Source organism: Antennarius striatus, chromosome 10 (assembly GCF_040054535.1).
Source record: "Antennarius striatus isolate MH-2024 chromosome 10, ASM4005453v1, whole genome shotgun sequence".
Lineage (NCBI taxonomy): Eukaryota > Metazoa > Chordata > Actinopteri > Lophiiformes > Antennariidae > Antennarius > Antennarius striatus.
The window spans coordinates 18,718,333-18,786,249 of record NC_090785.1 but is presented as its reverse complement, the minus strand read 5'-3'; the positions used below and the strand labels follow the sequence as shown (position 1 = coordinate 18,786,249).

The window sequence follows — 67,917 nt, the reverse complement described above, 5'->3', positions numbered from 1 at the left end:
CGGGGACAGGCTCTCCAGGAGCACCACGGCGGATTTAACGCACCTCAAAGGGATTCTGAGGAGGAGGCAGTTGTACTGCAGAACCGGGTTTCATCTGGAGATACTTCCTGATGGTACCGTGCAGGGAACGAGGAAGGACCACAGCCGTTTTGGTGAATACTGATAATATTTTGACATTTATTTCATTGCATTTTGGTAGAAAGAAAAAAAAACTGACAGGAGGTAAAGCAGACCAAAATAATCACTGATCACAAATAATATTTCTTTTTCTTTCTTTTTTTGAGAATATAGTTGGTTTTAATGTCAAAATCTGTGCTGAACTGTGAAATTCCTCCACAGGTATTTTGGAGTTCATAAGTCTTGCTGTGGGGCTGATAAGCATTAGAGGGGTGGACAGTGGCCGCTATCTGGGGATGAATGACAAAGGAGAGCTGTATGGGTCTGTAAGTACTGTCCCTGTTTATTCATGCTGATGAAATGTGGTGATTGCAGATTTTTTTTTTCTTGCATTTGCCTACTTTGATTTCCGAGAAAATAAATTGAGACATGTGATGAAATGTGTTTTTCCATGTTTGCATCGTTCAGCTGAGCCTTGCCTTGTGTTTTCAGGAGAAGCTGACAGCTGAATGCGTCTTTAGGGAGCAGTTTGAGGAGAACTGGTACAACACGTACTCCTCCAACCTCTACAAACACGGAGACAAAGGGACGCGCTACTTTGTGGCATTAAATAAAGATGGGACACCAAGAGACGGGACTAAATCCAGGCGCCACCAGAAATTTACACACTTCTTGCCCAGGCCTGTGGACCCGGATCGCGTGCCAGAGCTGTACAGGGATATCCTGGGACACAGCTGAGACCTGGAGCTTTGGTTCAGTTCAGGAATAGCTTCTAAAGCCCTGACAAGCAGGGAACAGAGAGGAGAAGAAGAGGGACGGAAGGCGTGGGGATGCAGCCAGTGCAAGGCTGGTGGACAGCAGCCCAACCAGAAGGGTTAAAGGCACTGGGGCCTCTTGTAGGAATGCATGGGCCATCTCTCAGCAGCCAGGAAGACAGGCTAGAATGTCTGCACAGTCGGCATGAGGGGATCGTTTGTTTCAGAGGACAGACGACCCTGAAAAGTACTAGCGTGGAATATGAGATGAATGGGAAATGGAGATGGATGGTCAGAGAGCGTCTCCTCTGCTCAGGTGGAGATGTCAGCTGACGTGGAGTCGGTGGGAATCTGTTCTGTCATGAATGGTACTTCTAGTCCGGATACCGAGTCGTAGTTGGTTTGGAAGGACTTTGAAGGAATTTTTTTTTTTATTCTGACCTGTATCTAGACCTGTTTGAAAAGAGCAAAAATGTAACGATTTATTTATTCATATTAGATACATATATTTATGTTATATATTTATTTATTTGAGAATATATTTTTACAGTTAAATACATGGAATACAGAAAAACCAGTAGAATCTGTATCAAGTATATAAAAGCTGGAACACTGTATTTTGTCTCTTACTCTGGTGAGAGCCCAGCTCATGATATCCTGTAATATGACCACAGATATAAAACGTATTGGCAAACTATAGGAAAGAACACCGCATCTGAAATGCATTTAATCACCACGTTGACTGTGAATCCACTTCAAATTTAATCTCTGTAATGTGGACATGTTAATTGTAGCTAAATTACTGTTACATGTGTTTCAGGAGGAATCTGAAGTTTAAAACAAGCTGATAATATAAACAATAAATTGCTTAAAATGTGATGAAAATGCTTTTCTTTTGTAGCCAAGGAGCTCATATTGTCAGTTCATTATTTTATTTAACAAATGTTGCTTTATAGTGGTAACATTTACAATTTTAGCCATTCAACATTTATTTTTAAAAAAAAGACGTTTTAATGGTTGTTTTTGTCTTTTAGGGTTTAAACATATAAACCTTCTTATGAGACTAATGTTGTCTTTCTTTATGGACGCCATTACGCCTAGAGGCGAGTCGTAGACCTGATGCTTACATAAAACTTCAAAAGGTTCCCTCTTGAATTGTACCGTCGCTTCTGCACAACAACACGATCAGAGCCAAATAAAATGTGACCTTTAGCTTCGTCCCGGCACCTAAACGTGTATAAAAGTGGAGGTCAGAGCAATAAGGAAGAAACGACCTCGACTGAAAATCTATGAAATGTCTCATGAAATAATGCAAAGCAAAAGTTTTGTTTTACTCTTGTGCTTTTACCCAGCTCTTAATATTGTGTTAAAGTATAAGACTGTTCTACTGTTTTACCCAACGAAAGGAGACCGAACTAAAACTGTTACTTGTAAAATTAGGAGGTAAAGTTTGTGATTCATTTCTGAACAGCACCCCTGTGTCTGTGCAGCTTCCTCCATGGCTGGGGGAAGTTCTGTGTTGAAGCATGAAACCTCAACCTGTGATCTTTACGTGTGTGTGTGTGTGTGTGTGTGTGTGTGTGTGTGTGTGTGTGTGTGTGTGTGTGTGTGTGTGTGTGTGTGTGATGGCGAGCCAGTGGGGGCGTCTCAATTCAGGGAGTCGACGTTACTGCCAACTCTCTCCCATCTACAGCGTAACACTGCGGGACTTTCCCATCTGCACACCTTGAACATCAACACTCTCCTGCCTCCCATTAATGACAGCATCCCTGGGTGTATTACAGCCTGCGTGAACGTGGACATCCCCACTCCACTGGACAAACACGCACACACTCTATTCCAAACAGAAAAAACCTCCTGCTGTTTGTTTTGCTGCTTTATAGTTGACTCTTCTGAACGGGACGTGTTTGGTTTGTCCCATCTTTCACAGGCTGTTGCGACAAATGCTGATCCATGTCTTATACCTCCAGCTGTTTTTGGGGGTTTTTTTCATTGCAATACCTCACCTGAAGGCATGACATGTGAAGGTGATGTGAATGTGACAGTCTGTGTGGGTTCTCAGTCATCCAAGTTGAGATAAATGAGCCAACTGGACTTTCTTTTAGGTTGGTTGAAGACGATTCACCTCTCATCCAAGAGTCTTCTTTAGTCCTGACTGGTAGAGTTCAGACACTGATACTCCTGTTGGACCACAAAACCCGAAGTCCAGGTTGATGGTTTAATTGTCTTCTTGATTTAAATGTAAGAGTGTAACCCCGTCCGGCTAGGAATCCTGACTTTTGATACCTGATGCCCTGAGGTTCTCTGTGACACTTGTTTAACCATTGTTTTAGAGTTGGCTCGACCTGGGGAGGGGCGCTTTTGTCTCCAGAAAACTCACACACACTGCCTCGTCCAGGTGGTCCGTGGCCACTTGGTGAAAACACTTAAATCCTTTATCTGTAGCCGTGTCTCATGCACTCAATGGGCGCTCCCGGACTTTCATCACCTCAACAGCAACCTTAAAGGTCTCTGGAGGAAACCCAATCGAGTGTGTGTGTGTGTGTGTGTGTGTGTGTGTGTGTGTGTGTGTGTGTGTGCGGTGCGGATCCACGGCAGGTGTGGATGTTAGAGATCTTCTGCGTCTATCTTCAGACGGTGCAGGTGTTCCCCCACCACTCAATATCTCGGGCTTGTGGTGTATGAACACGGAGGAGGTGGAGGGTAGAAATATAGCTGGACTTTATGTTTGCCCCCAATTATCAGAGAGCATAATTTCTATATTTAGCAGGCTGTGTTGGGGGAGACGGGAGGTGCCCCAAAGCTCACCTGTTGCTCTAAAGCCTCTTCTCAGAGTGTATTTGAGCAGGGACGGTGTCTGCACCTTTGTGTCATTTGAATCCTGCAAACTATTGATTTCAGGCTCTTTGTTGTTTGTTTATTCCTTAGTAAATTGCTGTGCGCACAAATTATGAGCTGCATGCATGTTTACAGGGATTACAGCAGAAGTTTAAGTATAGCGTTGTCCACTTGATATTTTTGAGCTTTCATACGAGCCCAGAGAGAGAAGATGAATCTGCAGACAGCGGTCCCAAATAACATCCATCTGCCCTTTAAATATTTATGTGTTGTAGTCTGAGAAAGAAAACAAATTTTTAGTGCCATAGCTAAGAGGAATTTGCAGTCTACCTTCCACAAACAGCAATTAGACCTGCATATGAGATTTACTGACGCTTCACATTGCAAGCTGTCAGATCGAGTGGAAAATATGCTCCTCTGTTTGCATCTCCATGGAGATGTTGGCAGAAAACAATAAAGTTTTAGGTGATGTGGGTAACAAGACGAAGACAAATCCAGGGCGCTATCATTTCAGCGTAGCTCAGGCGCACATAATGAACACGGCTGTGGTGCGTTTGTAGGGCCTGCCAGTGGCTGACAGAGTTTTGTTTAACTGAGAGGATCTGAACACACAACAGTACCTGGAGGAGGATGAAAGCCGTGCTGGTGGAACCCACAGCTGCCATCTGTGGCATCTAATACTGCACACAGATACAGAGACGGGTCAACACCAGGGAAACGGGATATTGTCATAATTACATAAGTCATATGATATACCATAACATGCACTTTTAGTGATGACAGGGTGAAGACAGTGTTTCACTTTAAAACTGAACATGTTTTCTATCCTCTTGCAGGGAAGTTTAACAAAGTAAAACATCATGTACCGTATATTATTAAGGATTTTACATTTGGTGAACAACGGGAATACATATATATATATATATATATATATATATATATATATATATATATATATATATATATATATATATATATATATAATGTGAATATATACAGGTATATAAATATAGATTGTGTATATATATATATAATTAGCACTTCAGTCCCTAGCGACACTAAAAGTCAAAGTCATTGTGTTTGCATTAGCATAAACATCTATTTGAAGGCAAGCCAAACCGAAACAAGCTTCTGAAAGACACTAAACGTCTGTATAAATGTAATAAAACAACCTGGAAGGCAGCATCTGGCAGAACTAGTGCTTTTGTTGGTTCATTCCGTGGTTGGTTTGATACTTTAAGTCAAGTCAAGGCCTACTGCTGCCCCTCCTCCACCCCCCACATCTGCTGGCCAAACTGGCGTGTGAAACCCCCCCTGACCCATGTGTCCACATCACCAAAGTCACAAATTAGGTCTTGACATTTGGGTGCTATAATTGCCCCCTGAAAAGCATGAGGCATCAATTAGACTCTCAGCACCATGACAGGTTATCCCTACAGGACATAACCAACCTGCTGGACACACACACACACAAACACACACACATTTTTCAACCAAGACAGGTCAAACAATGTGATGTTCTAGAACTGAGTCTTGACTCCAGACATGAACAACCCTCAAACACGTTCCCATCACGGACACAAATGGACGTTTTGAGGTGAAGCTGTGTGACGGATGTGAACGTGAGCAGTGGCTGCACTAATAGCAGCGTTGCTCCTTTGATTTTCTAACTCTGGTGCTGACTGATAGTTTCTGCTCCCACAGGGGCGTGGAGATACCGAAGGTCAGAAGAAAGGTCAATTGGTTCATTTCCATAGAGTCTACTTTAAACATTCTCGTAGGATTTGAGAGCAATTCAATCAGCAGTGCAAACACTGGTTAGCAGCCGTCGTTAACTTCAGCATACTCATAAACAACATGGAATATCCAACATAGAACCACAACGTAAGCTGTGCAACTCTGCAGGATGCAGAGACATAGTCTAGAAACTATTACATTTAAAATATTACACATTATAGAAAAATCAGTGTAATATAATAAATATAAAGCGTAAATAATGAGAACTTGAATTGCTCTTTTTGACCTACTTGTTTATTGACATTATTTTTTTCCTCTACTTTTTTACTTTTTATTAAATTTTTTATGTTGTACATATAAAAACAAAATACATTTTATAGTTATCACAAAAATATTATCAAAAAGGCAATATCTGATCAGCAGATGAAGAAATCTATGAATGATGACAACAAGAGCTCAACCATCTGATCGACACAGAATCATGACAAATAAAGAAGTTTGGGGGTTTTTTAAAATATTTTTGTAGAAAATTTACAAAAAGTGACTGGAGTCATCACTGACCATAGAGCTGCATAGACTGAAGTGAAGCTACGTGTGACGTTCACTACCTGTTTAAAGAACAGGACAAAGGAAAACTGTACCCTCACTGCAACCTGGTGAAAGTGGAAATGTGCTTTGTTGCCCCTCAGTCAGGCAGAAAATTGTAAATCCATTTGTCATTGTGTTGGGAGATGCAGAGGTCAGTCCATGGATTCCTTCATGACAAGTCCACGGAATCAAATGTTTTTCCACAGCCTCACCCTTTCACACCTGCACCTCAAGGTTAAACAACAAAACAGGGGGAGGGAGGGAGAGAAGAGGGTTTAGAGTGAGCGACTTAAAGACGGGAGGAGAAAAACGATATGCTGGAAGAATTTACCATGAAACCTTGCACGACTTTTGGCCATTTCAGTTTATTTGAACTTATTTGAGTTTAGCTGACGGTGGCAGATGAAATGTCAGTTTCTGGCCAGCGTCCAAACCTAGAGAATACCACTAATTATTCTGACCGCAGAACATTCTTACAGGCAGTAAAGGATGTTATTTGTTTCCTTTCTTTCAAAACAGCGACTGCTTCATTTAAGGCAAACGCTCTACAAAACAACTTTCACAGCTTGATTGATCGCTTAATCCTTCAGAGATTTTCACTAATCTGAGGTACATGAAGCACAACACAGTCAATATTTTGAGTCTTTGTTCAGACTTATTTTGAGATCAAACATTACATAATGGGTTACGATTAATTCAGACTCGTCCAACGTCTGCAGACAAATGATCACAGCAGTAATTTCAGAACGAAAATAAAAAAGGTGTGAAACAATAATGGTAAACTTTGAGGATGTGAAATAAATTCTGATACTATGACATACAGTATATGCAGTACTTGCACAACCAGCTCTAATTTCTCATTTTACTCTGTGATAAAAACATTTATGTTTATCTGTGACACTTTAAATACGGCATAACAATAAAGTAAAAAGAAAGACAGTTATGCTGCAACGTCTATTAAAACCCGTTAGTCAAAGTCTTACATGTGTTAAGTCACACAATATTTATTCATACAGCGATCTTGTTATTTTTAGTCGAAATTCTTCATCGTTCGGTTTCTTAGTTCCACAGCATCAACTTTGTTTACCTGCACTTCTCTATTAATCCATAACCATACAAATCAACACAAATCCTTTTCATTTCCAGCGATCAGTGATGGTGAACAGTTTCCTGGAACCAGATCGCCGTGCAGATTAGTTTAAACAAGGCTTTTCCTTATGGTGCATTAATCTGCAGCTCTCACACAGTTACTTTGGATAAATCACAGGGCTAAACACGAACAAGTCCCGACGAGTCGAGAGGCGCAAGTGATCCAAGTGTGCCAGCCGAGTCCAAGTTGTTTTGGAGAACAGAAAATGAGACTGTGCCAAAATAGACAGGCGATTGAGAGGAATGAGTGAGTATCAATAGACCTGTAATCTGTAATCTGGTACTGCTCAGATCCTCCATTCGTAGATGTCTGACTGCACCACCTGTACATAAAGAATGAGTGTTAAAGGTGAACGAAAGGACAATCAGACAGTTTACACAACTCTGATGATGATGAATGTCATATCGGATCAAATTCAGAATGGATCTTTATTAAATAACAGATCTGATTGACTCTTTGAGCTGGCAGAGTGATTTCTGGGAGTGATCGTAGTTCAGGACGTGGGGTGGGGGGTGGGGTGGGGGACTTCAAACAGAGTTTGCAGCACAGCTCAAATCCTCCTCCACAGTAAGAACCTTGAGCGCTGCTTGGAGAAGGAAATCCCCCTGGCCAGGAAAGACCCATCACTCCACTCCAGGTGGTGTAACACAGCCAGTCTCCACACTAGAACGGTCCGTGTGGAGTCAGGGACAAACCACACTGTGGGGAACTAATTCTAAAGGCTTTTAGGTGCGCCTTATAGTGCGGAAAATACTGTAATTGAATAATATTAGCATTCATTGCTATTCTCATTATCTATGAGTTCAGGATATGGATGATCTCACAGTGTTTGCAACTTATTTCCACTGCTGTGAGGCTGTACAAGCAGTGCTTTGATATAAATATCCAAATCATATGTTGTTAATCCTAATGTTTATCAGGGGAGTGTCATCAGGAGACGTTTAAGACCCACAATCAAAAAATTATTTTAAAAAAAAAGCAGTCTTCTGAATAGCTGTTCATTTTTGGCATACTTTAAAAAGACAACTATAAACTCCCTCAAACCTCCCGTGAAGAGAACTGTATAGTTCACCCGTAACACCCGAGGGGCCCCTAAGCGTGGCCCCTTCTAGCTGCTGTGCGTCACCTGAACGCTGCTAGTTTGGACACCTCCTGAAACCTCCTGACAAGACAGCGAGCAGAAAACAAATCATCCATCCTGCTGGAGCTGAGCTCACCGCCGCAGCTAATGTGTGATTTTAGTGAGCTGGCATGCTAATTAGCACTAACCGCAAAGTAGGGTTGACGCAAGGAATAGTGTTGTAGGCCTGTGATTATAAATTAGTGGGATCATTCAAATTTTGACCTGATTACGGAGCCGAATGAAAGAGATGTGATTAACAAAGTGATTACAGTTCCTGGGAAACCAGAAACAGACATCATCATCATCATCATCATCATCATCATCATCATCATCATCACAGAGGCGGACTACTATGGTGGTATTTCTGTTTATAAGACATTAAATCTCACCTCATTGGAAAAAAAAAAGTACAGAAGTAAACTTTTCCTTATAATTAATGGTTAGTCGATAATATTTCATAATTGGACCCAAAATTATTCACCCTTTATGCATCAATGTGCTCCAGTAAATGTCATGTGTATAGATGTTGTTTTAAGGAAACAGGTCGGAGCCTCCCCTGAGCAGAATGACTGATGCTTTCTCTTTAAAGGCTGAACGGAAGGCTTCACAGTCCAGCGGCCAGCAGAACAAGAACACGTGGATTAGCAGTTGTAAGACACAGGGGTTTGTGTGAGGCTGTGGCCTTCTCCTCCTCTTCCTCCTGCTGATAAGCTATGCATACCTCTCCACATCCCAGTAACTAATCATCGAAGAGATCTGGCCAAGAATAGAGTAGCTGAACACAGGAAATATCATATTTAAGCTTTCTAGAGTTTCACCTGTGCTTCCCAAGTTCATTTCCCATGCCTCAAACAAAAAGATGTCAGTATTGTCTGCTTCAGTTGGCAAAAATCACACATGAAAAGCTGGAGACTTTGCAGATTGTTTCAGGGAATTGAAACCGTTCCGGGTTTGACTGGAGGACCATTCATGTAGCTGATTGGCTCTAATCCTTGGCTAAAACCAGGCGTGTTTTTATTGGTTTCAAATTTATCAGTGAGGAGATCAGGGGGATACCTCCAGCGAGGCAATTCAACCTCTCTGAGATATTTGTGTGGTTTCATTGTAGTTTTATTGGGAAGTAAAAATCAGAATCACACGTGGTTTGATTAGCTTCAGTTCAGGCTTCTGCAGACTGTGAATAGAACCAAGCGACTGTGTCAGACTGAACCGATGATATCTGTTGGAGGAATGAGCAGGAGAAGCTGCAGCACCTTCTGGAGACAGCTGACACCTCCCGGTCCACAGGATCAAAGCGCTTCTCTGTGCACATTAGGAAAATATAGGGGACTCATTTCAGGCGCTCAACGTGCCACAGAGATGCTTAGCCACACATTCCCCCTGTCAGAGGCAGACAAAGACAGTTTTCTAGGGGGGGGGGGGGCATGCTGTCTCCTCAGCACACCTCACCAGTGGTGACCAATCATAACAGCAGCTTCAATCCCGAGCCCTGAAGGAAGATAGGTGAGGGTTTATGTTGTCATTGGTGGAGGTTTTACAATCAGGAGTCATACATTTTGCAGGTAATGTTTATTTTTAGAGAGACCACCTCGCTCCTTTTGGTGGGACCCAGAGGGATGTCGTGTGTAATCACAGCAGCATTGATAGGAGCATGTTCAAGAGTCTGCTGAGACGTTACACATTCATTCAGCCTGTGCTGTGTCAACAAGCCAGCTGTCACCGTGACAACCACGCGTGTTGTCTTCAACAATACGTCCAAAAAAGGTGAAACTCGAGCCACACAAGACACCCGAGATCCTGCATTATTAATATTCTTCTTGTTTTCTTCCTGTTTTCTTCTTCTTCTGACTATATTGTATTTCCCCTTTTATGAATAAACATAATTTTAAAAATCAATGTTCTTCGTCTTTTTCTTTACGTGACCAGGAAGAGGAGAATTGAGAACAATACTGTTCAAGAAGCAGCTACTGTTTTTTGCTGTAACATCAGATGTCGCGTAAAACTAGAATTTGGTTTTTATAAAATGACAAAAGACCTGAATAACTTCAGGAACATCTGGTGTCACAAAAATGTCCTATGCACTTTAGTTGATGATCAAAACTCACTTTTGCAAACTTCCTGATATAATCCACTAATTTTTAAATTGTATTTTCCTTTTATTTATTGGTTTTTAGTGTTTTTGAAACACTTTAGTATTTTCATCTAATGAAAAATTGTAAAATGTTTGAATGTGATTAAAGTGTTTTTGCAAAAATCAAATCTTCTCTTTCTTATCTTCATGAAAAACCAGAGGGATGTTGATGTTTTGGTGGGTTTGACAAACTCATTCAATGTTTTAATTGCTGCAAAAGTAAACTGGAGCAAAAGTGAAGCCCTTGTGTTGGAAGACTGATGGTCTCAAATATCTCGGTGTGTACCTGGGAAATGAGACAACAACCAGGAAGAACCATTGATAAAATAGAAGGGAAACTTAAGAAATGGAAATGGTTGCTCCCCAGAATGTCGTACAGAGGTCGAGTTTTAGTGATAAACAACCTGGTGGCCTCACAGCTGTGGCACCGCTTGGCCTGTATGGACCCTCCATCAGGGTTTCTAGCCCAAATCCAGACCAAACTTGTTAACTTTTTCTGGGATGGGCTGCATTCAGCTCCCTGAATGTTCAGCTCCCTGCTGAACATCCAGTCCACCAGGGTGGCTCAGAGGGGGCTACAACTGTGGAGGCAAAGACTCTCCAGGAAGGAGAGAAGCCTCCTCCTGGACTATAGTACAGGGACTGTGCCGGACAGCAAAGATCCTTTCCCTGAGGTCCACATCAGTCCCCTGTTTGGAGAGCTGGAGGGTCCTCTCCTCGGAGATGAACACAGATCAGCCTGCTCACGGCCAACAAAAAAATACGGTACAGACAACGTGTAAAAGTTATCAACAAGAAAAGCCTGTGTGACACAGCACCTACTACCTGGGCCAACAGGATGACGGGAAATGGACCTGACCCGCAGTGGAGACTTCTGTACAAACCCCCCCCTCAAGAAAAAAACAGCCGACCTCCAGTGGAGGATTTTACATGGTGCCATCGGTTCCAATGATTTTATCTCTGTTTTTAACCCTGCGGTGTCCAGCCAGTGTCCCTTCTGTCCCCTTCGTGAGACAGTCTTTCATGCTTTCAGTGAGTGTGGGAGACTTGCAGTGCTCTTCACTCTTCTAACGAATGTTTTTAACTTGTTCAGTGAAAACTTTAGTATCAGGAAATTCCTCTACGGTGCTGGGTACAATAGATCGAACCAGAGAAAGTGGCAGCTTTTAAATTTTATCTCTGGAGAAGCAAAACTCGCAATTTCTGTGACCAGGAAGAGGAGAATTGAGAACAATACTGTTCAAGAAGCAGCTACTGTTTTTTGCTGTAACATCAGATGTTGCTTAAAACTAGAATTTGGTTTCTATAAAATGACAATAGACCTGAATAACTTTAGGAACATCTGTTGTTACAGAAATGTCCTATGCACTTTAGTTGATGATCAACTCACTTTTGCAAACTTCCTGATATAATGCACTAAGTTTCAAATTGTATTTCCTTTCATTTATTGGTTTTTAGTGTTTTTGAAGCACTTCAGTTCTTTCATCTAATGAAAAATTGTAAAATGTTCTGAATGTGATTGAAGTTTTTCGCAAAAGAAAATCTTCTTCTGAAGCACTTTAGTGCTTTCATCTAATGTAAAATTGTAAAAAGTTTGAATATGATTAAAGTGTTTTTGCAAAAATCTTCTTCTTCTTCTTCTTGCATGTACTGTATTAGAAGTGTGTGAAATGTAGGGTACATCTAATGCTATGTAGACTTTTTGTTTTGTTTTTACTTAAGTTCTGTTTTAAATATTTGAAATTCACTAATTTCACTGGAAATTATTGGAATTTTTTTTATAAATTGTGGATAATAGAATTTATTATGGAACTGTGAATATAATTATAACTAGCGGGATGCATTTAAATTACATAAATTGTGTTAGATGTTATTTACATGATTAGTATATTTTCAATAATAAATTTATTTCAGACAGAGGTTTATTTAAAGAGTATATAAACATTATACAGTGTTATGTGACGCAAAACTCCCTACATTATCTATACATTACACAGATTTTTTGAAGTGTAATGGTCGAACCTGAATTAACAAACAGAGGGACAAGTAGAATTATTATAGGGATATCGTGTGTGAGCAGCATTCTAAAAGTAGCAAATAAAACAGTCTACAGGTAGAAGTATGCATTTAAAATTTTTAGCAAAAAATATTTAAATAAACTAAAAATCCAGAATGTCAGAATGTGAATGTGATGACTGGTGCATTCAGCTGTAAAGAACTGGTGAAATGTAGGGTTAATGTTAAATATATGTATATATAAGCATTGAATATATTTTTTCATGTACTGTCTGTTAGTTTGATCAGTGAAGTTCTAGTGATCGATCCATCTACCTACCCATTACCTAACTTTATCTGTCTATAACAAAAATGAAAGAATCTTTATAAAAAATTATTGTATGTCTACATAATTGGGACATTTGGAAAACTTTGCTCATGCTGGATGTGGTTCTGTTTGAAAATAGATCTGTGTATTTGCTGGATGCTGACCTGGCAGATCAGAACCTCTGAAACACACGAAACATGAATCAAATCAGTTATAAAACATCACTGATGTCCCTTAAGTTGAGTTTCCCAAAGTCCTTGGATGATTTGCACTCTCTTGGTTATTATGGGAACAGACGCCTACACATCCTTCCTTGCTTTTTTAAAACCAGCATCTTTCTATTTTTTATTCTGAAAAGCAGCTAACATGCAAAGCCATTGTCTCTCGTCCACATCGGGTAGTTTTCTATCCGCTGTGATGTTCCGAGACAGAGAAGGAGAGAAGGAAGAAGCTGATGACAGGATACTTTCATGTTTCTTATCTTGTCACCTTATCAGGTCGATGTAGATGGGCGAGACAAAGTACCACCAGCTCCCGTAGCTTTGCACAGAATTTCATCTGTTTCATCATATCTGCCTGCTTTTAGTCCTCAGGGGAGATGGTAGGTTGGTGGTCCATGCATTTAGAGCACAGTGAAAGAGGAGAGGGAGTCTAAATGGCAGATAAGTCTGGTCTCATTCAAGAAGGCATATCTATGTTTTTGTGAAGAACTCACAAATGTGGACCTGGATGAAAAGAGAGAGTCAAAAGGTCTGATAAACTGCACACACATCGTCTCACGCAACACTTCTCAGGAGGAGATAGATGCTCCTCTCTTAATGCCCCCGAAGCCTGAGGAGGGTTCAGGGATGCAGCAGAAGTGAAGAGGGAAAATCCCCAGAGTGGTGCTCGTATACAGAAAGAGGAAGAGAAAACAAACATATCAGCACAGGAAAATTAATATCAACACACACACACACACACAAACAATGCTGTTGTTGACTTGAGTATCAGACTGCAGAACAGCCTTAGGCGGAGCTGATAATGCATCGCTTTCTCATCCTGCACCATCTCAGAGATGACGTGCTGTGACCACAATTCCAGACGTCACTAACTGAGTGTCTGCGATAAAGCAGTTCAACAAGAATCAACAGTCTGCGGCCCTGCTGTCGGGTCTATGAGGGTGTGTTCAGGTAGTGCATCTCAGACCCAGACATGGTGCAGTGAGGTTAGAGTACATCTGAAACATCTGAATGTTGGTGGCTGACCCCTCACCCTAAACACAAAGGTCTCACCGGATGGAAGCTGCAGTTCACCAGAGAAAGACCTGAAAAAACCACAAAAAACCCTCTTCATCAACACCCCAACACGAATTCAAATGTCTGCACAAAACTGTCCTGTATATCAGGACGTTTCCACCTGTGTTTAGATCTAAGTCAACTTTAATGTAAGCTGCCATCATAAAGACAAAAATGGAAAATGGAAGACGACATAGTTATTTTCCGTTTATAGTCACCAATTTTAAGTTACTTTTCCTCAAAATCGCTGAATTTTCACACTTACCACTGAAATACTGAGCAGGGGCCTGCGGTGAGGCACCAGCCAGCCGAGCCTCTCTATGGACTGCACAATGGCTCGACTAGCTGTGCTGGCATGCTTTACAGTCAGACCATAATGCTATCTCTCTATATGTCACTATTAAAATGTTCAAACATGTTTGCTCCATGAACTAAATTTCCATTATTTAGCTAATGTATATAACGTACAGTGTTTTTTTTTGTCAACAACTGTGTGTGTGTAACGTCGTTCTTGAGTTGAGCGGTCCTGAAACCGATGGGAAAAGGCACAAAGTGAGGCACGCAGTTCTCCTGCTTCATGCTAGGGGGCGCTGCTGATCCCAGGGATTCGGCCGAGGATTCCTCTTCCTCGGCCGCAGAAGAGGTGACAGTAAACTACGATTTAAAGTCAGCGCGTCAAATGCAGCCATTCATTTGTTTTCCGTTCACCTTGCCTTACTATAAAAATGGAGGATTACATATGTCAACTCAAAAAATTTTCAATGCTTTTGTTCAGAAGGAGCTGCACATGCACACTTCATTTATTAGTAAACTTAACAAATATAAAAAACTTGCAGGTAATAACATAACTACTTTTTTTAATTAAATGTGCTTGCGTTTGGAAATAATTCTGCTATGAGACTTTAAAAAATAATCCACTTACTGTCGCTTATTAAATGGTGAATAAACTACACTGTAGGTTCATGTGTTCGTAAACATCTTCATCTGATAATGATGAAGTCTGCCTCACCAGCCATGAACCTTCATATTGGACATCAGGTATTTGAATTTGCTTTCTCTTAGCCTCGCTGCTAATGTGGCTATAGCCAACGTCAGCTCTGGTCTGGTCTGGTCACCGACTGATCCCAACACTAGAGCTCTACGCGACCGACACAGGGAGGGCTGCAGGTATTTGGCAGTGAAAGTATATAATTTCCTCTTTTATTGTAGTTCTTGTTCGTGCATGGAGCAGCGGGAAACTCCGACCTTCAAGACGGAGCACACGTCGCTCATGTGCAGCTGTAGTGCCAGGTGTCGACCTGTGACAGCGTCATAAAAGAGTTTTTTTTTTCTTCCTTGTAATGCTGGAGTAAAAAGTCTGAGTAATAATAATAAGCTGGTTTGATTTGATTGTTGATTATTTTGAGTCTGCAAAAAAATTGTCATCTTCTATTAAATCTTCTATATTCTGTTCCCTGTTAAATATAACACTCTTATTCTTAATTAAACCACCACACATAATGAAGCACAATTTGCAGAGGAGACTAATTTTAGACCTTTTCCAGCGTGATCTCCATCGTGACTTCAGACGCTGCAGTCTGCAGCAGCACTGGTGGAATTCTGACATGGGAAAGATAAGGACAGACTGCTCTATTTGTCAGTGCTAGGGGCCCCTTAAGGGCTGGAGAATCTGATGTCCACGCTCTCCATCCTGCACTCTGACATTTTCTCAGCAGTATGAGGTTACATACGAGGAAAAAGGACGTCTACATCATCGAGTCTCCTTTTCTGTGAACAAAACATCTTTTAACTCCTGTTTCTGGTGACATCAGGACAAAATGTCAAAAGTCTGCCAACAAATCAAATTGTTTTCTAAATGAGAATGGACAGGAGTCAGTATTTTTAGATGACCTATGTATCAGTTACTATTTTTATCTGCAGCTTCTGTTTGGTACACGATGACCTGTGACCTGTGAGGTTCTTACTGAACTTTAGAAAGGGCCAAAGAGCATGAAGTATACTGAAGTACAGCCCCTGGATTACAAATGCTCCGGGGTGAGAGTTTGAAACTTGCAGTAGCTGCAGGCTAGTGGGGTCACAGCCCACCCACAGGGGGCGGGAAGACGGGGTCACAAAGGCTGAGGAGGATGCATGTTCCCAGACATGAAGTAGATAACTCCGGAGCCCAAACACTAAACACGGGAAAACTGTGTTTTGTCTGGTTCTCTTCTGTAAAAAAAAAAAAGTTTCAAAACTGGCTTCATTAGTTAAAAGGTTTAAAAGCTAGAGGTGATAAATGTTAACATGTGGTGAAGCCAAGGTAGGCTTGATTTCAGGTTAGAAGCTGCTGACAATGTGAATCTCAAGATATCTTTAAGCAGTGTGGGAAAGATTACAATTTGGACAGTGCAAGCAAATCAAATGACAATAGAGCCTTGCACTGCGGTGGGGTCCCTCAGCATGAAAAGGTTATAGGATCTCTGAAAAGGCGGCCATTGTTCATCAAGCAAAATGACTGTGCAAAACTAAGAGGAAGAAAGGCCAACCACTGGATATGGATAGGAGCCCATGGAAATGGAGAGCACTGAGGCATGAGTGAAAGGCACCTCATGTCAAATATAATTGTAATGTGCCCTGAAAAGTAAGTTAGCAGTGATTTGATTCCCTCCTGCTTTGTCTCGAGTTCCTTAACGTCTGCTTCAAACACGTCTGTGAAGCCGATGGAGAGATTTCTGGCTTGTTCAGGTGTTCCTGTCCACCATCGACCTGAATTTACACTCTCACCTCCAATTTCCTGCTTTTTTATTTATTTATTTAAAGTCAAACTTACATTTTAAAATCCCACAAACATGTTTTAATTATTTTAATACCTTTATTCTTTTATCTAAGCATAAAATGAGACCAATACCACTCAAATCCGTTGCATTAGTCCATCCTTCCACCCATCCATCCTTCACAGGTCATCCTGGTCTTCTCCAGTCTAGATGGATTATCCACCGGTGAGTCCTGGAGTGGAGCCACCTAAAGGCACTCAAACCACACACCATCACCTCATTACCATCGGTTCAGCATGAAGGAGCAGGAGCTTCTTCCAGATGAGATATGATGCTACTCACCCTATCTCTCAGGAAGAACTCGATGCAGGAGCTCATTCAGTCCTCTTGTATCTACAATCTCGTTCTCCAATCACAAAGCATGTGATCAGGTGAGGGCTTTAAACCAAAGAGTTAGGAGGGGAATGGAGGCAACAGGAGGGAGAACGTACAAACACCACTCAGATAGGTCCTCAGGTGGTGATACTTTTCTTACCGTGAGGCATCAGCGCGATCCTCTGTCCAACTAAAAAATGACCAATAGTTGGGCAGGTAGTCAAGATGAGGAGGTAGAAGATCAGAACTGTTCTCACAAAACACGCTTACAGGATAACTGCCTGCAATAAATATCATGTGAATCCATTTTATCTTAAACCAGGAGAAAGTTACAGTTTGAAGTCAGTCAGTAGTCCTCTGCAGACCATGTGACTTTTGAGACTTGAAACCTCATTTATATTTTTCCAATATTGACCTGCAATTAATGATCATAAATCTGTGAAACCTTGGTGTGTAAGTCACGAGTACGTTTCCACCATCGGTGACTCGCTGTCCACTCAGAGCAGAGGAGCAGGAGACGATGCCTCCCGCTGTGCTGCGTTTTTGGTCGTCCATCCTGAGCGGTGGACTCCAGGATGGGACCCCTGCTGTGGCCCTTCTCCTGGCTTTTCTTTTGCCCCGTGCTGTCGGCCTGGAAGCATGTCCAGCTGTCCCATCATTCTGTCAGCGCCGATGTCTCCCTCAGCCCCAGATTAAAAACGGCAAAGGGGCCGCCAGGAAAAGTGGCTTGCCCCGTCTCTCAGGACTTATGTCAAAAATGCTTCAATCCTCAGGTAATTTGCTACAGTCTGGGATCCTTTCACTATTACTTCAAAGAGCCTCACAAAGAGAGGGAAAGAGAAAGAAATGAAAGGGAGGAAAAATGATCTTTAGTTGTGGGTAGTGACAGATCTACATTCTTGAGTATTGACATGCGATCTGAGTGAGGAGTCCTCGTCTTCTCCTGCAATCCTTAAATCTGACTGATAAAACGCGCCGTGTCCATGGCCTGTCTTCCAAAATAGATCATAGTCAAACAAACTGACTCAACTCCAGAAGAATTCACTGCAACTCCTGTACAAATAGACATCATAGCAGACAGAGAAATGCTCTTTCTATTGTTTCAAGGCTTACAAAAGCATTTTGTCAAACAGTTTATCATGGGGATTTTTTTTTTTTTTTTTGCATTCGACACATGAGGATTTGAATAACATCTACATCTAAGGCATCTACTTGCATCTATAAATAGATGTAAGTGCATTTATTTAAGTGTTGGATTTAATCTTAGTCCTGTTCTCTGTTATTGGACTTAAAAACATTATCAGGGATGGACAGATACTGAATGAGGAAACAGGAAATGTTATATTTAACTTGGTAAACTTCAGAGGAATGACTTATTTATGTCACAAATGACTGAATCCGGAAGAATCTAGCTAAATTAATCAAAAACCTGAGTAGTAGATGTTCCACAGGATCCAGCTCTCCTGTGGGACCTCTGAACTACATGGAAGTGCAGCTCACTCCGTTTTTGTGTTTGCTTTGTCTGTGCAGGCGTTCGATGAAAGCGTCTGCCACTGGCCTCGTCTCAGCATTTGAAATTTTTGAAATGCATCACCACAAAGGTATTCCGAGCTCCTCAGCAGGCCATGACAAACCTGTGACATCTCCACCGCGTCTCAGGTTTTCTCCAAATTGGGAATGCATGGGCTCATTCATGGCAAACAAAAACAGACATTAAAGAGTGTAACTGGATCGGCTCTAATCAGCATGCCCTGAGAAAATCCCAAGGAGTTTTCAGCCACTGTCAGGTCACTCCAAAAGATGATCCCTTTCCCCATTAATTATGTTCTGCGCCGCAGCAATTTTCCTCTCCAGCTGGAGCAATTCTGCTTTCATACGTCGGTGCAGGACCGTCGAAACATTTCAGGGTGACAGTGTGGAGAATTCAACTGACTGTGATGGACCTGCCCTCTCATTTCCCTGACAAAGAACAATGAACACATCATAAATAATGACACTTGTAGAAAGAAGTTCAGAGCAAAAAAGGAGGAAAGGGAGAGAGAGAAAAAACCATTATCCCAAGACATGTTCCATCATGTGATGAATTCTGTTTTGTCAAGGCAAATCTTTCAGTGCCTCACTGCTCAAATATTCAAAGCTTGTAATATTGATCATCAGATGTAGAGTGGGTTAAGCACTGAGAGATGGAGGGTTAGAGAAGCGGAGGGTTTTGATCATGCATCTGTAGTGGGAGCTCTCAAAGACATCCCTATTTACCCCCCTCCCTTTATTACCCCCACAGTGAGAGGCAGTGCTGGGATGGAGATCAGACGGGCCATGCTGGCTCAATGCAGCCCCCTGTTGGTCAAAGCTGCTCCTGACACTTCAATGCATCAATGTCTGGAATTAAAGATCTGACTCTGACACCTGTCTGTGAATGTCTTTCAGCAGATCAATAATGTTTAATCTAAATCTATAATGTCACACCGTCCTTTGTTATTTGTGTGTGTGTTTTGTGTTGTTATTCTGGATTTGCGAAATAACTTAAATGATAAATTACTTATGTAAAAGCAGTGAAGTAAGAAGTAATATTTTTGCAGAAGTAGGTTTATAACAACACATGACATGTAAATGATCAAGTAAAGTACCACAAATTTCTGCTCAAACACACTTCCTGAATGAATAAACTGTTGTTTCATCCATCATCATTTACTGACACTAAATGGTGACGGATGAAAGGCCAGTTCAACTTCAGTGTCGCAGCTGTAGAACACAGAATTAATAATATTACAGTCAGAGCTGTGTAGAAACTTTAAAGAAATATACAATTAACTCATAAAGTAATTATTAGTTCATTTGTAAAAAAAATAAAATAAAAACAACGCTCTGAAATAAATTAGTGTTAACTCATCTTCACTATTACAATCAACATCTGATGCTGTCAGCAGCAACAAAGCAGATCAGGAAGGGAGAAACTTTATTGCACTGTTTGTTCAGAGCTTATTGATGGATTTTTAGATTCCTGGGGTCTTTTCCAGAAAGCCGGAGTCTAAATCTGAGCTCTGATCGGATTCACTCTGAGATCTGAAACAGAATTTGTTCATCCTGAGTTAAGCACTTGCGATGACAATGAAAATCCATCATCAATGGAGCTCTAATACTATGATTCACCAGAAAAAAAGAGATCAACATACATCAACCCCCTGGAGGTAGAGGTGTTAGGTTTTCTCCATTTCTTGAAACTTTAATTACATTCCAAAAAAAAAATATGGAAAAATCTCCAAACCTCATGACATTTTTTCACAACAGAATTTCATTTCTCCTTCGTTTCATCAAATTGCAGATATCTTAGTACTCAATGTCTCAGTACATCTTCGTTAAGTACAGGTCTCCTGCATTTAACACAATTTCCTAGTGAAGACATCTTGCTGATCTAAACTGATGTCTGTTTGTTCTCCCCATACCATAATTCACTTCAATATTTGAGTCATCACATGGACAAGAGTTTGTGAAGAGCATAGAGTATTGTGAAACCATGAATACCTCTTTCAGCCGCAAGAGGGCACAAGCCAGTGTCTTATTGCACCGGTCCCAATCCTGGATAAATACAGAGGGTTGTGTCAGGAAGGGCATCCGACGTAAAACTTTTGCCAAATCAAAGATGCGAATCAAACCTATGACTTCCATACCAGATCAGTCGAGGCCAGGGTTAACAACGACCGCCATAGGCGCTGTTCATTTACAGGGTGCCGGTTGGAAATTGGACTACTGTTGGTCGAAGGAGAGGAGGAAAGTGTGTTCATAGGAAGAGAGAGAAGAGGAGCCCCAAGAGTATAGGACTGAGAGTAGGGACATTAAATGTTGGAACAATGACAGGAAAAGGTAGAGAGTTGGTTGACATGATGCAGAGGAGGAAGGTAGACATACTGTGTGTCCAGGAGACCAGGTGGAAAGGTAGCAAGGCTGGAAGTTTAGGAGCAGGGTTCAAGTTGTTCTATCATGGTGTAGATAGGAAGATAAATGGAGTAGGAGTTGTCTTGAAGGAGGAGTTTGTTAGGAATGTCCTGGAGGTAAAAAGAGTGTCGGACAGAGTGATGAGTCTGAAGCTAGAAATAGAAGGTGTGATGTTCAGTGTTGTTAGTGGGTATGCTCCACAGGTAGGCTGTGAGCTGGAAGAGAAGGAGAAATTCTGATTGGACTTTGATGAAGTGATGCAGAGCATACCTAGAAGTGAGAGAGTTGTAATTGGTGCAGACTTTAATGGACATGTTGATGCAGGTAACAGAGGTGATGAGGAGGTGATGGGCAGGTTTGGTATCCAGGAGAGGAACGCAGAAGGACAGATGGTAGTTGACTTTGCAAAAAGGATGGAAATGGCTGTAGTGAATACTTTCTTCCAGAAGAGACAGGAACATAGGGTGACCTAAAAGAGTGGAGGTAGGAGCACACAGGTAGACTACATAATGTGTAGACGATGTAATCTACACACCACCTTCTCCCAGCAGAGAAGCACCTTCAGCGGCAGACTGCTGTCACACAGCACCTCCACAGGGAGGCTGAGGTAGTCCTTCGTACCCTGTGCCATCAGGGGGTACAATGACTCTCTCAGGAGGAGCGGGGGGGAGGTTGCGAGGTCAGCACGGGGTTGATTGGATTTTATTTTATTTTATACTGTTTATATATACAGTATATATAAAAAACATTTTTAATTTTTAAACAAAAAATCTTTAAATTTTATAGTGTTTATATTTTAATTTTACACTGTTTATATTTTTATGTAATACTGTTATATTTTTTAATCTTACACAGTTTATTTTTTAATTTTATAGTGTTTATATTTTAGTTATAGTTTAGTATATAAGTCCTGTTAGTGCTGCATGTGTCTTTTAGTGTAGGGAGCGGGAATCGAACCGCCGATCTTTGAAACATTGGACGACCTGCTCTACCGTGCGCTCTACCACGGAGCCACTGCCGCCCCAAGTTGAAGCTAGACTAAGGGCAGAAGTGAGTATTTGTGAGCAGCACTATGGTTTCTTGCCAAAAAGAGTACTACAGATACAGTATTTGCTTTGAGGATGTGTATGAGGACTGTCAGAAAGTGGTGAGGTGTGCTGTAGGTGTGACAGAGGAGTTCAAGGTGGAGGTGGGACTGCATCAGGGATCAGCTCTGAGCCCCTTCTTGGTCGCTATGGTGATGGACAGGCTGACAGACGAGGTTAGATAGAAATCTCCATGGACTATGATTTTTGCAGATGACATTGTGATCTGCAGTGAGAGCAGGGAACAGGTGGAGGAGAAGCTAGAGAGGTGGAGGTTTGTCCTGGAAAGGAGAGGAATGAAGGTTAGCCGCAGTAAGACAGAACCAAAACCTCTAACATGTGCTGTCCCTCTGATGTACTCGATGTCTGTGTAGGTTCTCAGTCATCCAGGTCACGGTTATCCAAAAGCTCTTGAGTCGATCCACTGGGCGTTAAGAAAGTTCTTGAAGACGTTTCGTCTCTCATCCAAGAGACTCCTTCAGAACTGTAGGTAGTTGGTGTGAGAGAAGAGGATGCAGAAGACAGGGTTAGATGGAGGGAAAAGCTCAAAAGAGAAGAAGACCCTCAGAGTGAAGATCCCATCCTCTTTGACCCAACTCCAGCTGTGGTTATCCAGGACATGAGGTACCTGAGCTCACAGGAAGTGACTCAGTGATTGCGTGGAAAATGGCAGTTATAGCACTTGAAGACATGTGGCCAGCAGACGTAACCAGGTGGAGATTTGTGGACCCATCTGGAGAACTGAAACAAACGCTGAACAAACCTCACGAAAAAACTGAATCTTTTTCGGTGACATCGATCAGATGTTGAGTGACCTCCAGAGCAAGGAGTCACACTCTCTGGTCCCCTTTACCATTGTTGTCCATCTGGTTGGAGACCTCACAGGCTATCTCCCCTGAAGACGCTCCCGGACCCTGGTCATTGGGGACTCCATCATGAGGCATGTGCGCATGAGGGGGCCAGGGCGGCCCAGAGCCGCAGGAGAAAAGGATTATTGTCCACCCAGGAATGAACGATGTCGCCAGGCAACAGTCCGACCCTTTAAAGCAGTGGTCCCCTAACTAAGGCCCGTGGGCCAGATCGGCCCACTTCTACATTTGGCACGGCTCCCTTAACAGTACCAGAAAAATGCAGTAATTAAGCCCAGTTTAATATTTTGAACATAGTGAATGTCCTAACTTGTGTTTTTCTTTATTCACTTGGATAGTTTGATCCTTGATTGATGGAGTTCTGTGGGTTTCATAACCTGACAAATACAATAGAGCAACAAGCAAACATTTTTTCTGTGCAACTGTAATGTTTGTAGCTTGAATGAGTAACAAATTCACTTATTTAACATTAAGGAGTAGTTACATTTATTTTACATTACACTGAGTTACATTTAGTTACATTAAGAAGTTCCATCTGCCCCTTTTAGGACAGGCATTATACTGATGTGCCCCTTGTTAAAAATGAGTTTGTCACCCCTGCTGTAGAGCATTACGCTCAGTATCAGAGGTCTCTACTCGATGTATGAAGACGTAACAGGTGATTGGTGTAGAGGAATCTTACATTCCTCCCCTCATTAAAAATGTGATTTTTAGGTGACAGGAGTCAACCAGACGCTTGGGCTCCATTTACTCAGTGCATCATATCGATTTCCACACATTATATAGAACCTTCATCTGAGACAGAGCGAGAAGACAAAGCTGTTCAAGGACTGTAATACAGTAAAAACTCCTAGTTCCCTCTGACCACATTACTTTGAATTAATCATGAATTAAGTCTGTATTCATATCTTATCAGTGTGATTCACACGTTTTATGAAAAACCCTAAAAATGCAGGATATAATTTGCTACGTTTCACTACAACCTTTGTGCAAACAAAATGCACAATAAAAAAGATGAATAAAAAAAAAACCGGAATACTAATTAAAAAAAAGATAAAAATCTTAACTTCTTACAAGGTTAAGATGAAGGATCTTATTAACCTATTAAAGACATTTTAGTGGAATATTTTTTAATAAGACCTGGGAAAGGAAGGCCTTCTTTCTACAGCATGTATTTTACATCAGCAATACGAGACTAACACAGTCTATTAGAACAGGACTGTATTTAAGGTTCTCAGATTCTCCTGTTCTTCTTTCAGAACCTAAGGGACATGGAATGTACTCTAGAATCAAACCATATTTCTGATGATGTTTTCTTTTCTGATATATGACATGTCTCTAAAGGGTCTATGATTAATTGTTTAAAGGTAAGTGAACAGTTACGTGAAGATAAAAACCCAAACAAAGATGGAGCTCAAAAATGAATTTTATTACAAATCAAATGAGAAATATAAACACTTTTAATGATATGTACACTATACATCCCTGCTGTGTTCGGTCTTCGTCCTGCAGATGCTGCTCGTCCCCCGCTGGCTCTGCTGCTTCCACGTCGTTTCTGGTCGTCTCACTCAAAACCAGGGTCTCCACATGGCTGAGGAAGAGTTTGATGGAGCCTCCTCCCTCTGTGGAGGGTGTGGAAGGGTTCTCGACACGGTGAGAGGTGGGCAGAGGAGGCCAGGAGGCCCAGCGTGATGAAAGACAGTGGGGGAGACACTAAAGAGGGAGGTGTTAGAAGACAGAGGTGACAGGCTGGGGGGGAAGGAGAAGTGAGAGGCAAATGACGGGAAGGAAGGAGAGGTGGCATATGGGGAGAAAGTGGGAGAGAGCCAAGGAGAGGGAGGAGGAGACAGATAATCGTGACACGGTGTGGAGCAGGCATGAGGCTGGAACGGGGAGTGTGACGGGAACAGCAGCTTCGGAGACTCTTCTCTCCTCTCAGATGTGCAAATGGGCTCTGCAGCAGCTGCGTGCAGTCGTTTGGTCGCCTCGGGTTCGGTCACAGCCGCCTTCTGGATGAAGTCTGGTCTTGCGTTGTGTGATAAGCGGCCCTCCGTGTGATGCTTCAGCCCCTCCATCAGCCCCATCCTCTGAGCCGGAGCCACTCTGTGCATGTAGTTGGTCAGCTGGGCCAGACACTGGTGGAATCCTGCGCTCTCCATGGCGACCACAGAGGCACTGGACACCGGCTGGATTAACTCTGGAGCAGGAGTCTTCATGTGACTAACGGTACAGCCTGCAAGGAAGAAGAAGAATCCACGGCCAGGGATAAAGAGCGTTGGACTAAAACGGCAGAAAGAGGAGGTTTCGATCAATAAACGTCACGGTGAATGAGATCGTTTCTCAGACTAACCACTGTTCAGGTTCTTCCCATCTGCCCAATTTTGAAGAAATTCCACAGCCAAGTCAAGGATCTCTGCTTTCTCAATTTTAGGGTTCTGTAGCCGCTGTGGATGGTAGCAGTGAAACGGGGAGAAATACAGTCCATCATTTAAAGTTTACTGTCCTCTTACGGTATGTGGAGAAGCTGGGTGTGATTTTCTGGACATGACTCACTGGGTCAGAAGTAAGTTTCAACAAAAGACTTCTCAGTTGTGCAAGACTTTGATTTATTCGATCTCTCCTCTTTTTCTCCACAACTGGTTTCAGATGCTAGAAAGAGATATCATATCAATTTTTTACAGTTTATAAATAAGTGTACTGGGACACTTTTACACACTGGGACACTTTTTTTTTTTTTACGCTGGGACACGAACACACATATGCAGAATAAGCATATGTTGGGGAAAATTATAATGACTATAATCAATAAAGCTGGATAATACAGCTTACCCCCGTGGGGGAAAAAATCCTCTTGCTTGTCATATTTGCAGTTAAAATATTAGAATTCATTCATCAGCTGGTAGTTTATTAAATCCTATTAGCTTCAAATTGGGTCTCTTTAAATTATTCATTCATTCATCGTCTACCGCTTCATCCGCTGTGGCGGGTCGCGAAGAGTTGGAGCCTATCCCAGCTGGCTTAGGGCGTGAGGCGGGGGAAACTCCGGGCGCGACGCCAGTGCATCACGGAGCCACACAGAGACACAGACAAGCACACACACACAGACACACACACACACACACACACTCACTCCTACGGTCATTTTGGAACGGCCAATCAACCTGAAGTGCATGTTTTTTTGGAGAATAAATTAAATTCTTACCCTTTTTCTACTCCTACCATCTTCCAGACGGGGGTCTTGCAGTTTCCTGGTCATGTTGTCCAGAGTTCGATCCGCAGCTCAGTGCCCGGCCTCCGGTGGCTGCAGGGGGTTTATAGACCAACTACTGCCCGCCTCTGATTGGCTGACAGGTGCGAGTGACGTCGACACATCGGAAATGACTTTAGTTTTGTTATACTGTAGAATAAAAGAATAAAGAATAGCATTAAATAAGTAAAGGTAATGGGATTTAAAATGAATTAGTGTTGAAGTTATTTTTTTATTATTTAATTTATTGTAAAATTTTCAGTCTGTCGCTGATTTTTTTTTTAAAAAACTTTATCAAACAAATTAATTCCGCCTGTTTATTTAGCATCAGCAGCATGTCATGTAGCTGCAGTAGAAGTGTGGACCTCTCTCTTCTCTTATATTATTTGTCGTATTATTTCATTGTTCTGGATGAGGAGCCTTTAAATGACCCCTCAGTCAGCAGACAAACGCGCTCCATCAGGTGAGAAGATGGGAAACTTGTGTTTTTCTCGTGGGAACAGACGTGAAGTGAGAACCTGAGCAGATGAAGACTTTTATGATGTGTGAGGCATCGAGGCTTTGTACTAAAACCACCAAACGCTGAGCGGCTCTGTTTGGGACATGGAGACGTGTGGCTTCACCTCCAACAAGTTCAAACATTTATTATGCAGATAATCTGATGTCAAAATGCGTTAAACCGGTATTTATAAATCTAGATGTGGGGTTTAAACTAACCAGCAAACGGAGCGGATCACTCCTGTGATGGGTGTGAGGAAGTGTGAGGATGATTATCACGTCTGGGTGTTAAGTGTGCGCCGCTCCTCTGCCTGGTGTCTGATGTTTGGGCTTCACACGGGAGCCCAGTTGGTGGACACACACACACACACACACACACACACACACACACACACACACACACACACACACACACACACACACACACACACACGCATCAGGCCTTTTTCATTCAACATTTTGAGTCTTTGTGGACGACACACTCGAAGAGTCAGATTATTAGAAGGGTACGGTTCGATTCTCAGACACCATGGAGCAGATTATCACAGATTAGTTTCTGTCTCAGGCTGAAACGAACACTATAGGATTTATTTACGGGGCGGGTCCACGTGTCTTACATCACACACACACACACACACACGCACACACACACACGCACGCACACACACACACACACACACACACACACACATTCCAAAGAGATGGCGGGAGATATCTAAATACATAAATCGTATTTACAAAAACCAATTATATTTTTACTTATAACCCCATCAGAGTCCTGTAAAACCCGGACTATATGACTGATAGGATGAATAAGAGAACTGTCACTCAAAGCGGGTTTCCATGGTGACCAGAGTGATGGTTAAGCCTCCACTAATCGCCCCCTCTTTGAAACGGAAGTATCACTGCCTGTGAAAGGCTTAATCTACGGGATCCCCGTGATCCGATCATCCCGGTGTTATCACCCACTCCTGAGCCCATTATGAGGATCAGACTGACCGGAGGAGCAGCGTGGACAGACCCACGGTCACCGCAGCGTGGACAGACCCACGGTCACATCACTCAACTTTAGACTCAAATATTGGAGGACTCTCACGGGTTCCCGGGGGGGGGGGGGGTAGTGTGCCTCTGCATTCAGCCCCACCCTCTGAGGATCAACACCATTCTTATTCATGGCCTGATGTGAAAGGCGCGATTTGGCTCCGAGCTCAGGCGATGACGTAGTGATACATGTGTGTGTGTGTGTGTGTGTGTGTGTGTGTGTGTGTGTGTGTGTGTGTGTGTGTGTGTGTGTGTGTGTGTGTGTGTGTGTGTGTGTGTGTGTGTGTGTGTGTGTGTGTGTGTGTGTGTGTGTGTGTGTGTGTGTGTGTGTGTGTGTGTGTGTGTGTGTGTACATTTTGATTTTGATCTTTAGGTAAAATATAGACTGACTGAAAACAAAGCCTCACTTTCACGTGGCCTTAAGAAGTTGAGACTATTTATTTATTTATTCAATTACTTACTTAGTAGTTGTTGTTTTATTTGTTATTCCTTCACTTTAGCATTTTCTGTGAAAGCCTTTTGGAAAATAAATTAATTTAGACAAGAAACTAAGTAAAACATGAGGTACTCATCTGTCCCTGCGTGATCCTTGTCTTTCTTACAACCCATGGAAAGTAATGGAATTGAAATCTGTAAAGTCCACTCTGCTCCACTGCAAATCAGTGACAAATATTGTGTCTTTAATTCCACTACTGACGAGATACCAATTTTTCCCTTTAAAAAAAACCAACACTTTTATTTAAACAGGTAAGTCAATTGAGAACCAATTCTCATTTTCAATAAAGACGTAGAGGTCCATCCAGTGAAATCACTTCTCAAATCCGTTGATTTGGAATGTTTGTGATGAACTAAATTAGTGACTTTCTCCATGTGTTAAAATCCTCCAACTTCTAAACTAAATCATTTCAACCGAGGGCTGCGTCGCATGGAAAGTTGATCACCAGGAAATATTGGATTTTTAGGACATATATATATATATATATATATATATATATATATATATATATATATATATATATATATATATAGTACACATAATGATGCAGTAGATTATTGTCTTATAGGGTTTTTCATCTAAACATGTCCTAAGAATCAAACTTGTCCTAAAATCCTCTGTCCATGAGAATATTTAAAGTAACTAACTGTGACATACAGGCTCACAGAAATGTTTGTGTAACAATGGAAGAGACGTTCTATTAAATAATGAAGTACTTTCGATACTTAAGGTAAAATATTTTCAACTCGTAGCTTTTATTTTGAACAAATACTTCTTTAACTTCCTTTACTTCTAAACATTTTAAACCACTATGCTGTAGGTAATTGGAAGGGTTTTTTTTAAATAATTTTGGTTGACTTTAAATTTAAAGTAATCGAAAATACTGTATGTGATGACCGCCATGAGGTGTTCCTGTCGTCAGGGAACACGTCCGGACGCACTGCGCGTCCTGAGCTCATCCGCTCGCTTTTATCCCCTCCGTCAAGGCCGCGCGCTGCTGAGGGACCGGGGGGCGTGTCCCATGTGGGCGGGGCTATCCGTGGGCGAGGTAACAAATTGCAATGAGGACGCAGCTGTTCCATTTTAATTTGGCATTCATTCTAATCCCAATCCCCCTCCAGCAACTTCTTACAATGAAGACTTTACCTTCTGAGTCCCGCGAAGAGCGAGGCGTGAGAAAGGTGATCCTGCTGCAGTGATCCCCGTGAAAAGTTTCCACGGTCACCATCTAGTAATATGTTTTTTGTGTTGTGATCTTTTATAGGTATCCAAACCCCAGATGGAGAAACGCAGACGAGATCGGATCAACGACAGTCTGGAGAAGTTACGACTCCTGATGGTGGACAACACCCAAGATGAGGTAAAAAGAAAAACCCCGCGCATCACGCATTTCACGCGTGATTCAAGTAAACAAACATAATAAAACACATTTATTTCTTCACTCAGAACATGAAGAACCCAAAAGTGGGGAAGGCAGAGATTCTGGAGAGCGTTGTCGAATTCCTCAAGACAGAAAAGGATGTGGGGAAAGGTCAGCGCGCCGTGAAGAAAGCCCAGCCCACGGAGCAGAGACCGTTACGCGTGGCCGAGGACAGCTACCGGGAAGGCATGAAGTCGTGCATGCTGAGGGTCAGCCAATTCATCGCCACCAAGAGCCAGGAACTGATGGAAGCCGGTGGGGATGCGGGCCAGGCCTCTCCTCCGGAGCCCAAGGCCCACTCGTCGCCCCCTGTGTCCGTCCGCAGGGCGCTGATCCCGGCTGCTGTGGGGGGTTGTGTCGCTGCTTCTCCTCCAGGCCTGATCTCACATGACGGGATCGGCCATTCATACCTGACCCAGGTGCAGCGTCACCACTACGACCCCCACAGGATGTTCTCACCTACATCTGCCGCCCCCATGCCCCTCAGTGATCCCTGGAGGCCGTGGCCGCAGTGACGGGGCTTTTACGTTTTGGCTATACTATGAATGAAGGACTGAAAAAAAAAAATCTATTTTATTAATTTTTCTGTTTTTTTTCTGGTTTATACAGGGGGCAATCCCCCCACCATTATTTTTGCGTTTTTCTATTTCTTCTTGTTCCTTTGCTTTGTTTGGCTTTAATTTACTTTAAACTGATAATTTCCTTTATTGTGTAAAACATTTTTTGCTTGATCAAGTTTAGATTTTTATAATTCTTTGATCTGAGGGCTCTTTTTAGTCTATTTGGGACACGGTAATGATGTCTGCTGTGCTTGTTGAATCCAAATAAAGGAACCTCTCCCTTATCTGATTCCTGATCATTTCACTTCTACAGAAGCCAATTTGTTGTGAATGCGCGTCTCTAAAGCGCGGGTTTCACACGTACGTTATCAGTGATAGGGCTGCTGAACAGGAGTGGGGGGTCGGCTGTTGTGTTTTCAAATGCAGATGCTCATTATCACACTGGATGGAATCAGAACACTCGGTGTGGCAGCAGCCGATGGAAGGACCCGGTTTCAGAGTCGAAACCGGTTTATGTAACAGTAGTGCCCCCCCTTCCCCCCAGTAAGACATCATGGGGGGGGGGGGGGGGTTCCAGACTGGATGGGACCAACGGGGTGACATGTTGATGGCCCAATATGCATATCTGTAAAAGCATGAAAGGAGTCCACCCCCCACTGATGAGAGAAACCCCTACCCTGACTTGGAGTGCGATCTGATCAGGAGTCAGGGTGTGTTAGGAGGTTAAATGGTCAAAGTAACTCTAAAAATAAAAGCAAAAAACAGTTCAAATAAAATGTAGAATGAAACGTGTGTGTGTGTGTGTTTCATTTCAAAAACGAACTCGTAAAAATTGTTGATGTGAAATAAAGTGCTCCTGACTGAAAGTCACTTATCCGGGAAAAGTTGTTTTTCAAATGCGCAGAATGTTGAGAAATATTTAAAGAGACTTCTCAGAATAACAAATTTACATGATAGGTAGATGGATTTTTGATTTTTAAAAGCACGCAAAATAAAAGAGATTCACGCAAAAATGAATTCACATTCAATAACAGATAATAGTATAAAAATAAACGAACCTATAAACAAAATATAAATACTGTAAATTAAACTAACCAATGACTGAACAGAAGTTCCTCACTCAACACGGAACATAAGACATAAACTTCCTATCGTAGATAGATAGGAAGTTTAAAATCACTCCATTGTTTCTTATGTGTTTAAAACCAAGAAAGAATTTAATTTATTAAATGTATTAATCGCGAGGGAAATTCCGTCAACAATCCAGATTATTTCTTTTTTGGTCGATTGTTTGGTTAATTGTTAATAGTTTAAATAATTTCTCCTCGGGATAAATAAAGGTTCATCCATATCATCTGTTTTGCAGAAAATCAAGTTTCATCCCGAATTTTTTAAAAAATAGTCAGGCTCCATCCTCATCATAGTCAGGCGTTTTGTTCGGTAGATGATTGTAATCTGAATTAAGTAATTGATTTACTATCAGAGGATTGATCAGGGAAGGAAAAGGCCTGATGAAGCGCATTTCTTACTGGATGTGTGAAGATTTAATGAGAATATTTTTCCATTAAAATCCTGTTCGGCGGTCCAGTGGGTGAATTTCTTCTGATGGTCTGAAGACGTCCTCCAGTCCAGCAGGTGTCGGTCCACTGAGGATCTCAGCAGGATGCTCTCTTGTTCAAACATCCCTGGAGAAAAACCCCACGGGAATAAGTAAATCAAAGAGAGAGGAAAAGAATTAGTTTAAGGTTTAATCTGAGATCAAAATGAGGATTAGTCTAAATTAAACAATTGGATTGATCCAAAAGTCGGAGAGACTGTTTATTTAAATACAAACAGAAAAGAAGATCAATCCCAGATAATTATAAATCAATTGAAATAGGAAGACTTTTGTTCGGGTTGCTGCTGAATATTTAAATCAGCTCTTATTTCTGGACCTGTTAGTTTCGTCACATCAGCGCCAGCTTCATAAACAGGAAGTAACCAATCAGTGATCGATCAAACATGACACAGTGATCGAAACGAACCAGGATGTTTTCTATAAGATGATTGTATTCCCTGTGTCCTGATGCAGATGTTCCATCAGAGGATCCGGATCGACCCACTCCAGACGCTCCAGCAGCCACGCTCTATGGAAACAGCTGTAATGACGTCACACCTCAGCTGTGAACGCGTTTGGCGCAATCTGCGCGCCATGGGGGGGGGGGGGGGGGCAGGCACGTGTGCAGTGTTATTATCCCGCGTGTCTGGAGTGATGGGCGTGACACGCGAACTTGGATTCATTCTGTGGAATGAAACGTGTCAGTCATTCATGTTGTCACAGGATGAGTGAATAAACCTGTTAAACGTGAATTTTCATTTATTAAATATTGGTTCTCATGAATTTTCTTGGTGTTAGTAAAAAAATACAAATTAAAACACCACAGTGATCCTACATGACACAAACACCTATTATCTGATCAATCAGAAAAGCTTAAGGCTTCCAGTTCAGATGGTTTTGGGGTTCAGAGCCTTCAGTAATCTGGGTTTGATTATTCATACTGCCTAAACCCTCCGCTGGTGGGTCACACCGGGACCTTCACTGAGAACAAAGCCACACTGCTGGGCTTTTCTTCACCGCTGGCCGTTTGGGATGTCAGTGACTGGACAACATCTGTTCCAGCAGCCTCCAGCCTGCCCCCGCAATCAGACCAGAAACAAAAACGTCCCATATATGAAAAACATGTTTATTAGGAACAACAGGCAAGTTACAGGAATAATGCTGCAAATGAACCCCAAGACACAAGCAGAGTTGAGTTACTGCCTGGGGTTCGCGTTCACTGGTGATGCGGGTGTGTCCGCTGCAGCTGGATCTCTGGTCAGACTTTACCCACGGGGAGGCCCTGAGCTCTCTGGTACTCCTGCTGCAAACTGGACAAGACTTCTCGTTGATGCTGGCCCTTCTTGTCCATGTCATTCAGCAGCGTGTCGTACCTTTGTCTGTCATAAAAGGGGGGAGAAAAAGAATAATTTAATCAAGAACGCCACCATGAAACGCATTTGACCACATTCAGGTTTCAAAAAATCCATTGGTGAAAATGAGAATGAAATGATCGATTCTGATTACATCACAAATGAAAAACACCTAAAACTACACATGTGAGGTCCCATCCTGTTGGTCCTGAAGTCCGTTAAGGTGCTTACTTTGCATACTGTCTCCACAAATAAGAGCTGTGTGCTCCTGTAACCTCAGGGACAGAACAAGCGCCAGCAGGAAAGCTCCATTATTCTTCATCCTACAAAACTCTACATGTGAGTATGACAGCACGGCTGAATCATACTCCAAAAACCAAAATGACCCTTTTATAAATGCTGTCATCAGATGCCATCACTGTCCTGCTGCTTTTAAAGACTACAGACCGCATGTGCGGGATATTTAGGACACACTTTTCACAGCTGATGAAGGCGGGGGAAATAAAGTGCTTGATACACCTCTGATTTTGTAAGTTTTCCCACTTATGAGGAATGGAGAGGTCGGAAATTTTCATCCTAGCTACACTTCAAATGGACCTGGTTGATCCACCTGAAGAGAGCTGGGAGGACGGTCTGAAAGGTGGCGTTGTGGGGTAAACCCTGCAGCGTACGCCAGGTCCCCCTGCTCAGACCAGCACATGTTCAGGCCCATCTTCAGTGGGATAATCCAGAGGAATGAGAGGTCATGTGGTCAGGTGAGACCACAATAGAACCTTCTGGTATAAAGTCATTATGTCTAGAGGAGCAAGAATGACCTAGAACCCCAAGGAGGGGAAAACATCTTTGGTGGTGCTTTTCTGTGAGGACTGGATGACTGCACCTAGTGGATGGGAGAACGGATGGGGCCGTGGATCCCAACATCCTCCTTCCCTCAGTAAGAGCACTGAAGATGGGTCGGGGCTGGCATCGACCCAAAACACAGAGCCAGGGCAACAAGGAGTGGCTCCATGAAAAACACCTCAACTTCCAGGAGTTCCCTAGCCCATCCACAGACCTGATATATAGGTAATTGTAAATAAACACAGCTTCAGTGACTCACATCTCTCCGTTGATGTACTCCAGCCTCTTTGTGACAGTCACTTTAGCCTCATCCAGGTCTTGTTTCACTAATACTGGGCCGATGAGTTTATAAACTGTGTTTGAGTTATCCAGCAGATCCAACTCCTGTGAAGACAGATATAACATATTTAACAAAAAACACTCTTAAACAAGCTAACCACGCCTTATAAAAGGAAAGGAAAGTGTTGGTTACCTCTTTGACGATGCTGTTCTCCGTCAGCTGCGTCTCCAGCTTCTGTCTGGCTGACATGCTTTTGCTAATATCTAAACAGACATTCATTAGTCAGTAGAGGTAATAATAAATTTACAATCTGTCTGACTTATAAAAATAAAAATAAAAAATCACTCTAATAGCATATATGAATTATAAAACATTAATTTAGCCTATGGCTAGCTCTCCTAGATCAACCAGGTCCTAGCATGGTTAGTTAGCTCCTCACTACAGTAGAGCACACTAGCTCTACGGAGAACAACGCTGATAGTGGACACGTACCTTTTTGAATCTGTGTATATTTGTCTAATTCTGCTTTCAGTTTCTTTTGAACGCCGTCTGCCATGTTGGTGTCTTATCAATGTAGCGTTGTAGACCAAAATAAGATGCTAAATATACTTCTGACATGAAGGCTCTGCGTTAGCTTACAGGAAACGGAAGCTTCGCAACGGATTTTCTATGATCCTTTCAAAATAAGAGCCCAAGTCATTCATTCAGGAAACACGAATGAAAGTAAGCGTTAATACTCCAAACAGTATGGGTATTTCAAATTGGTTTGAAATTTACTTGCTGCATGTATTCTGTACACGTGTAAATATATAGTACAGGTGCATTTATATGTCTGTTATTTTTTAATCGATGGCCGTGTTCTGCCTCTATGTGTCGTGTTTTTACGACATCGCTTTACGACACTCAACGAACTAATGTCTCTGATTCAAGATGGCGTCGTCGTTCTGGAAAGGAGTTGTCGGCGTAGGACTTTTTGCTTTAGCCCATGCGGCGTTTTCGGCGGCACAGCGTGAGTGTAATTTCGGGGACTGACAAAAACACCCTTCACTGTTTTTTTAATCTCAACATAATGTGTTTATCACGAAGTAGGTTAGTAATACACGGAGTTGGGCCTTGCCTTTCTGGCTAGCATCATGCTAACCAGGAGCTAGCTTAGCTTCGCCCTTTCAGACTCATTCGTAGGTTTAAATGTTGCGTTGAATGGAATGCGTTTTAAAGATGGTCAAATGCAGATTCGTGCATTTTTGCAGCTTAGCTGACTTCAACTCCACAACACACAGGGAATTCATATTCAGTTGTTTGAAAACGAGTTGCTAAAACGAATTTCTCCTTCCAGATCGGTCATATATGCGGCTCACAGAGAAGGAAAACGAGACGCTACCAATTGATGTGAGTAACATTCAGGACATTACTGTCATTTTTAATGTTCATTATTTTGACAACAACCCCCTAAGACCTGCTAATATTATTCTCACCATTGGTGTTTGGCTTTATTTTTCAGATTGTTTTACAGACCCTGTTATCGTTTGTGATGACCTGTTACGGCATTGTGCACATTGCAGGGGAGTTCAGAGACATGGACGCCTCCTCTGAGCTCAAAAATAAGTAAGCTGGGTTATTCTGCTCACTCTTACTCTATTGATAATTATTTTCTCTTCAGCCACGTTGGAAGTAATGTCATAAATCATCTGTATTCTAACAGTACATAAAAGCAACTCCCCCAGAGTTGCTTTTGTGGCCAGAGTATCATGAGAACCAAATGCCTTGCCTCCTGTTATCTTACACACCGTGGACATCTTTAACAAGTATATTGAACCAAACATGAGCCATAAAAGATCGATAATGTTATAGAGTATTAAATAACTTATTCTAACAACAGTATAACAATAGGAAATCTACAAATATTACACATGCATGGTTTAACTGTAGAGTTCATGAGCAACATTCAGATTCAGGGAAAAGAACGATTTAGCAGCTGCTTACCAGTGTGTGCAGTATAAGATGAATAGCTGCATAATGACGAGAGATGATGGCACGATTTCCACGGAAGACTCGTACATCTGTCTGTTCAGCATGAGACACAATAGATTGACTCAAACACATTGTGTAGAAATTAGAATGAAAAAGTGAACCTTTATCACAATATCAGCAGAAATACTAAAATTCCCAGGATTTGGGGAGAATGATTGCAATTGACAAAATTCAGTTTGTAATCTTGTAAAACAAGAAAATTGTTTATCAGGTAATTAAAAAAAGGTCCTTGATGCTGGATATATAGTATCTAAAATATTGTGCTCATGCTCAATCTGAACATTGGTTTATATATATTTTTATAGCTCCTGATTATTAACAGATTCTGTGTTTCAAGTGCCCCAAACACAGCAGGTTATTACAACATGATCCTGGCACTGGGAATTAGATTATTCTAACGTATTTTTATTTTATACATTTGTTAAGCGTCAAGTAAGTGACAATTAAAAAAACCACTAGCACCTGTCTTGTAGAATTAATTCTCATTGTTCCAAACCGTATGTGTGAGATGTCACTGTGTGAAAGCAGTCACTTTCTTCAGGACTATGTTGAGAATGTGAAATGTCAGCTACAGTATGTCTTTATCCTTGTTTTTCCAGAACGTTTGATACACTGAGGAACCACCCATCCTTTTACCTCTTCAACCACCGTGGTCGTGTGCTATTCCACTCCCCAGAGGAGGAACCTTCCTCTGCATACAACCAGCAAGCTCTTCCCAATCCCATAAGGCTACGCAAACTGGAGCATTTGCACTGAGACTGGTCTCCCTGCCTGTAACATAATCAGATATGTTTCTGTTAGACGGAGGGGACAAAGTGAGAATTCATCTTCCTCTACTTTGTATTTGTAAATAAACTAATATGCTGTCCATTAAGGCATCTCCTTAGAAGTGGGTTCCACCATATTCAACACTGACTGTGCCAACCCTTCAATATTTCAAGCAAATTTGTTTGTATATAGATCATGTAACAGATTCAGAGTCTTAAGATACACATCCACATTTTTCTTGCCCTTTCTGAAATGGTTTGAGATACTCCCATCCGTGTCTTTTATATGAGGGACATAATGAAGTCTAATGGATTAGTTTCACTTCAACACGTCAGTCTTCAGCAGCTATCGGGTCAAGATTCTGTCAGCTGAAACACATTTTCATTCATGAATTTAGGACTTCTTGTTTTTATGATTTCCCAGAAGCACAGAAGTTAATTTCTACATCTTGTATGAACTAAAGAGTTTTGCATGACATGAAGTCAATGGAAGGAGAGATGTGAGAACAGAAATCACAAGGCAGCCGTTCAGATACTGTGAACACAAGTTGAAACGGGAAGAAATGGTACATTAGTTTGGGTGAAGTTTATTTTTCCTTCATTTGACATTTTGTTAAGATTCGTAAAGTTTTTAATTTAATAAAATGCATATTGATTTTACAAGGTGTCTGCATGTATTTTTTTTAATCCTATGTTCAGACTCTAGAATACTGCTTTTAGCAAGAGGGACCAGATCCCTGGTGTGAATGTAGGCGTACTGATAGTCCTCTCAGTCCTTCTCAGCCCTTTGTGGGAGACGAAAGTCTTATAGTTGTCATAAAAATGAGGTTTACCCGATGAGACCTACCTGTGTGACGTCACTGCTGCGCTGCTTCAGATTTCCAGCAGATGAAGTTCTCATATCGGCCTATAGGGGGCAGCAGAAGCTTTAACCTGCATGTTCAGGTTTAGCTACTGTTGCTGTGGCATTGAAACTTAATAGAGACTAATCATAAATGAAACTAATTCAGACGATTTCTGCTGAATGTATTGATCACCATGGATTTACTGAATGTCTTAAAACTGACATTATCAACCGACTTTTTCTGGTTAGATGTTTTACATCCTGTGGGTGAGCAACTCACTGAATGTACCAAGATAAAGTTCAGGATGACAAACAGATCTGACACGATTTACGTTATATAGCAAACTTTCTTCTTTATCAACATAAAAATTCAATAACTGTCCTGAAAAGACAGGAAACAACACTTGTGCACGTGTTGAGGTTTTGTAACATCACTTTCATGCAGACACAAAATACACCACACAACGAAATGTTTATTTTTGATTTATTTAAAAAGGAGTAAGTTAATAAAACTTTCTATTTCATATTTGTATTTAACAGCATACAAAATTGGTTTTAAAGAATTCAAAATATCTTTTGTACTCTGAAATAAACAAATTGACAAAAATAATCTCTATTCCTTATGAACATTAGAAAGTAGTGTACATCCGTCATAAAAACATGGAAAACAAGGGAGTGCTCACATGGGTTCATGTAACAGCAGCAGAGTGCAGAGAACCAGCTGATAAGAGTTCAACAACTGCTAATCGTTGTCTCAGCCGGACAGACGTAGACATTCTTCAGAATTAAGTTGATTCTGAGAATGAATTGAGTGTTTGTAGAGGAAGAACTACGGGACTCTGGGTCTAAGGAATAAATCTGATGGCTGCATTCTCAGGACTTGTATTGCTGTAATGACAGGAAACGGCTGAATGACGCTCGTCAATAAATCAGTAAACACAACTGTCTTGTGGAAGACGTTTCATGATGAGTCGATTTCCAATCCAAACATCTTTATACTTTTAGATCATATTATTAATACACAAAGTCAGATTAGTGAAACACCGGCCCAGTGACAACAACTAACCAGTTAACTGGGTTGAAAAACATGTGACTGACTTGATCTGGACTCGATCACTACGGCAACTATCTGGGGTTCACTGACATGACAATACACACATCATTTACACTGAGGTACCTTCTCCTTTAATACACACACACACATATATTTATAATGGTATATTTGCATCAATGTGATGTAGTACCTTCATTTATTTTGACTGATTTAGTCAAAAATAGACATTTTAACATGGTTAAAGTTTTATCGTTCATGACCTTTGAATTGAATTTAAGAAACATTGGCAGCATATTACAATTTTTTTTTTAACGACTGTAATATAAAATTACGTGATTGCTCATGTATAAAATGCATAATGTTCATCCTCTAATGCAACGGCAAACAGCATGAACAGCTTTGAAAATAGAAGCTAATGGCATCAGTTCGGTAAAGATAAGCATCAGTGATCGTTTACGAAGACATGATCAGTAGAACCAGAGTGGATGTGGGTGAGCAGCTGTTCACTGTTCACTATAAACTGGTGTGAAGGTGGAGCGTTTATTACTAACAGTCAGTCTTACAGTTTTCAGACCAGCTGAAGGAAAATTGAAGAATAATGACACGGAATGAATCATCTGTCTGTGTATTACGTGTGTGTGTGTGTGTGTGTGTGTGTGTGTGTATGTGAACCAAATAACTGTGCCGATACAGACAAAAGCCATGTGGATGTTTAAGGCATCTGTCAATATAAAGAGGATTATATTTCAAGTCTCTCCACTAATCCAGAGTGAATTTGTCCTGAAGGCCCTTCCTCCAGTTGAACCCTCCTCCTCCTCTTCCTCCTCTACTTCCTCCTCTGACAGGGTGTGGTGTAACAGATCAGGGGCAGTGGGAGTGTTTCCTATCAGTGCAGTATCCCCCCCTGCTGTAAACGAGGATGAGTCCTCTGGTGGTGAATCCTACAGGATGTATGTCTGGTGAAGTCCAGCCGTCGTCATCATGAACTGTGGGACACCGTGGGAAACGCTAACGGTGGGGAGTGCTTCTCCTCCACCTCGGTGAGGGCCACCTCCAACCTCTGGATCAGCACCCGCTTCTTGAACCTGTCAGAGAGGTGAAGGAGATGGAAGACTAAAAAAAACCTGCTCCCTGCTTTCACTGCAGAGGATGAGTTTTCATTGGTTCTCACCTGACAGCCTCTTTGATGGCGATCTGGATGAAGTACTTCTGAACGTTGACCGACCCCTTCACCTGCTGCAGCAGTCTGAATATGGCCTGGTAGTCTGGGGGAAACACGGGCAGAGATGAAACCCTTCCTTCAGCAGGTACACACACGCTGGAATGCCGTGGGGCGCCCCGAGGACTCGTACTCACTCTGCCCCGGTTTGCGGACCTCCTTGATGACGCAGCTCTTCAGCTCAGCCTGGCTGCCGTCGAGCGGGGCGATGAAGATGGGTTCCAGCACCGCGGGGACGCCTTCAGAGTCATCCAGCTGGTTCTGTGGACTCAGTCGCTTGCAGTTGTGTTTGTCCTCCTCTATCTGCTCGTCCAGGAGGTCCTCCATCAGTCTGTCCTCCGTCGGGCTGAAGTCGTCTCCCCGATCAGCTGCCCCCAGCCCCAGCTTCTCCTCTAAGCCCAGTAAGGACGGGTTTCCTGCGACAGAGTCCAGCTCAGACGGCCACATGTCATCCGACTCAGGCCTGAGAATCCCGTCACCGTTACTCTCAGCTACCATCATGCTGTTGCCGTCTACTCCTGTGTGAAACGATGAAGTCAGTTTCCTTCTGTGCATGTTCCCCAATCAGTTCCTTTAAGTTATTTTAACAGTTATGTTAAGATACGGCTAAATAATCTAACCTTTGTGCTGTGGGACGGATTTCAGGAGGTTCTGCTGTCCTTGAACGCCTCCTGGGCTCTTTCCCACCATCACATGGTTGGTGCTCGCCGGTGGGGTCTGTGGTCGCCTCAGCAACGGGGACATACTACGTCTTCTCTTCATCGTCGTACCCGAGTTTGGATCACCGGAATTTCCTCTTTTCTTATTCTGAGGGCCCGCGACGAACTCGTCTGCCTCGTCGATCATCATCCCCTGGTTCAAACACATGACAGTACAGAGAATGGATGGAGCCGCCGCGTTCTGTGTGGTCCAACACACCAACAATGGTTTGTGTTGATGCGTCTCTACCTTCTTATCCTGCTTGAACGGGTTCCCAAACGTGTGCAGGCGTTTAGGCTGGTCCGGGTCGATCTCTCTCAGGGGAGACGGCATCATTTTGAGGTACTCTTGATAATTTCCCATCTGAGCCACAGGGATGCTGTGAAGATAGTCTGACAAACACAACAAATACTGTCACAGACAATAAACACGATGTCACTATTTGATAGATTCTGCGTTGTGTTCGCTCTACATTTTGTTTTAAATATTTTCCTATAGTTGTGTTTAGGCGCAGCAGTACCACTTCTAAAAGACAGGACAGCGTTTGTGTGCTGATCAGCGAGCAACAGCAACCACTGAATCTGATTAGTTCCTGACTACTGAGGTACAGATGAATGCTGACCTTTGAAAGTCTGTTTTTCCCTGCAGTGAGTTTGTGGACCCAGAGGAGCGGTAAGAAAAGAATGAGCCCTTAATGTACAAAATGCATGAATAAAGTCTGCAGCCTCTCAGTTCACGTTTGTTTTCCTGAGCTACGGGGAAGATGAGGGGGTGAGTCCAGAACAGGCAGCAGGAGGAAGGAGGGAAACAAACACAGTCACTGCTGCAGGATTAAGGTCTGGAAACTGAGCAGGAAACTTTAACAGCTGAAGAGATTTTTTTGTTATTGACGCTGTATAATTGTAATTTACGGTGTTGTTATTTTGCTGGTGGACCACCTTTTTATGCTGCAAGTGTGTGTTTCTCTTTGTGTGGAACAAACTCTACAGCAAACAGCTCAACCTGCAATTACAGCCGTTGCTGTTAAAAGGCTGAAGGCCAACAAATAGAGACCCAAAAAAATATTCTGCCACATATGAAAAAGTCAATCTGTTTCTAATAAATGTGGACTCCTGGACATTAAACTCAGTCTGGCGTTAATTTAAATCTTTGGATCCAATCTATGAAAACTATAAAGTGGACTAACTTTGTTGCAGCAGAGCCTGATGTGAGCCAAAAAAGGAGCCTTTATGACATTCAGTTTCTGGCTCAGGGAGCCTAAAGCTGTGGTGTTGGATGACACAGGCTCTTTATGATGAGGTAGTTATTACCCATAGATAATGAGGCTAATTTACTCTGAATAAAATTTACTAAAACTCAGAGACGCTATCCCCCTGAGTCGTAGCTCGTGACCCACTGGAGGCGTGTGGCACGTCTGTGACTCTTCCCTCTCTCATTGTCTTCTTTTTAGTGTTTTGTTTGGTGCATTTGAGTGTCGTTCTTCAGGTGGTGGTGTGTCGTTACAAGACAACATCCAGACTACATAAAACTGTAGGGACCAGGTTTCATGTTGTGTCTCTTTGGCCTCAGCCTGTCACATAAAACAAAATTTTACTTTACCAGTTTTTACTTTTGCCAGTTTTATGAATGCAAGTTTAACACTTTTTAATTCTAGACTCATCTGATGGTTTATCTCAACTAAAAGTTCATCTGAACTTCATTACTTTTGTCTTTTTGTATATCCCTGTACAATTTTTGATTTATTATTGCACTACAAACTGAAGGATCTCATACCTTCGTCTTGACCTCGGATCAGTTTTTGTGAGGTCCGTAGTAAATTGGAGCGCATCCGGGTGAGTTGGTCGAGAAGGTTCCGTCGCGGGATGTCGTAGGCATTTCTATAAGCTTGAGGTTTTACTTCCTGTGGACACATCATTGTGTCAAAGAAAGGACACCATTCAGCTGTTCAGCTTTTCTTTAATGTTCTGTCTTAAACTACCTTGGTGAGCAGGGCGATCTGGAAACCAGCAAACTCTTTCAGATTGATGTCCGCCAGGCGAAGGGGCCCCTCCCCAGTGATCCCCTGCAGCAGCTCCTTGAAGTCCCGCCGGTGGGCTAGAGAGAGCAAGCTGGAGTGGTTCTTCACCTTTATACCGGTTTCCTGGGGAGCCTTCTTCCCCACAGACACGATCAGACGATCTGATTCCATCTTTGCCTTCATGTGGAAAACAGCGAGAGAAATGCAGCATTTTACAACCGTCTGGTCTGCATGCGTCAAAAAGATGGAGCGTATAGACCCACCAAACCATTCATCCTACTGCTGTAACTCCTCTGAGCCCTTTTACAAATGATTTATTGTTTCATACATGTGTTATACATATAAGTATAATCCATCTTCTACGACTTCTTGACCACACGAAATGTGTTTTCTTCATGGGGATGATTTTATATTACTTTTGTCTTTAAAGCAAAGACCCACAGATTTATACAAATATAGTTTGTCAGTTCCTCATCTGACTGACTAAACTTTTCTAGCGCCACCGGAACCATTTTAAAACTCTAAGCTTCATTGTTTGAGTTGCTGTCTTGTGTATTTTGGAGTTTCCATGGAAACCTTTACCTGCTGGCTGAGCTTCTTCAGGTAGGAGATAACGCTGTAGCTCAGGCCACAGTCCAGGGTGTCAGCAATGAGGTTAGGCGCTCCCATCATCCTCAGTGCCTTCTTTAAGGGCTGTCAGGAGAAAACAAGCAGAAACAGATGACCTCAGTTATGTGGCAAAAAAACCCAACATAAATCCAGGTGAGACAAAGTGTTGGTTTACCATGAGGAAGTATGGAGGCATTGTCTTCAGGTACATCTCAAAGGCCTGCCGCCACTTCAGGTTTGGTTTGAGTTTGTGCACTTTAAATAAATCATCTGAAAGAGAAGAAAAGGAATCACTGAACTATCTGCATCTCCTCTGCCTGCTCATCATCATCATCATCATCATCATCATCATCATCATCATCATCATCATCCAGGTTGTATTATAAGATCACCTCTTATTTAAATTGCTGTAAATATTCATATTACTTATGATTATGTTCACGTCTTGTGACAGCTGTGGGGACAAACCACAGGAAAGATAACTTTGGCATCAGCTCAGACTGACAACCCCGTGAGTTGTGCATGTCTCACCAAGCAGGGGTAGAACAACGGGGTAGTTGTAAGGCATGACAAACAGGTTGACACAGGTGAGCGTGGTGCTGGCTTTCAGGTAGCCAAACGGCTGCCCCAGGTCGTTTTGCTTTGCGCTGCTGCTGACAAACACCTGCCAAATTAAAAAGTCAATATCACCTTCATTTCCGAGTCTCAAAGTTAAACTTCAGGAAACCTTTGTAGATGAATGCCCAGTAAACACGAAATGAAAATCATAACTAATTCACCCTAAAAAACAACAAACAAATGTGAAAGTGTTTTCAACAAAACAAGCAGCTTCTTTATTTCTGGTTTTCAGAAAAGCCCCCGAGGCAACAGAGGCGACACTAAAAACAAGCAAACAATTCTGAAGGGTGTGTGAATATCTAACATACCTGCCAGCACATGTGTGGAGACTTTCTTTCCAAAATGTACTGGGTGAGTGGCGATGGCTCCAGTTCGTACTTGTCAAATGGGAGCTTGTCGATAACCATGGGCTCACAGTCGACACAAGAGAAACGCACCACGGGGTGTGCAGAGCGGGGCGGCTGGGGGGAGGAAGAGGAGGAGGAAAGGTAGATTCATGAAGGACGTAAAACAAACAAAACTTATTCAGAGGTGACCTGCAGACTGACAGGCGTTCCCTCTCCTCACCAGAGTAGGAGAGTTCTGGTCCGGCCAGAAGGACTCCGGGATGGGCCAGTGCCCCACAGGAACCCCCGTCTTTGGATTTGGTCTGACGTAGATGAGTTTGTGGCAGCTGTGCCACGGCTGTTGGCTGAAGGATGAAACAGGACGACTCGGCTCCAAGGGGTTGTCTGGAAAAGAAAAGAGGTACCTCAGCGGGTAGAACGCCATCCAGAATGAACCACATTCAATGCAAACCATGAATGGGAGAAGCACTGCTGAACATTTACACCATGAATTTACGAATGCAAACTATTCTGAAAACAGGATTTCTACCCACTAGGCGGATCCCTTCCAAAAACTCACCTTCCCCAATGGAAGGTGGATCTGGGCCCGTCTTCTCAAAATTAATCACGACACCACTCTGAACCTTCTGGACCAGAGACTCGAGGCATTGGTTCAGCATCCTCTGTGTCCGAACACAATACGATCGCCCTGGAAACAGGAGGCACGACTATCGTACACGACTGAACCAATTATGAGGGTTAGGAACCACAAATAAGAAGGAGTACAGATGTCAGTACAGATATATTTATGTATTTACAGTACTGACCTCCGGTGACTTCACACATCTGTGTGATGGAGGACTCGTCTGTGGGGACGCTGCCCAGCTGCTCGTTGTCTGGCGCGGCAGCTCCTGGCAGCCTCAGCACCAACGCAAACAGACGCTGGTCCCAACGGAAGGGCTCTTTGGTCAGCTCGCTGCCCGCCAGGGGGGAGTTCAGGGGCAAGTGCAGCTGGAAGATGGGCAGTCAGGAGAGAACCACAATGAACAAAGTCTACACAGACCACATCAGCACGACTGCACGTGTCTGTGTTCTCACCTCATCTGGCACCCCGGAGCTGTATGTCAGCTTGTTCCCATCAGTGATGGTGATGATCACCGATGGCTCAAGGAAGAAGGGGTTACGACCCTGAGAGAGAAACAAACCAGTTCAGAACAGAGTGACCCTGGTTGTTCTGAATAATAATAATAATAATAATAATAATAATAATAATAACAATAATAATAATGGGGATGGCAGAGCCGTAGGCATCTACATTGCATCGCGCTAAAAGAACAAGTTGTTGGGGGACAATAACTTCTGATCATTCTGTTTCTGAACAATAACTTTGTTTGGGGGTCTGCGTCTCAGAGAGAAATCCTGTTTAGAGTACAGGTACACAGTTTGGAGTTCTGTTGGACTTAAACTCTACCACACAGCCTGGATACTTTTATAATGTTAGAATCTGGTAGCTGTAATCTGCAGCGTGTCCTTGTTCAGGACAGAGTGTGTGTGCAGTAGGAGTCAGCTGGTCTAATTCAAACAGGCAGGAACAACGCAAACACCCCGTAACATCGCTGGAGGAATTTACATCTGCCTCCAAGCAGAATAGCGGATGACAGCACTGAGAGACAGCGAGCTGCAATCAGAAGTCAGTCGTGTCTTCTTAGTTTCCATTTAAATAAATGAACGCCATCTGAAAGCTTTTTCACAACTATCATCAAATCTTACATTCATCCAGGTAATGTCTATATACAGTAGATTGCGTGGGCTGCCAATATCAAGAAGGCCTTGATTTACTCTGTTGTGAAACACTCATGTTGTACAGAGTTAAAAAGCAGCCTTAGCATGATTTTCTCTTGGGTACGTAAGTTTCTTCACTTCTGTCATTTTATTAGACATTGTCTGGGCTTGAAAGCAGCTGATTTTAAACATTCTATACTTCAGTCTAATTAGAACAACATAATTAAAGGTGTCCAGTGAGTTGTTAAAAGAAATCATTCATCTTAAGTGAATGAATTAATCATTATCAGCAAATTCTTCAAATTCTTTACATAACATTGCATTTTGGCATCATTTTTGATTTATCTATTCATTATTTTATCAATTATTTTACTTTTTTAAAAATTATTTCTTTTAAATTAAACTTAAAAATTTTACTTAATATGTCTCAATTTCTTGAAAATTATTTCAGGGAATTAGTTCCTGAAATACAAAATGCCTGGAAATTACTCTCATTTGACCAAGAATCACTCGCTATAATGAATTAAAAATTCAAAACTGTTAATTTCAGCTCTCATTGAAATCACTGCTAAACCTTTCAAATACTATAACTGAAATCTTTGTGTCACCACTTCCTTCCTATAACAACAGGTGTGACCTCTGCCAGAGGTTAATGCAGAGCAGGACACCAGCTTTAAATACCTGTCCATAGTTGTCGATGCCGGAGACGAGGCGGTTGAGGTTAAGCAGGTCGAAGGCTGTGCGTAGAGCGTGGCCTAAAGTCGTCAGCCCAGACGCCTGCAGGTTCTTCAGCTCACACATGAAGGTGGCATGATTCTCCTTCCACCCGGCCTGCAGACAAACAGGGACAGCAGGGGAGGCCTGGAGTCACAGCGTAAGGCTGACAGTCACAAAACAAAGTCAATTCATTCCAACAGACACCCATACTAGGCAGCTGTAAAAAACAACAACTATATGAGATGCTTACTGACAGCCACGACCTGATTCTTGTCACCTTTGATAAAAGCAGCTTCGATCTGAGCCATCACCTGATTCTGTGCAGCATCACACGATGCTGAAAATAAATCTCTGGTAATAGAGGATAATGTTGCTGAAACGCAGATCCTCCTTTGAGTTGGATGGTGATGTTTAATGAAGAGTCTCATTTCACTCATAACAAACATCCAAAAATACACGTCTCATAGCAGCCTGTGCTCTCCTGACAGGGATGCCCCATAGAGATGGTGTGGCTGTGTAAACGCCCCCGGATGTCTCTCCAGTGGACAAGTGTACTTTACTGATGCAGCTCCAAACTTAATCTATGGATGAGCTGAGAGTTTACCACTTCCTCTACCAATAGAAACACAGACAGGTGGAAAACAGATCAAACCTGATCAACATGTGTCTCCAGATGAGTTTATTTCAAGTGTTGTGTGAAGAACAGTCAGTAAATATTGAACATACAAGCAGCATCTCAAAGCAACACTTAATACGGAAACGCAATTATAAGAGGTGTGGATAGATAAACAATAATGCAGACTCAGCTCAGTAGAAATGTAAGACTTAGCTTGCGTTCAATAATTCACACTCCATTTTTTCTGTGACAACCTCCTTTCTCTCCCTCTACATTAACAATTTATTAATCTGTATCTCCGTGATCACAGCAGACCCATCCTGCGTACCCTTGTCTTTCTGATCATCATCCTCAACACACACAGCAGGCAGAAATAACAAAGCAGAAGGCAACAGAGGCAGAGGAAGCAGGCGGAAGAGGAGGTGAGGACAGAGTGAACAAGGAGGGGAAAGCCCTTCAGATATCAGCACAGAATAAGAAGCTGGATTATTTGTCTATGATGTCATATTAATGTTTCATCTGGATGCATGAATAATCTGACCTGCAGCACATCAAGGTCAATGACTGAGACAAATATGAAAGGGACATGATTGTCATGATCCACCCGTGACATGTTGTCATGAGACTAATATTACACACACAGACCACTGCAGTAACAGGATTACACAATAAAAATGACCCACAAAGTTGCAGAAAAGTTAACTCAAAGCATATCAAATATAGAGCCTGATCATCTGACACTGATGTGAATTCCCTCATTTAAAAATCTAATTACTGAAACTAAACTACGCTGTAACTAGTAAATATATCATCCAAAAGTTTATAAGGAAAGCAAACTGCTCAATGGGTCCTGCAGCACTGATAACAAGGGATTGAGAGAGATTGTGTTGGGAGGAGTTGAATATTGTTTTTACTCTAAGTTAAAACCAACATACTGTATTTCTAAATCTACGCCACATACTGGAGTAGATCATGGACTTATGGGGATAATGAGCACTAGGGGCTGCATTTATTGGGCATGAAAACCTCAGTGAGAAATGTGGGCTAGCTCATAAAATACATTAATGTGGACAGTTTTGCAGACTTGAAACCACTGACATGATTGGAGTGCTTCACAGGTTGTCTGTTGTGTCTTGAAAACGGGTCTATTTCCTGGCCCGTGATGCTCGGAACGGCGGAAGGATAAACAATTATTAATTGTTCTTATTTTCTTCTACAGAACCCGCATTCTAACTGTGATGAAGGGGGTTCATCAACTTTCAGTCTGGTTTGGCCAATGGCTGTGCGTGAATGATGGGGTGGGAGGGGTCCAAAGTGAGTGGCAGGCGTGTTGACCAATGAATTTATTACACTTTCAAAAAAAAGACTGACATCATCGGTGATCGTAAATCTCTCCGCCTCCATCTCAACGCCTGAGACTTTTCTCAACACAAAAGCAAAATGTCTGCTGGACGTGTCGGAGGCTATGATTCTCCGGGTCTGCGGATATTTGGAGCAGAAAAAAAATCCTACCCGATACTGACTACAAACCAAAAGGACAATAAAGTGTCTCTGACAGAAAAATACGTTCGAGTAGTCGAGTGTGAACATGACATCAGTGGCTAATTACCTTCACTCCGTACGGCGGCTCATCGAATGTAACTAGCATGTACCTGTCGCCTCTACTAGCCGGATCTCGAGCACGCAGCTGTCAAAAAAGAAAACCAAAACAACATGTATTAATTTCCACCAGTCTTGCTCAAGGAACCCTATGCTCTCTAAAGGTGTACACTTGCTGAAAAAGTCGGGGTAAAATAATTCTTTACCTTCATAAAGACCTCAACCGCGCCTTTAGCAACGTCCAGATACGTCGTACCCAAATAAGTGCGCTGATTCATAGAGGCAGACGTGTCTAGCAGGAAAAGTAAAATAGGCATTTTAAATGTAAAGCCGCGATTTTATGCTTTTCTAAAATAACTGTCACCCATATATGAGCTATAGTGCGGCAGAACGGTTCACACATGTGTATATATATTTGTTATAATAAGCCCCCCTCCACAAGAGGGCCGCTGCCTCTATTATGTCCCTAGCTGCCTTAATGCTCTGGGTTAGCTCGCGCTGTTCAACTTCTGTTCCCAACCGTACGACACGCCCCTTTCCCCACGCCTACACGCGATTGGCTGAGCCTGACTTCGTTGACCACACCCACCTTTATGATAATACTGTATAACGAGGTGAAGACGATTTGCATCCGCTTTCCCTTCTAGTTTTGTTTATGATGTTTAAAAGTATGGCCTATTACACACACACACACACACACACACACACACACACACACACACACACACACACACACACACACACACACACACACACAGGATGCGGATCATAAAACAGCCCCTCCACTTGGATTGCAGCCAGACTGCTGATGGCTGTAACTGCATATGGATTGTATTCACATACTTTGCTATTCGTTTCCTATTCGTACACCCCCTCCCCCCAATCCACACCCTTTCCACGCATTATCCCACTATCTCTGTTTTTGTTGCTCGGGGGTCACTCCCTTGCGGTGTTCAAGGCGCCATATAAGATAAATCCCTCTTACCAAGTAAAAACATGGACATTGTTTACATCTGTGAATCAAGCGTCTGACAATGGAATCACCCACTACAAGTCTGACACATTCAAAACATACAAAAAGGCATACACAAATCTATCTATCTATCTATCTATCTATCTATCTATCTATCTATCTATCTATCTATCTATCTATCTATCTATCTATCTATCTATCTATCTATCTATCTATCTATCTATCTATCTATCTATCTATCTATCTATCTATCTATCTATCTATAAGATGTAAGATGAGGCGTAGTTAATACTTAATACAACAAAACTTGCATTGATTTAATAGTCAGTGGAAAGTTATATCTGCTAAAACCAGACACGACGATACTACATGCCATACATCAAATTTATTCACACTGCTGCCATTGAAAAATAATTGATTGAGAATAAAAGTGATCAATCAAAACTTGTTATATAAATGGACGTCAAATTCAAACAGACACAACAGCTAATGCTATTTTAAGGGCTGTACCATGTTAAATATTAAATAAAAATCAATGCAATTCATTATATTGATAATAATTTTAAATAAATACGCGCAAGCAACTTTGAGCTCCTTTCTACTATTAGCAGCATGAATCATGTTATTACTGTTATCAGTGTTTCAGATCACCACTAACTGGACGCTCCCGGGGACAAATGGACGTCATGTAATTATTATTATTATTATTATTATTATTATTATTATTATTATTATTATTATTATTATTATTATTATTATTATTATTATTATTATTATTATTATTATTATTATTATTATTATTATTATTATTATTATCATCCACACACTCTTTGTCTGGAACAGCAACGTCCGCTTTGTTGACGTCTCGCGCGTACTCTTTCGCCCTCAGCTATCCCAGCATGCACTGCGAGGTCTGCAGCATATTATCGACAAAGAAAAAAAAACAGGCTGGATAGAAACAACAACAGGGTGGACGGAGGACTACAAGAACAGGTGATTGTTACACAAACTCGAGTGCCGGCAGCAAGGTAAAGAACCTCTCGCCATTATTACCCTAAATAAAATCCGTGTGTGTCATTTCCTGCGATGACACGACTTTTAGAGCTCGGGAAGTGGTTGGAAGCTAACATTTTGTTAGCCGGCTAACGCTAACGAACCCTCCTCCACGGCGTTAGCATTAAACTGTAAGGTTATTATTAACTATAACACTTACAGATGTTGTCAGAGTGTGTTAGGATTAACCGGGGATTTGGTTCAGTTTGACTCTATTACCAAATTAGTGATTCTGTAAAGAAAAAAGAGCTAATTTATCGTACCTGCTGTTCTCACCTACGATTACGCTGCAGTTTTCTCACACATTTATCTCACACACGTTATTTCAGATATAAAGTCTGGTGGGTTCATTACTCTCTATTAATATGTCCCTGGTAACAACATAACACACTCAAACGGTGCTGTTCGAGTTGTGATGCTTGTGTGATTTTAATGGGAACGTGGAATGTTGTGAAACAACGACTCCGATTTTTCCAGCTCTCCCTCAACCAGGTAAACAAACACGGGTGAACACGTGACGAGCCACATGGAGTCAGCCTTTCCTGCTTGCTTTGTTTAGCACCAGTTGTATGAATTTGCATGAGTTTCACAAGCTAGTCTACATTAGCCTTTTCTTCTTTCACTGATCTTTCCACTTGTCTTGTTAAATCAGTTTCTTTAACTGCACAAAATGTATTTGTTTTACCTGGAATGATTTTAAATTATGTGTTCAGAAGTTAAACAAAATCAGTTTTCATCAGTTAGTTTTATAGAATTATCTACTTCGGATCTAAGTTTCGATATTTATTGGCTGTTATGTGAAAGTACATTATATATGATAAGCCTGATTATATTTCTTATCAAAATGTTAGGTTCTAATACTTGAAATAACTGTTGGATATGTAACAAATGCAATGTTCCTTATGAAATTCAGAGTAATGGGAGAGTTTACTTGGTGTACTTAATGAAGTAAATGTATATAAATGTATATTTAATCGCCCCTGTTTCTTCACAGTTTCACATCATGTGCCTGAGGTGATGAGAGAGGGAAGCGCTTCCACTTCAAGGAACTGACACAACCTGAAAGACTGTGGAGAGAGGGGTGGGGGGCCCTGGCAGACCGTGGACGGGGGAAGGGGAAGAGCTGAAGCAAATGCAGCACCAGCATCGACAACCTGAGCTTGTGGAAGGAAACCTTCCTGTGTTTGTGTTCCCCACTGAGCTCGTCTTCTACGCAGACGAGCAAATGTCTCACAAGCAGGTGCTGACCCTCTACAACCCGTATGAGTTTGCTCTCAAATTCAAAGGTAACACCCAGTCTCTTTTTGTGAGTCCATGTAATCGTTATATGTCACCAGATTGTTAAGACAATCTTGCTCTTTCTGTTTCTATCAGTGCTGTGCACAGCTCCAAACAAGTACACAGTGGTGGACGCCACCGGCGCCGTGAAGCCACAGTGTTGTGTCGACATGTGAGTTCCTTTGTCTGTTGGATTTGCAAAGTTTTCATTCAGATGGTTGTTGATGAAGCTGTTTTTCCATTCTGGTTGAACGTCTAATTTCTGTGTCCACACAGAGTAATCCGACACAGAGATCTGCGACCATGCCATTATGGGGTGTATGATAAATTCCGACTGCAGGTGTCAGAGCAGAGTCAGAGGAAGGCTCTGGGACGCAAAGAGGTGACGGCGACGCTCCGGCCCTCGGCCTCGCAGGAGCCAGCCGGCCCACGGCCCCACGATGAGGAACGCAGACTCAAAGAGCAATTTGCAGAGAGCGAGTTTTTTGAGCAGACTGCCTACCAGACAGGTAGGAGGAAATCAGGTGTGTTGTGTGACCACTAGATGGAGCCATGTGCTCATGTAATCAAAGATGGGCTCCCCTGCCTTGATCTTACTGCATGAAAAATTATTATTGGTGGGGGACCAGGGACAGTCACATACTTATTAGAATTTTCCGAACAAATCAAAATGAAATTACACTTAAGAAATTTATAAATTTCAGTTTGCTCAGTATTTAAAAACATACAATATTGTAATTCACTGTTATAATGTCAGTGCACAGGGATGATTTTGACACATATCAGGACAGAATTTATCTGAAGTAGTACCTTGATTTATTTGTTTGTTTGTCAGCAGGATTGCTCCAATGGACCAGTAGACTCTAAGAAGTCATCTGATCAGGATTATTTTTTAAAGGATTTAGTGTCATTTTGGGGTAGAGGTACTTACTGTAATTTTGCCTCTAACTTTATGGATAATGCAAATAATGCACACTAATGTTCTGCAGCAAGAAAAACTCCCATTACCAGAATCTTAAAACAAGAGTCAACAGCAAAAAAAAAAGCTGTTTGGCTCTAGTAGAGAAGATTGGTAGATTTTTCATCAGTGCAGCCCACAGACTCAGCTCTGCTGCTCATCCCACAAATGCATCTTCCTTACAAATGTGGTAACCTTTAAAAAGTAATGCATAAGCAGGCTTTACAGTAATGAAGGATTTATTGCCAAGAAGTATTGTAACCACAAAGAAATAACCTACCAAACACATTTCCTTATTTTTTGTGTTTAACAGTGATTATCATAATAATTATTTGGATTCCTTGACTTGTGATTTCAGGGCTGCATCAAAAATACAAGCAGATAATCTCACTGAGCATTCAATCTTTTTTTTCTTTTTTCTTGAGGTTTTGGTGTTTTAATATGGTATTTGAAGAATTCTTTCTAATCATCAAGAGATGAAAGGCGAAACACCTTCAAACTTCTCCTACAAGTCCAGTTGAAGTAATTCATATAGAGATAAAGTGCTGACTATTTGTAATATATGACTATAATACAGAATACAATGATACAAAATTTATGACAGATGGTCTTTTTTAATCTGTCAGTGATGTGAGCTACATCTCACAGTGATCAGTTTGCATGTGATGACGTAGTCCTTGTGTGTGGTGGACACTGTTGACATGCTTTCTGCCCCCAGGAGGAAAACAAACGTGGCTCTCAGGTGGGTCTCTGGGTTAGTAGCATTTACTTCACATCTTTACGTTCACCTTTCTGATGCAGTAAATACTCTCTTGAGAACAGACCCCAGAAGTACAGTTTACTCTCATGTGAATAATGATGGTTTAAAAAACTGGAGGATGGAGTATATATTTCAGACTTTATATAATAGCCTCAGCAAATTGAAAGTAACTGATGAGTATCCTTTTAATATTCAGATTTTATTACAATTCAAATTCTTTGAATCTTTTCGATGTGATTCATATTCAAATGAAAATACAAGATGAATTCCTGCCCATTCTTCCCAGTTTTTTACCTCCTGATGTGTTTCCACCTTGGATTTTGACTGACTAGGTATGCGGGGGTGTTTTTACAACCATTCTGAGCATGCTTATGACCTGATTGTGTTCTTACTTGTGTGACAGAGAGCCGTCCTGCTGCTGGAGGCCCCAGTCTGCTGACAGTGCTGCTGGGGCTGGTGTGTATGGCCGCTCTCATGCTCCCTACGCTGGGGGAACAAGAATCTACTGTGCCTGTCTACCTCCACTTAAGTGTTAACAAGAAACTTGTAGCTGCTTACGTTCTTGGTGAGTAGAACAGGTTGAAGTTTGAACAGTGTGTTCGTCTGCAGGAACTAGACTTTTCCCCTGTTGTCTTCATTTTTAGGTCTTCTTACGATGGTCATTCTACGCACATGAAGTGCTGAGTGTGAGTTGAGATGCTGATGGAAGATAATCCCACCCACTCCCCCCAAAAAAAGATTTCCACACTGGAAGCAGGAGTAGCACCGACCACAGGGACGGAGGTTGTCATCCCCCTGCTCCCTGATAAATACATTTTAGTTTGCTCGTGTTAAATGGATGCCCGACTGAACTGATGCTGACTGCAGAGGCCTCCGGTGTGTCTGTGTGAAGAAACGCTCAAGGTGTTGTGTGGCCTTGTTCAGTGTCTGTACTTTTATTGCCATTATGTAACAGAGTATGGTTGTGTGAAGGACGTGCAAACGCCATCCATGTACATAAAAGCCATTGAAATTTTGTTATGGTATTGTTACGGCATCTGTGACCATCATTCTGTTGATGTTTTAAGCATTTTTATTGTAGACTGAGGATTAATGCAGAATTGTTTGCATGTGTGGACACCTCTGAATGACTTCTGTTCTCCATCAACTCACTTTTACATCACCAAAGGAAAGTTAAGGCATTTGTTTGTTGTAATATATCAATGCATCAACATTTAATAAAATTTTTAAAGAGCTGTCTCGTGGTCTTTGATCAGGTTATTTCTCCTGTCTAAAATCTTAATACTTTGATTTCCCCAGCAGTTCACAATATCTTCACATCAGCTTCATACGTGTGATAAATAATGTAGTCCTGGTGTCCACTGTGCAGCCACTGAAGAGGAGCAGTCTAGGTGTTAGCCTTCTCCATCACAGGAATACGGTATGCATTTAGTTCTGAACTCGTCATCAGATGAGTGGAGAAACCTTAAAGACTGTTGACAGCAGGACAAGCTGATGGCCTTCTCCATTTTATTTGTAAAAAAAGTAAACCCTTTTTTCCCAGTCAACACTGCCCCATCCGTGTGTTTTTCATTTCCAGTTGCTGCTGTACTCCGGCAGGTTCTACCCCTCATCATTGGTTCACAACTTGTAGGGACAGAATCTCCAGGTGCAGCTCGGTGGCTCAGGGTGTCTCAGGTCTGATGGCCTCAGGATTCCATCTCTGCTTTTTGCAGATGATGTTGTCCTACTGGCCTCCTTCAACAGTGACCTCCAACTCACACTGGAGCGGTTTTGCAGCAGAATGTGGAGCAGCTGCTCTAAATCGGAGACTGGGTTCTCTGAAGACAAATGAACTAACATCCTCTGGAACAGTGAAGGCTACAGATGAAGGATTTGGACACCACAGGCGACAGGGAGCCTCAGGCCCCAACAGCTGAAAACAAATCCAGGTGCAAAAGTCACAGTACAGGTTTAATCTTTACATACTGTAATGTCTGAATCTGTGTACAATAAAGTTTTACTTTCTCCCCTGATCCCACAGGGTGAAACAGAAGACTGAGTGTCGGGTGCAAAAAGCTCTCATTTCACAAATGTAAATGTCACAATGTGATGCTGCCATTAGTTTCTTAATCACCATCAACCGACTTCAATGACAAAACCAACCCGCTTCCTTTGTAGGGGATGGAGATTTATCTCCCATCTAATTTTGGTAACATTTTAGACTATTTTTTTTTCATAAATAATGTTTTGAAGAAAAATTCATCATTCCTCCAGCCCATCTAATAAAATAAAATAAAAAGAGACATCCTGACAAGAACACAGCATATAGAGGCCTTTAGTGTTGACAGCCCGGTTGTATTTGATCTACTCAGCACTGCATCACCTGCTCAGACTTGGCCGTTAGCGCTTCAGCAAGTCAGGGAGAAAGCGGCTTAAAATCCATACAGGTGAAGGGAAAAACAAAGAGTTCATAGCCTCCGTTACAAATATCAGCTGAAAACAGAACTCCTCTTACAATATAACAGTAAGGAAATATCTAGAGCTGTACTCCCAGAAGTAATTCATGTTTACAAAAAAACAAAAAGATTTCGCTGTTGAAGACTTGTGCCCACATTCACCTCACAGCCAATAAAATTTAAACTATTTACGGCATTTGACAAGTTCCTATGTACATAGTTACAAACGAAGCAGGAAAACAATAAGTTAAATCTTAGAAAATCTGCAGACCGCGTACACAACGGCTTGTGAACAGAGGATTTCCAGCACAAAAACACGACAGACGTCAGCGGTCTGTTTGTCCAGTGTTTGTGTCTCCAGTGAAGGGAGCTGGTCGGACTGGTCTGAAGCGTCGCCACTTGTGAACGTCATCGCACTACGAAAGCCAAGCACCATCCAGGATCCTCTACTAGCAGCTGGTGCCCTCTCTCACTCCTACACACACACACACACACACACACACACACACACACACACTTGATTCAAACATCCACTCAGAAACGTTCCACTTCACCCACAGGCGAGGCGAGGTGAGGGTCTGGGGAGGGAACTCTTTCTTTCCAGAGGCTTATGGGCTCCGGCCCTTGACAGAGTCTCTTTCAGTCTCTCATGCTCACTTTGGGGACAAATCCTGGAGGGACGATAAGGGGGAGTTGCTGGACGAGGAGGGCGACACTCCCTCCATTTTTCCCGGTGAGTCGGTGGAAGAACCGACGCTGCTGAGGCTCCCGTCCAGCAGATCTGGGGAGTGACTGAAAGACACAGTCGAGGTTAGTGGAACCACAGGACGCCACAGAGGAGACCGTCAACAAGGGCTCTACTATTATTATTATTATTATAACGGTCTGTGGGGATAGGATTTTTGTGGGGCTTGAAAAAAAATCTTTTTTTCTCAGCAAAAATACAATTTAAGATTAAAACCTTCCCTCAGTGTTTTAAATAGACCAACAATAATGCTGCATTAAATGTTCCTTTCTACATAAAAATAACATTTGAGACAAGTTTTGAGTCAGTTTTTTGACTAAAAGTTGTGTTAGCACCCATAACAGAAGAAGATCCCGTCAGAATAGGGGTGCAAAACGTTGCACATGATGTAACAAACAGCCTGATTCTGAACGCCAAACTAGAGGTGATTTAAGTCAAACGTTAATATAGCAGCTCAGCAGGAGACCCTTCACACAAGTCTCACCAGGAGCTGATGTCCGATAGGTTGGAGACGTCGGAGGACAACATGCTGGTGGTCCCCTGGAACAGCCTCTTGGGCTGACTCTCTGTCTCCATCTCGCCTGTAAACAGGAAACAATCAAATGTTTTACTGCGGTCAGAGTCTGATGACAGCGTCCTGTCTCTAGTACAGTCTCTAGTCCAGTCACGTCACTGGAGCCGCCTCACCTTTACGTTTGATTGGCCCCAGAATGCTGGCTCTGATGCAGTTGATCGGACTTTGGCTCCGTCGGCTAGTGAGCAAAGAAAACAATCTAATGTTATACGGAATGCAGCTACAATCCGTAGCCATCAGCTAAAATCTGTGATACAAACAAAATAACAGCTTAATAATTCAAGGACAGCTAATTCATCCAGAAATTTAAGGCAATAAACTCCTGCAAAAGGCACAGTAATTATCCTTTCATGCCACCAGGGAGACATCAGTGCCATCTGAGCCACCTGATGCTCTCACACTAAACACACATTCATCACGTGAGTGTTTCGAACAGGAGCTAAGTATTACTGAGTCTCCTATAGAGCTTCTGACGCCCACCTGAAGCGTCGTGTGGGACTGGGTATGGGGCTGGGCGTCAGACCGTTGCTGCTCACAAAGACTTGTAAAGATGGAGAGAAACACTGCTGCTTGGAGAAAAGTGGAGCAGAAAACACAAAGATGATGGAGGATCATCAGAAATTGTCAACAATACTGTGACTATTATTCATGTTATTTAACAGAGTATATGAAATTATATAGACTAGTCCTGTCAGTAGGTTTTGTGCATGCAGAGGTAGTTGGACCATTCTCACTTTCTTTCCAATCCCTCTGGTGGGGGACGGGGCCGGAGACACGGGCACAAAGTCGATGCGCTTCGGAGACGAAGACGCAGATTTCTCCAAATCGTTGTCGCTCTGAACACACAGTTAACCCATTAGTAGCCGGTTCTTGCATCACATCCGGTACATACGCAGCGGTAGAAGCAATCAAAATGTGTTGGAGTATTATACTACCAACTCAGTCTGAACTTGAGAGACTGGTGGCCCTGTTAACTCCCAAAGTGTTAATCTTGCATGTCTCTACTTGTCCTTTCAACAGAAATTGAAAGGCCAACAATAGCCCAAGGCCAAAACATGCAGCGGGGGGGGGGGGGGGGCACAACAACGCTTTGGGATTCAAGGACACGGAAAAACAACAGTAATAAGGGTTGGAAATAAAAAAAACAGAAAAACAATGAGGGATAATTGTTTACCAGACTCAGGCTTTCTTCCCAGGATTGGCTCATTTGCATGGCAGCTTGAACCTCCCTGAGTTACACCAACAGAAAGAATCCGATGTCAGCAAACATTTAAATCATGACAAATGAATCTACAAGTCTTGTTCTTTATAGAAATGCAGCTTACCGCTCATGAGCCGTCTCTCTGTTCATCACGTCGACTCCTTCCTCCTACAAGACCACAAAACGGTTCTAGTTTGTTCAAAAGTATCAGTTCCGTATTTTTTAAATCTCTACAAGACCTACTTCTGTCTCAACTCATCAAAAAATCTGACTGCACTGTATTTAATATTATTAATAATTATTGTGACACTTAAATTCAGTCAGCAGGTGACACCACAGGAAGCTTTGTGCTGTTGGAGTCTGATACTACCAACTGATCAACTCTGAAAGACCGATGGCCCTGTGAACTCCACAAAATGGTACTCTAGCATGTTTTCTAGACACCATCACTCCCTATGGCTTTAGAGGGAGACAGTGGTCTGACATGCTGATGACAAATTTCCAAATTTCTTGAATATCACTTTTCCTCCTCACCTGTTTTATCTGGTGAAGTCTGGTGCTCGGAATGCGGATGGGCGATGAAGGAACCTGCAACGAACGCGTGGACAGAGAACACTCGATACAGAACCCTTCAGCCATGCATGATAGATTAAATGTGTTTAATAGAGCACTGCACCATGTTGGGCCTGTTCACAACTGTGGTGCTATTTCTCCGGCTACGCAGGACCTCTCTCTGGAACACCTGGGAGTGATCACTGAAATAAGAAAGCCACAGATCAACCATGCGTTCATGTGAATGTAAAAGGACAAATATCTGCTGAATGATTGTGCATTTAATAAAATTTAGTGGAACCTTAAGCCATTGATCATGGGTGCACTGTTGGATCTTCTCAGGTGTCCGTCGTTCTGCACCAGCGATGGGACCTCCAGGTCCAGCTCCATCTTCTCTTGAGGCAGTCCTCTTGAAATGTTCATCCTGAAGGCCAGCGCTATCACCGATTCATCCACCTAAAGCGGCTAACCAGAGCAGCGTGGCCTTACATGGTCGCGTTGGAAACTTTGAAATCCTTAAAATGTTCTGTAGAAACCGAGTAAATCGAGGCGATGAACCGACGATCGATCACCGATAACACCGTCGGTAACCCGGTGATGAACGAGGCCTTGACTTCTCTGGAAATACAGGAGCAACTTCACGATGCCTATCAATAATAAATAACGCTATCTTTATAATTTCTCATATTATATACATATATATTTACTTAAAAGTTCATATGTTTGTATGAACTTATAAGTTTTTATGATTGCCTGTAAACTTAAGACCAGTCGATGGTTAGCATATGATGGTCATACCTCACAATGGCCGGTTTCTGTTAGCCACCGACATGCTAACTCACTGAAGCACCACCGCTTTACCTGCCCGACGAGCGGGCTACTTTTATCCAGGCTGAGCGGCTGCTAACGGAGGCCAAAATGTGTGCTAATCTGAAGTTAAACGTGGATGACGCGAACACAAGGATGCTGCGCTGCGGTGATCTGGCTAACGGAGCGCGGCTACTTCATGGAAGCTATCCCGTACAGCTGCTAGCCGGAGAGGCTAGCTGGCTAAGCTAGCAGCAATGCTAGCAGCCAGGATGCATCTCCAGAGAGGCCAGGTCACTAGCGCTGCTAGCACCGAACGTCCGTCCGTCCGTCCGCCTGATAGCAGCTACGGCTCAACGACGTCCACGGATACTGAACGCGCTTCGGGCTCGGTTCCTGCCGGACGCTGCCGACACCGGGCCGGATCACAGCCTCACAGAAGCCAGGCTGCTGCTGCTGCTGCTGCCGCTGGAGCGGACGTCACGCCCATTTTAGCCTCCGCGGCTTGTCCAATCAGATCGCTCCGTTCGCCGGCGTGCTAAACAGGACAGAGGGGAGCTCCAGCGGCGGCTCTGGGGTCACCCCTGTGCGGCCGGGGGGTGACACATCCCCCTGGAGGGAAGTGGATCACCTTTCCGTGTCGGTTCTTACCTGTAGCCCCCAAAATGGATTCATACTCAGGCAGTTTTAGTGGACTGCAATGTTTGTTTTTAAATTTTACATTCAAATTTTAATTCAAACAGGTTCTCTCTTTGTAATTTATTTATTTTGGTATACTTTAGTAATCCCCGAAGGGAAATTATTTAATTTGCAATTATAGCTAAAATGTTTTCTAATAAATTTTATTCAAACAAGACCTTGCAATAACTTATAGCCGTGGCCAGCAAATGTTTAGCACATAGTGTTATTAAGAATTTAAAATATAGTACATAGAAAATCATTACAATGGAATTAAAAATTGATAGCTCATTATCATCCAGGCCACATCAGACTAGGATAATTAACTGAAGGAATGAATTGGAATACATGACACACTAAAGGCACGATGAGAGAAGAGAATCCAATCTTCAGAAGTTTCCTCACCGTAAGGCGCACTGGACTATAATGAATAGTTCATTTTATAATTGTTTTCATATATAAGGCGCATTGGATTATAGGGCGCACAGTAGGTTTATGAGAAAATTAAAGGCTTTTGGGTGCACCTTATAGCGCAGAAAATACTGTAACTAGGATGGTTTCAAAGAAAACAGATCAAAATAACCACTGGTATTTCCTTCATCATGTTCAAGAGATATTACTGTAATGAGCACTTTAGTTTTTTTTACACGATATCCTGTCTGTGTCCACACTTACACACCGTACAGATAAACATCCAGGAGTTCAAGGACAGATGACAGCAACATTTTTGCACTGACCTCTGGTGACCAGTACAGGTTCAGAATATGTTCTACTAGTTACTGGAGATGATAAATACTAAAATTCTTTCCCACTATATCAGAAAGTTATTTCTGTGTTCTTAATATTAACTCACCTAGAATTTAAGTATTCTGATTATTTGGTATAATGGCGTATAAACCAAAGCCTTGTCACAGGGGGTGTGGAGACATTTAATAGCTGGTATAGCAACATTCAGTCAGCAAACGTTCACAGCAATAGCACCACTAAATATGAGCATTTAATAGTTTAGAAATAAATGTCCAATCCAACAAGGGACAAATTCAACCGTGATAGAATAACATCAGTTAATCCATCGATTATACATTTACATGGGTGAATGAAACAACTTCCAGCAAAAAAGATCTCATTTGTCACAAAAACTGCTGCATGAATGCTTTGTTCAAACAAAGATTCCATTTACACCTGTAAATAACAGACCAATCTTCAGCAGCTATTTTTCAGCATGTATCATGAAAACAGCACAGTATCATAGAAATGTGTTGTATCCCAAAATGAACATGCAGATTTCAAGAAAATGAAACACTGATATTCTGCAACAAATGCATAGTTAAAATAAAAGTAATATTTAATTAAATAGGAGGTTGTCCACTCTTCTGATAGTTTACTTCAAGTTAGCAGCAATGCTCTGAATAAATTTATCCTTGTTTAAAAAAAAAAAAAGTAATTGATGTGGGGGTATCAGAACATGATTTTCATTTCAAGTGAAGCTGAGTACAAAGTTACTTAACCCAGAGGTGGGTTTATCTAAGGCCGACAATTTTATCATAATTGGAATCCAGTGTTGTGGCTAAAACAGGCAAAGCAACGGTCAGGAATGCCACTCCATCAGCGTATCCTCAGGTACCCCGAGCAGACAGAGTATTTCTCTACACAATTATGAAGTAATAAAATATAAAATGAACTGTGAAGAACAGGATAGATCCACATTATAAACTACTGTGAGCTGTTTTTCATGCCTTGTACTTCTCCTTCCCCGTTTCACTTATGACACAGATGTGCTGTAAGAAAAAACAGATCAATGAACATAGCAGGATATTGATTTACATATTTGTTTGGAGGGTCTGGACTGATCCAGATCTTCCACTTGCACTCAGACACAAACTCAGGTCAGCTGTACTCACATACTTACATTTAGATCTCTAAAGTACTCGTTGTAGTCTAGCGCATATCCCACCAAAAATTTGTCAGGGACCTCGAATCCTACGACTGAAAGAAACCTTGAATTATGCAGCTGCATAAGTGTCGTATTCGTCACACTGACATGAAAGAATACAAAGCTTCATTGACGCGTTACAGAGGGAACCACTCAGTACATTTTACTCGATGTATTATTCATAAAATGTTTATTGGCTGGGACTCACAGTCTGGTCTGTAGCCAACGCTTCTTGGAGTTCTCTTCACCAGCAAACTGAGGACAGAAAACAGGCTCATCATCTGCTGCACTTTTCATAAGATAAAACAATGATTACAATTTTAGACAGCCTTTTTAAAAGGCTGTCTGAAGGGGGGGGGCTCCTGATTGTTATGACTATAGCAACTAACTCGTTGTAAATAGTCAAAAAACACAGTTTGAAAGCTAGTTTTGAGGGATAACGATACCTCGCTACTTTAACCATTTTGGGATTGTACTGTTTGAGAAGCTGCAGTAGAGTCTTCATGGTCTTTCCTGTGTCGATAATGTCCTTGAAACACAGAGAAGCTCCTATTAGTCATATGAAAAAAAAGAGCAATCGCCATCAATATAATCAATATAGAAGGAAAACAACACGTACCTCCACAATCAAGACGTTCTGTGGAAAAAAAGAAAAGAACAGTGAGTGAGTGAATGGGATGCATTTGAACTGAAAATGAACTATCGGGCTTTTGACTATACAACTACAGGGAAAACATTTGCATCAGGGAAAAGGTCAACAGATGCTACAGTGTGGTTAGTAGAATCAATCAATAGGTTAGATGAGATCTGTCTTACCTTTCCGGTCAATGTAGAAAGATCATCTCCACCAATGACTTTGATATCACCCGTTGACTGGTCGTTCTGTGAAGAAAAGAAGGATGAGGACACAGCGCACACTTCACATATGCTGTACCTATGCAGAATGTAAATCAGGGAATAGCATTTATTAATGTTAAGATAATATTTGTTGGATATTATAAATGGACAATATACACATCCAACAAAAAAAGAAAAGAAAAAGAAATAACTACTGGGTCCTGATTGTTATCATTATGGCAACATGCCAGATTCCAGCAAATAAATCAATGGAGAAACATAGGCGGTGGGTGTCTTGTTAGAAAACTTTGTTATATGTGTGATGATCAAGAGCTCAACATCAGCAAACTAATAAAAGGAAGCTGGAAACTTTAATGTGTGGGTGCACATGTCTAAAACTACGCCTTTCGCTACGGGGAACATCAAAACAGCATTACATAGAATAAAATAATCAATAAATACATGAATATCATAAATAACTTAAATATGATGAAGTTCAGCAGATTCAAGAATAAATAATGACACACCTTATGCATAAATTTACCAGTTTGGGATAAATAAAGCATATTTATCTATAAGAATGTGGGCATCAGGGGTTTATTTACCTTACCCGTTTAAATAAGCACCACTTTGTTTTTACTATATAAAATACAGCCATTTGTTTTGATTCAAGCCACTCTAATGTGATAGAGGAGGAAAAAGATATTGATTAGTGTTTTTTTATCACATTGTTTGGAAAATCTGTTTGAAATCTGCCTCACACCAGGATGAAGACATGGCTGTTGGAACTTCACACATGACAGCCAATTGTTTTCCTTCCTTAATAACCTCTTAGAAAGTCAGTGACTGACTCTTAAATCTATTGCTTACATCTGTGCCTGCTGGCTTAAAGAACCATTTTAACACCACCACAAATTGATATGTTGAAACGTGTGAATCTACCCACAAGAATATCACCCACATTCCAGCCTCCACTCACGTGCTTCTATCCAAACTTTTACAAGATACAAAATACACGTGGGGAACATAAAAGTCAGGAAATTAAGATTGTTCCAGCAAAAAAATGTAGACAAATTACACAGTAGCTCTTGAGGCGAATGAAGTCCACTGTCATTGGGATGGAGCGATCGTTGTTTCTGTTCAAGGTCTTGATGTAGTCAAGCAGGTCTGCAAAGAACTTGTAACCCCCTTTGAGCACACAGAGGGCAACAATATGGTGGCCCCCCATCTCCTTCATGATCTCTCGGGCCAGTCTCTCTGTCCTGGAGTCATTTGAGAGGAGGAGGAAGAGAGGGAGGGAGAGAGGGAGAGACTGAGTAACTGAGTTTGTTGCTACAGTCAGCAGAAGTTCCAATTTCCTTTCCGTTCAGCAGACATAGCTGTCATTCCTCCAGAACTACCAGTATAACAACACCAGTTCAGGCACAACACTGAAGACTCACGTGTGTGCCAGCGTCGTGTCTCCACATGGGAAACCACTAATGGAACGTGAAACAGTGTCTTGCATGTTGAGAGCAAGTGGATGCAGGTCGGTGGGACCATCAATCAAACAACCCGCCTCACAACTGCCATCTAGAAATTCACCGTGGCTCTGGAACCCACCTGTCCAGGATGAGTCCGTGTGGGATGAAGACACTCTCCAGGTCAGAGGCGTAATGCTTCGGTATGCAGAAGAGGTCCATGTCGTATCCCTGCTCCTCATCACTGATCTGAAACCCATCAGACACAGAAAACATGAGAAAGGAGTTGAGTGTTTCAATTATTCCATAAAACACCAGAGAATTCTTCCCCTTGAAGCGACTGAAGTTCTCCTCCAAGTCGATATGTCCTTCCTGAAATCAGTGCCTTCAGGACGCCTCTCTAGGAATTCCATACTTCACCTAATTCTATAACGTCCTTACAAGATTCTGTAAAATCACATTCCCTGCTTTCACTCAGGCAGTCTCTTTGTCACCCTCAAACAGCTCGCCTTATGAATCCTGACTGCATAACCAGCATCATGTGACGGCTGGGAAGGTAAAAAACACACACGCAAACATACTCACACACAACTTGACGTGCTAAGGGAATGCTATGAGTGACCAAAATCAGACAGAACTGTGCAAAATTTGGATTCTCTCACATCAACAACATGTAATTGTTATGCAAGGGGTCAGCTTCTACTATCTTACTCATGTGATTTGGTTGAACTTGAGTCAGAAATTAACTTGTACCAAATTGAAAAAAAGTACACATCCATCTGGGCTACACGTCCAAATGATTCTGATATTGAGCAGATGCCATCAGAGTAACATGATCCAAAGGAGCGTGCTCCATTGTTACACACAGGCCGTGTGTGTTATTTAAGAAATCAAGAAGCACAGCGTAACAACCAGTAGCTCAATGACCTGCGCTGGGGTCCACAGAGATGTCTTAATATTTCCGCAAAGTCCAAACTAATATAAACTGAAAACCAAAGATCCGTTTTAGAAAGAGAAATGATGTGAACAAAACTGACTGTTCCATTGTTTAATACAAAATTTTTAAGTGTGACTTTTGCCTCACTGGCGTTGACAAATGCGTCAGCAACACCGCTAATTAGATGAAATGCAGGACGAGTTCTGAAAACAGGTCACGTTAGATAACAACTAGCAATTTATTCACTTCTATCAATATATAGGCCAATGTAGGTCAGCCACGCTATCTGTAATGATGATCCCCTCACTGGCCCCCCAACCCTGAGCTGATGTTCGTTTCTGTTCCTGGAGGATGTAGGCTGGGCTGACTTTTCACCCAGAAAAATAGAGGCAGTCAGACGTTTTTGTTCAGCAGGCAGACATTTATCCAGGCTGGTGGTTTCACTTGACATAATGTCAGTATCTACACAACCCACTGTCAATAATCAATGATCTTATTCATTTATCAATAAGAAAAAAAACAAAAACACAATTACCAGTCATTTCATGACTCTACTGAAACGAGAGTTGTGTTTCACTGTTGACCTCCTGTTCCATTACAGAATAATATTTGAAGTTAAATCTGACGTAAACATTTATATTGTTGACCTTGAGTGAGTTCGAAGCACCACGTTGATCCAAGTCTTAAATCAGTGAACTAGCTTTAATTCCAGTTAGACACATAAACACAATGTCTGGTAATGATTCCGTGATTATAAGATTGATTTGTGATTATTGATAACAATGTATAATCACACTGTTCTCAAATCGTTAGATTTTAATGTAAGTAATTTAACTGTAATTTACTGTAACTGTAATTTAACCCGCAGCCTGCCTCCAGGCTCGGTCACCATGTGCTCTGGGGCCCCTGCTGGTTCCGGTTCTCGGGCTCCTCAGCAGAGGACCAGAGAGGAGCGCGCGGGGCTGTCACTCCCCACGCGCGGGTAAAACCTCTCGTCATTGGCCGTGCAGCGGAGGCTCGAGCCAGGGCCCCGTAACGAGGGACACGCACCAAATGACACCAACAAAACGTGCTAGCGATGTCACACATGCTAATTAGCATCCTAATAACGTATAGTCTAAAGAGAATGTTAATAACTGTGTGTCGCCCACGCAGTGGTGTCCGCGTAGGAGGCGTTGCTCCAGTGGGAATGAAAAACTGCGACCACCTTCCATTTATTTTATTTTTTCCAGGCAGTTAAAGGACTTACCACAACACACGGACTGGCGGTCTCCATGTCGGTCCGTTGGCTTCGCTTTGCTGTTGTCTTCCGGGCTTCCGAGATGACAGACGGAGTCCTTCTCTGTTCGGCTCCACGCTGGTTCACATATGGTGGCGGCTAGCTGCTCGCTCGCTGCTCCAGCTCCCGTCTTTCCGGCTCCCGTCCGGCTCCACTGCCGTAAATGACGAC

The 67,917-nt window shown here is 42.1% G+C and overlaps 9 protein-coding genes and 1 non-coding gene across 16 annotated transcripts in view; 4 read left to right on the top strand and 6 right to left on the bottom strand.

Moving 5' to 3' along the window:
- The window catches only part of fgf20b (fibroblast growth factor 20b), a 1,424-nt gene extending 161 nt beyond the window's left edge, over positions 1-1,263 (top strand). The window contains exons 1-3 of the mRNA XM_068326050.1: positions 1-152; positions 340-443; positions 610-1,263. The exon at positions 1-152 is cut by the window's left edge and continues 161 nt beyond it. Coding sequence (XP_068182151.1) covers positions 1-152; positions 340-443; positions 610-855 — 502 coding nt within the window. The 3' untranslated portion in view covers positions 856-1,263. The remainder of the gene's footprint in view (positions 153-339; positions 444-609) is intronic.
- A 23,359-nt stretch (positions 1,264-24,622) lies between these two features.
- Positions 24,623-26,310, bottom strand: her11 (hairy-related 11). The gene is made up of 4 exons (XM_068325100.1): positions 26,257-26,310; positions 25,608-25,703; positions 25,401-25,498; positions 24,623-25,229 (listed from the first exon to the last, which is right to left on the bottom strand). Exons 1-4 carry the CDS (start codon positions 26,308-26,310, stop codon positions 24,623-24,625), a joined length of 855 nt encoding a protein of 284 aa, XP_068181201.1.
- Positions 26,311-29,469: 3,159 nt separating this feature from the next.
- her5 (hairy-related 5) lies at positions 29,470-30,271 on the top strand. Its single transcript, XM_068324841.1, has 3 exons — positions 29,470-29,517; positions 29,601-29,696; positions 29,783-30,271. The coding sequence occupies exons 1-3, from the start codon at positions 29,470-29,472 to the stop codon at positions 30,269-30,271; spliced, it is 633 nt and encodes a 210-aa protein (XP_068180942.1).
- Positions 30,272-33,023: 2,752 nt separating this feature from the next.
- Positions 33,024-35,034, bottom strand: pfdn6 (prefoldin subunit 6). The gene is made up of 4 exons (XM_068325993.1): positions 34,878-35,034; positions 34,578-34,648; positions 34,365-34,489; positions 33,024-33,292 (listed from the first exon to the last, which is right to left on the bottom strand). The coding sequence occupies exons 1-4, from the start codon at positions 34,939-34,941 to the stop codon at positions 33,172-33,174; spliced, it is 381 nt and encodes a 126-aa protein (XP_068182094.1). The 5' UTR covers positions 34,942-35,034; the 3' UTR covers positions 33,024-33,171.
- A 255-nt stretch (positions 35,035-35,289) lies between these two features.
- mmgt1 (membrane magnesium transporter 1) lies at positions 35,290-37,840 on the top strand. Its single transcript, XM_068325934.1, has 4 exons — positions 35,290-35,394; positions 35,722-35,774; positions 35,887-35,990; positions 37,016-37,840. Exons 1-4 carry the CDS (start codon positions 35,316-35,318, stop codon positions 37,170-37,172), a joined length of 393 nt encoding a protein of 130 aa, XP_068182035.1. The 5' UTR covers positions 35,290-35,315; the 3' UTR covers positions 37,173-37,840.
- A 664-nt stretch (positions 37,841-38,504) lies between these two features.
- Positions 38,505-49,749, bottom strand: ints6l (integrator complex subunit 6 like). The gene is made up of 18 exons (XM_068326276.1): positions 49,490-49,749; positions 49,294-49,371; positions 47,033-47,182; positions 45,668-45,757; positions 45,397-45,580; positions 45,150-45,278; positions 44,811-44,974; positions 44,552-44,704; positions 44,157-44,289; positions 43,801-43,895; positions 43,599-43,709; positions 42,978-43,193; positions 42,773-42,899; positions 41,249-41,391; positions 40,921-41,152; positions 40,438-40,818; positions 40,253-40,346; positions 38,505-40,166 (listed from the first exon to the last, which is right to left on the bottom strand). The coding sequence occupies exons 1-18, from the start codon at positions 49,598-49,600 to the stop codon at positions 40,061-40,063; spliced, it is 2,697 nt and encodes an 898-aa protein (XP_068182377.1). The 5' UTR covers positions 49,601-49,749; the 3' UTR covers positions 38,505-40,060.
- A 1,398-nt stretch (positions 49,750-51,147) lies between these two features.
- mospd1 (motile sperm domain containing 1) lies at positions 51,148-55,542 on the top strand. Of its 7 annotated transcripts, none has more exons than XM_068325492.1 (7): positions 51,148-51,284; positions 52,304-52,595; positions 52,684-52,759; positions 52,864-53,096; positions 54,264-54,287; positions 54,709-54,870; positions 54,950-55,542. In XM_068325492.1, the coding sequence occupies exons 2-7, from the start codon at positions 52,442-52,444 to the stop codon at positions 54,979-54,981; spliced, it is 681 nt and encodes a 226-aa protein (XP_068181593.1). In that variant the 5' UTR covers positions 51,148-51,284; positions 52,304-52,441; the 3' UTR covers positions 54,982-55,542. The 7 variants fall into 7 exon arrangements, with proteins under 7 accessions (XP_068181593.1, XP_068181592.1, XP_068181591.1 ...); XM_068325491.1 differs by having other exon boundaries at positions 54,264-54,299; XM_068325490.1 differs by having other exon boundaries at positions 52,864-53,111.
- Positions 55,543-55,800: 258 nt separating this feature from the next.
- Positions 55,801-61,095, bottom strand: pabir2 (PABIR family member 2). The gene is made up of 10 exons (XM_068325486.1): positions 60,117-61,095; positions 59,940-60,018; positions 59,798-59,851; positions 59,388-59,431; positions 59,237-59,291; positions 58,797-58,898; positions 58,543-58,628; positions 58,176-58,240; positions 57,973-58,069; positions 55,801-57,535 (listed from the first exon to the last, which is right to left on the bottom strand). The coding sequence occupies exons 1-10, from the start codon at positions 60,236-60,238 to the stop codon at positions 57,397-57,399; spliced, it is 843 nt and encodes a 280-aa protein (XP_068181587.1). The 5' UTR covers positions 60,239-61,095; the 3' UTR covers positions 55,801-57,396.
- On the bottom strand, positions 58,976-59,123 carry LOC137603269 (small nucleolar RNA U109). The gene has a single exon (XR_011037247.1). It is a non-coding gene; the product is annotated as a small nucleolar RNA U109 (small nucleolar RNA).
- Positions 61,096-62,284: 1,189 nt separating the features above from the next.
- hprt1 (hypoxanthine phosphoribosyltransferase 1) overlaps positions 62,285-67,917 on the bottom strand; it is a 5,674-nt gene continuing 41 nt past the window's right edge. Inside the window, exons 1-9 of the mRNA XM_068325324.1 lie at positions 67,717-67,917; positions 65,673-65,779; positions 65,149-65,332; positions 64,050-64,115; positions 63,853-63,870; positions 63,680-63,762; positions 63,442-63,488; positions 63,210-63,286; positions 62,285-63,078 (exon numbers count right to left, since the gene is read on the bottom strand). The exon at positions 67,717-67,917 is cut by the window's right edge and continues 41 nt beyond it. Coding sequence (XP_068181425.1) covers positions 63,031-63,078; positions 63,210-63,286; positions 63,442-63,488; positions 63,680-63,762; positions 63,853-63,870; positions 64,050-64,115; positions 65,149-65,332; positions 65,673-65,779; positions 67,717-67,743 — 657 coding nt within the window. The 5' untranslated portion in view covers positions 67,744-67,917 and the 3' untranslated portion in view covers positions 62,285-63,030. The remainder of the gene's footprint in view (positions 63,079-63,209; positions 63,287-63,441; positions 63,489-63,679; positions 63,763-63,852; positions 63,871-64,049; positions 64,116-65,148; positions 65,333-65,672; positions 65,780-67,716) is intronic.

Coding starts and splice junctions, on each gene's coding strand:
- her5 (XM_068324841.1), top strand. CDS start 29,470: ATGAAGACTTTACCTTCTGAGTCCCGCGAAGAGCGAGGCGTGAGAAAG. Junction 29,518..29,600: donor AAGAGCGAGGCGTGAGAAAG/GTGATCCTGCTG, acceptor GATCTTTTATAG/GTATCCAAACCCCAGATGGA. Junction 29,697..29,782: donor TGGACAACACCCAAGATGAG/GTAAAAAGAAAA, acceptor TTCTTCACTCAG/AACATGAAGAACCCAAAAGT.
- pabir2 (XM_068325486.1), bottom strand. CDS start 60,238: ATGAACATTTCAAGAGGACTGCCTCAAGAGAAGATGGAGCTGGACCTG. Junction 59,432..59,797: donor GACTTCACCAGATAAAACAG/GTGAGGAGGAAA, acceptor GTGGTCTTGTAG/GAGGAAGGAGTCGACGTGAT. Junction 58,070..58,175: donor GGGGCCAATCAAACGTAAAG/GTGAGGCGGCTC, acceptor TCCTGTTTACAG/GCGAGATGGAGACAGAGAGT.
- pfdn6 (XM_068325993.1), bottom strand. CDS start 34,941: ATGGCAGACGGCGTTCAAAAGAAACTGAAAGCAGAATTAGACAAATAT. Junction 34,649..34,877: donor ATATACACAGATTCAAAAAG/GTACGTGTCCAC, acceptor ATGTCTGTTTAG/ATATTAGCAAAAGCATGTCA. Junction 33,293..34,364: donor GAGTACATCAACGGAGAGAT/GTGAGTCACTGA, acceptor CTTTTATGACAG/ACAAAGGTACGACACGCTGC.
- mmgt1 (XM_068325934.1), top strand. CDS start 35,316: ATGGCGTCGTCGTTCTGGAAAGGAGTTGTCGGCGTAGGACTTTTTGCT. Junction 35,775..35,886: donor ACGAGACGCTACCAATTGAT/GTGAGTAACATT, acceptor TTTATTTTTCAG/ATTGTTTTACAGACCCTGTT. Junction 35,991..37,015: donor TCCTCTGAGCTCAAAAATAA/GTAAGCTGGGTT, acceptor TTGTTTTTCCAG/AACGTTTGATACACTGAGGA.
- her11 (XM_068325100.1), bottom strand. CDS start 26,310: ATGACCAGGAAACTGCAAGACCCCCGTCTGGAAGATGGTAGGAGTAGA. Junction 25,499..25,607: donor TGAAACTTACTTCTGACCCA/GTGAGTCATGTC, acceptor TACCATCCACAG/CGGCTACAGAACCCTAAAAT. Junction 25,230..25,400: donor AAGAACCTGAACAGTGGTTA/GTCTGAGAAACG, acceptor GCCGGTGTCCAG/TGCCTCTGTGGTCGCCATGG.
- mospd1 (XM_068325487.1), top strand. CDS start 52,442: ATGCAGCACCAGCATCGACAACCTGAGCTTGTGGAAGGAAACCTTCCT. Junction 52,596..52,683: donor GTTTGCTCTCAAATTCAAAG/GTAACACCCAGT, acceptor TGTTTCTATCAG/TGCTGTGCACAGCTCCAAAC. Junction 54,300..54,708: donor GCTCTCAGGTGGGTCTCTGG/GTTAGTAGCATT, acceptor CTTGTGTGACAG/AGAGCCGTCCTGCTGCTGGA.
- ints6l (XM_068326276.1), bottom strand. CDS start 49,600: ATGCCTATTTTACTTTTCCTGCTAGACACGTCTGCCTCTATGAATCAG. Junction 45,581..45,667: donor GCTCCGGGGTGCCAGATGAG/GTGAGAACACAG, acceptor CCCATCTTCCAG/CTGCACTTGCCCCTGAACTC. Junction 43,896..44,156: donor CGTTGTTCTACCCCTGCTTG/GTGAGACATGCA, acceptor CTTCTCTTTCAG/ATGATTTATTTAAAGTGCAC.